The 71194-nt window shown below is 45.7% G+C and overlaps 2 protein-coding genes and 1 long non-coding RNA gene across 3 annotated transcripts; 1 reads left to right on the top strand and 2 right to left on the bottom strand.

Moving 5' to 3' along the window:
* Window positions 1-17679: 17679 nt before the first annotated feature.
* FOXF2 (forkhead box F2) lies at window positions 17680-23104 on the bottom strand. Its single transcript, XM_058817864.1, has 2 exons — window positions 22078-23104; window positions 17680-18120 (listed from the first exon to the last, which is right to left on the bottom strand). The coding sequence occupies exons 1-2, from the start codon at window positions 23087-23089 to the stop codon at window positions 17954-17956; spliced, it is 1179 nt and encodes a 392-aa protein (XP_058673847.1). The 5' UTR covers window positions 23090-23104; the 3' UTR covers window positions 17680-17953.
* Window positions 23105-38654: 15550 nt separating this feature from the next.
* LOC131567956 (uncharacterized) lies at window positions 38655-40330 on the top strand. The gene is made up of 3 exons (XR_009275684.1): window positions 38655-38736; window positions 39281-39381; window positions 40162-40330. It is a non-coding gene; the product is annotated as an uncharacterized LOC131567956 (long non-coding RNA).
* Window positions 40331-59344: 19014 nt separating this feature from the next.
* Window positions 59345-60580, bottom strand: FOXQ1 (forkhead box Q1). The gene has a single exon (XM_058818209.1). It carries the CDS (start codon window positions 60578-60580, stop codon window positions 59345-59347), a length of 1236 nt encoding a protein of 411 aa, XP_058674192.1.
* Window positions 60581-71194: the final 10614 nt, after the last annotated feature.

Below are 71194 nucleotides of genomic sequence, written 5' to 3'. Positions count from 1 at the left end.
GGAGCTTAGCTCTGCAAACCACAGTGCTTATTTCTGCCCGTCAATCTGCTCTTGGGTGTCTAGGTGCAGTTACTTTTTCTTCTGTGTGAAGATAAACAATGCTATTGACAATGGAAATCACTCTTGCCAAAGAGAGTTTGAGCTTTGGGCAGCCAAGCTGGGGAGTCCTGGTGTCAGCAATCCATCTGGAGCTGTATGATAGATGGGAGCACAGTCAGGAAAGCACCCAGGTGCCCTGACACTGGGCCCAAGCCTCTCCACTCTGCAGCCACTGCACTCCTTAAGGTATTTTATTGCTTATGCCTTTCAGGACATGTGAAAAAGGCTTAAAATACACAAGACAAATTATCCAACATGATTCTCTGGAAAATGTTGTGTATCTTAAATGCAGCCAAAGTGCAGAGTGTATGCCAGTTGTAACAGTAATCACTCATTTTCTGTTTTGACCTAGCTGAGAAATTACAGACTTGGAAAGGAGTAATTTGAATGTAACAATCTTTGCTGTTTCAAAGGTTTTCTTCCTCTTTTACCCTTCTGGGAGAAGCATGTACTGTGTGTTTTTTCTCCACTTGTTCAGAACACATCCTATTTCATCTGCCCTTCTTTCTTACAGCAGTTAATCTATTAGAGATACATAATTATATCATATCTCACTTTCTGTCGCTCAAGCTCTGTCTCAAACATTCATGCAGATGCAGATGCCAGAAGTGGAGCTGGTAAGGGTTAAACATTAGAAGATCAGTGAATTGCAGAAGAATTTCTTGCTGCTTCCAGGTCAAGTATTCACAGGTTGTTTTGTTTTGAGCTGCGGCTTCTAGACTTGGATCATGTCAACATACAGAGCAGGGCTGACACTGAGACATCCATTTAATAAATATTTACTTTTATATGTGTGTTAGTGCATGTGTGTGTGTGTGTGTGCAGGCTTGCATGCCTATGCATATTCACTGAGCTCACATCCAGTGTCCATTCTCAGAAGATGGATTTATCCCACTCCCTGGCTTGCCCACAAGGCAAGCCCATACACATATTTACCAGCAACAACGTTTTGGAATGCATTTGTGGTTGTAGAGTGCATTTTGTGGTATCCTGCTTTAAACTTGCAATATTACTACTGTTTTTAACAGCAGAGTATCTGCATCACTCAGCTGTTGGCACAATGAACTGAAGTAGAAAAAAATGTTCTTTACAATACAGTCTCCACTGATACAATAAGTTACATTAAAAACATTTCCTCACAGTTATTGTCTCCTTAGAAATTGAAATAAAACATTTGAAAGTTTTCATCCTTCCACTAGTTTGTTTTCAAAAATATGTGAGCTAAAAAAGGAAGCTGAGAATATTTTTAAGATGGATAAAAAAAACATTGATATGTCAGTATGCAAGGATTAAAATTACATACAAAGGCATAGGCAATAAAAAACAGTTACTTTCAAGCATACATGAAAAAAATCATAATTAAGATGAGGCTTAGAAGCACATGTTGGGATAGCATATGTGGACACAACCAGTGTGCAATGGTATTTGTAACTTACACTTCTTTGAAACAATCTTGTTTCTGAAAGCCCAAACAAATCAATTCAATATGTCACAAATATTTGTCATGGTCAGGGCATTCTCAAATTCATCATATTTCTTGGATTAGACTGTAATTTTCTCTTATTTATGTGTTGAAAATTTATTCTATTGCTCTTTATATTGATAGCTATATTCTAAATTTGAACTGCAGGGCCTAAACAAGACAGTGAAGCCAACAAGTGATCTTTCATGTTTGGCAATGGCACAAATCTTTCTAGCATGAATACTGCCAATTCTTTTGAACATTTCTGTATACAGCATTTTATTATTAATACTTTCTATATATCTCAGCTGTCTTTGGATGAAGCCATGGATTGCATGTGACTGACTTTTCAAATCTTATGAAAAGTCCATGGATATTAAATTTATTTATTCATCTGTGGTATAACCCATCGATCTTCTGTACACATTTGCCTGCCATGAAGTGTCCTTGCCTTTTAATTGGAGTTATATTCCACTTCTGCCCCGGGCCCATCTGTGGTAGTCAGACCACAAGGTGTTTGTCAGTAGGAAGTCAAGAGCAGCCTCCAACACAGTTTTAACTTCATGGAGAAAAATGAGGAAGGTTTCTCTTTCTGTGTTGGCATTTCTTGGGCAACTGCATTGTACCACCCACACTGTAAAGGTGATTAACTCTCATTCTAAGACTCATCACATAATTCATCCAGCCACCATTCATTGTTTTATATATGACACAATAATAAAATTTTCCCTTTGATTATGATATCTTAATATAAAATAACCTACTATCATTCATAATGGCCACAAGCACTTAAACCTATGCAAACCACAAAAAGAATCATTCTTCACCGTGATTTAGTAAGTTAATAATTCAGTGTAGTAATGCAAAACTGGCAGACTATTTAGATAGAACAACCTTCACCTGAATTACTCGAGTTAAAACCTTTTCCTCCAGGGAAATGTGACCCACGGAAATGTTTTGCATTATCCCAGGCAAGAGAGCCATGCTGAAAAGATTAGGAGCCATCTCATGCACACATGCACACATGTGTCTGCATGCACGCACGCTCTCCCACCCCGAGCAGTGCTGTGGGCAGCAAAGGAGCAGTGCCCTTTCACAGACTCCTGCCTTGTGCTCAAAGGAAATGCAGCAGACATTTAAATATTTCCAAACCAAACAAGACATCCTGAAGGATTCTCCTCCTGTGGCCTCATTATCTGCTTACATCTGTGTTTTTAAATTCAAAAGAAAGGCTGAAGCAGTCAGAGCCACCCTTGACAGGAGCAGAAAGGGGAAGTGGAATGAGAAAAAGTTTGAGACCTTGACTCAAGCAGCCCTCACTTTCTGAGGATACCAGCTTTAAAATACAGTAGTTAGAAATTAAAATCATAATTTAAAAAGGCATCGTTCTTCTCTAAGACATCACCTCTAAGTGTATAGATTTAAAACATATAGGAAAGCTGATCTTGCATAAACAGTGATGACTTCTTTGTAAGTTCATTCCTCTAGAGTTTAGGGGCTAATTCTTCCCTAAAGCTGCACCTTTGCATTTGCTTTCCCATAGGAAGATCTGAGACAGCAACTCTTCTCCCTGTGTGACCCTGGGACCCCAGCAGAGCCTGAGGCTGACGTGATGGGCAAGCTGCTGACATGAGCAATAGGCTGATGCAGACAAGACCTTTTTCAGTGAGTGCCAAATGTCATCAAAGCCCCATCCAAGCCTGAGGAGGACCTTCTAAAGGGTGCTCCACACATCACCTACCTTCACAGTGTCACTTCCTGTACCTAATTCTCCCTGGATTTTTGCTTCAGTTTTGGACATCTTTGCAACAAATAAAAATAGAGCTTTCTCCATTCTCTCTGATGGTCTTGTGCACCTACTAACATGAAAGTGTACTCACTGAAAAATTCCCAATCATTTTTAATGTGTGGGAATGGAACTGCAAGAGTGTTTGAGCACCTCATACTTACTGCCTGTAAACATTCAGTTTTGAGGAAAAAAGACTAATCAGTGAGGAATTTGGCTTCAAAGTCAATGGCATGATACTGTGTGGTCAGGCTGCATTCTCCAAAGCCAGCTGAGTAGCCCTGGAGGGAGGGACTGAGCCTTGCTGCTGCAAAGCGTCTGGTAAGCATCTCCAGAATGTTTGCTCCAGAGATGTCTCACCTATAAAGCAGGTTAGCCACAACCTGTGAGCTGGGCCAGCTGCAGTCGCAGAGCCATCACCAGTGTCAGTCCAGGATGGGGCTGAGGTCTGAGAGTGTGAGCAGCCCCATTGCTCCTTCCCACCACTGCTGGGAAACTGTAATTTTGGCACTGGGTACAGGGCTTGCAGAGAAAGGGAACAGGGGACAGAAATAAAGGAAGGATTTCAAATTTGTTATGAGTGAGGTAGAGATAGAAAGAGAATAAGTCTGAAGCAAAGGAGATGAGAAGTGAGAAAATGAGGAAAAGAAGAGCATCCTTGTTCCTTGTTCCAGATGCACTCCTCCCATTGAATAGGTGCTGTTGCTTCACCTTGGGAATGTCAACCTGTAAATAAATTATTTTTATATCTGATCATAAAAAGCATCTCTACCTTGGCAGGTTATGTTACAGCTGAGCTCTGTACAAGGTGGACCAACCTTGATGTTGCTTTTTGTTGTGAATAATCTCCTGTCTTGCATCTGAATTACCCTGCAGCAAAGGCAAAGGCTGTTTCAGGCATGCCAGGGAGCAGGCTGAGGCAAGGGCAGAGACAGAGCTAGGGAGAAGGGCATGCAAGGGGCCTTGATCACAAAAACTCTGCTCCCCTGGGCTGAATAAAGCATGGATGAAATATGTTGGCCTAATCAAATAAAAAGCACACAAGAAGTTAGCCCAGGGGCAGAAACAGGCTTCTTGCTTCAAAATCCTGATGTTATTCCCGCACCTCTGCTACCAACTGTCAAGCTGAATTCACATATTCTCCAGACTGGGTCCCTCAAGATACTGCGGATCCCAAAAGCCCTGGGAGTGATGAGTGACAAACAGCATCCAATTTTAGGCAACAGGCTTCTTGTCTTGCTGAAGTGGCACATGCCTTCCCTAGTAAAGGCATCCTGGGTTCCCCAGATGAAAGCTGAGGTTGGTCCTGGGAGATGACACACAGTGTCCCACACCAACCACCCTGCTTTGCCAGTGCTCTTGTTGCCATGACACAAATCCTAACAGGAATCTGTCACACTTGAGTCTTTTTCGTTGGCTGGGAGGCAGTTTCTCAATACTGGCTGTCCAAAGGCTACAGATGAACATTTTTACAGCCTCAAACCAAACACAGTATCTTTCCTACTAGGAGAGCTGCCATCACTGAAATCCAGGACCTACTGGTTGCTGACATTTACATGAGAATTTATAGCTGTAATAAATTATGCTTCAGATTTTCCTTATTTGGAATAATTTTGGAGTATCTTTTCTCCACATTTTTTATGGCAATGTAACAGACTACTTTTTAAAGGACCAGGAAGATGTAAATGCTACCTTCATTGCATAAAGAGCTTGGATATAAAGCTTTCCAAGAAAGGAGTTTTTGGACAATGCAATGTTATTTATTTACCTAAGCCATTTTATAATAATCTGGCAGTGTAAGCCAATGGTGACGTCTTGAGCAACTTGGATTCTTTAATTTTTTTTTTTTTTAGTCTCTGTACACAGGATGTACTTATTTCACTGATAAGACAAAAATAAGACTTTTCTGAAGAAGAAAATCTATATTCTTTCTCAGTGACTTTATCTCTGCAGACAGACTACAGGTATAAGGGAAAGAGGAATACTGAGATAGTTATGACAGCTAAAGCTCATCTTTGAAGGAATCCACAAATGCTATCCATGTGTAAGCTCAATGCACTTTTATGGGGCAGCAAAAATAATTTTTAGTAGGAGATACCATATATTGAGATCTCCGTGTCCCTCTGAGCACAGAAACCATGTGCACTTCAGTAAGGATCTGATATGCTTTTAGTCACCTAGGTATGTCTTGGAGAGAGGAAAATAAAACCTCTAAAGAAATGAGTAGGAAATGGCCTACCCAGGATTAAGGAAAGATCATTTTCACCTCCATGCAGATTTGTCTTTTCCCCATGACTCATGCATTTTCATTGCATGCATTGCTGTGTTTCGGCAGCTCTTCCCCTCCTGCAGTGTACCAAACAGGAAGGACTTCCCCTCCTGCAGGTTAGCCATCCTAACTTCCCTCTTTCATTTGGAAAGGCCTTCCCAGGATCATCATTTTATTCAGTCCTTCCCACCTCCCCAGCTTGCTTCTGTCCTACCCTGCCCATTGCACAATGCTCTCCTTTCTTTGGGTTTCCCATTCTCTTTTTCTATCAGAATGGTTCTGACCATTTCTCTTTTGTCTTTTTCTTTCATACTTGTTTCATTCATACTTGTTTCCCAGACCTAATTCTACATGTGCTTCCCCATTCATAGATCACAAGTCTTTATTTGTAGGCTAGCTTTTTGTAAAGCCATCCTTCTCCTGTAGTCATTCCTCTGGGTTTCCCTGTTTTCCAGACACATTACTGGTGATACATCTCCTTGGTGGCATCCCTCAGGACCATAGGGATGTCATGCTTTCCCCAGACCTATTTCCCAGGCAATTTTGTGTCTGCAAAATGTAGAATCACAAATGAAAGAGGGAAAAGCCCTGACAGCTGTAAAAGGCTTGTTCACATCAGCATGCCACAGCCCCAAATTATGATGAGAGCCAGTATCCATCTGCCAATATCAACATAACCCCTCCATGGTGAATGTGCCTGCTGCTCTCCCTTGCTCTCCTTGGGCACCCCTTTCCTGTGCTCTCTCTCGTTTCAGATGGGGACCATCCCTTTCAGACTAGATCTCTGGTTTCAAATCCCCTTGTCTCCTCATTTTGCTGAGCTGGTTTGGAAGCTGGCTGGAAGTTCCCCACTCCTGGGAGCTCTGTAACCAGACAATGCATCCATCCAGTGACGCAGTTTGGCCTTTTCTAAACAAAATAGGGTTTAAAAAATCAACAGGAACACGTTGCTTCTGTAACTGGGTTAAAATAACAAAAGAAGGCCTGCACGCGTGAATATGACTGAAGCTTCATTCTTCTCTCTCAAATTTTGGGCAAGTTCCATGGCATCTTGGCACCTCTGCTCTTGGGCTGGGAGAGGCAGGACACAGCTCTCTGTCTTTCTGTCGGAAATGGTGTTGGACTGAAATGTCTGTCAGTGCTGGGTCCGGATGGGGCTGGTGGCATGCCAGCTCATGGGCCAAACAGGCCAGGGCTGGGATCATCAGCTGCCTCCCGATGCCCTGGGCATTGCTCACTCTTTCTGGGGGAACCTTAGAACCTCCTTTATTTCATTTCCTGTGCACTTCCTCCTACCCACCTCCTTTGTTTTTCACTGCACAGAAAATAACACTTAGGAAAGACATGGTGACATATCTCATAACAATTTTCATTTTTAATTTTCTATGGGTTCCTCATTTTTGCTGGTTTTCTTTCTCATTCTCATCTCTTCTTACTCTGTTCTCCAGATCACTGTTACTGCATTAGCATGTGCATTCAATAACAAAACACTGGTATCTGCAAGTGTTTAGTGTTTCCAGTGCAGTGGACAAGGTGATTTTACAAACGACATTGTTATTGAAAATACTAGCTTATTGTATTTATAATACAGTATCTGATCAGACTGTAAAATTCCAAAATATTTTTAGCAGGTTTTTCTTTCAGTTAGGATAAGTATGCCCAAGTAATCAGCCCAAACTAACAAAGCTTTTGCTTGCTTTCTTAGTTTGCACTGGTGTAACTAAGATGAGAAGTTTATCCACAGGCCTGAAAAGCAATGTATACACTCTGGGAATTGATCTTTCCATTGCATCTATATGCAATTTCCAGCCTGATTTTTGTAACAAAAAACAAAAAATTCCCAACCAAACAAATAAAAAACACCAAACCAAAATTCCAGCATCCCACATCCTTCTATTAAAGAGGTTTGATACGATATTTAAGTGTTTACTTAAGAAATTAAGGCTAACACGTGATGAGAAACCATGAACTGAAGATATCTAAGAAATTGGAGGAAATTGACATAAAAAATAGTGCATTTTTGTCTCTGAAAAAATGTTGGCACAGAAGTGCCAGGATCTAGTACTATTTAACAAATATATTGGCAGTCTGGAGAGGGGAATGGGAGTAAGGATGCAAAATTGATGCAGTTATTTATTTTAGTCAAAGCTCAGTGCTTCCCTGGGGGCAGCATGTCAGTGTCACTTCAGCAAAGCAGGCAAAGGCCCAATACAGTGGCAGATAGAGGTAAGTGGGGGCAAATGCAAAAAAAAATATAGTAGAGGGGAAGACAAAATATTCATGTGTGGGGGAGCACTTGATAACAGCTCTGAAAAAAGACTTGGTTCTTTCTGAAGGCAGCTTGATAGAAACTTCTGCTTCCTGTGGAGAGCTGTGGGGACTACACAGCATGACTCTAGAAGCCAGCAAGGCAATTTTGTCTATTACTTGTTGTTCAGGATTTGGCATCTTGGCCAGGATTCATCTCCCTTAACCACAGGGCAGAATTCTTCACCTGAGCCTGCTGTCTGAGCTCTTTTACAGCTGATGGAGAGAAGTGTGCATGCAGAGGTTGAGTCATGTTCTTCTAAAAAAGACACCTCCAAGAGATCCCATCACTCTTCCTCAGATTCCTATTTTGACTTTTTCTCTTAAAGGAGTTTTGTCAACTAGTATTAATATGTATGCTATAGAAAAATGCAGTTTCCTGCCCAAGCAGTTTTAATTTTCTGTAATGGGAGAATTAAAGGTATCACAGTAAAAAGCCAGAGGCCAGGATATCTGAAGATGGTGCTGAGCTGCTTCAGGAAGGGGACGAGGGCAGATGTGGCAAAATCAGTTAAAAATAATAAAAACGTAATTAACATGAATCAAGAGCTTCTGTCTTGGCATCTAAGACAAAATAAACAGAGACAAAATGCACAGAAAGAAATGTGTCTTTAAAATACTAACTAGCTGTCTCTAGTATCCCCCAGCACAGGATGCTAGAGAGGCCAAGAGCTGAGTTCAAACACGAGTTTGAAAATCTCACTCTCTAAGAGGGATTGGTGTGGATACAGACTTGCCTGCTGCAAAATGTCTTGCATCTCCTGAAGCACTTGGGGTGGAATAGGCTGAGCAGGATGAAAGAATGTCTTATGTATTCTTAATATCTGTGTGTACATAATTCACCTATGGGTTCAGAGAATAAATCAATTCTGAGTTCAATCGGAAGTTCTTAGACTGCCAAGTGAATATCTTGGGAACTGAATGCCCTGGCAAAATTATGTGTGATGACTATCTTTTTAAAACAAGGAAGGACATTCAGGATGTAGGTCACACCCTCCAGAGACACTTCACGAGGAGCAGGGGATGTTAGACTGTTAATAGTCTTTTTAAAGTCCACCAATTTTCTCCTCCCTTTTCAAATACAAGTTCCTAGAGCACATGGGCTTTGAGACTGGACTGATGAGGAACTTGCTACATTTTTTTAATGACGTGACTCCACCTGAAAGAACATGAAAGCATGTGTACTTCATGGAAAGATGGGGTTTTTTTGTAGGCTTCTGCCTACTGCCTGTGTCTGTAAGGACATGAGAGAGTTGTCAAGTCCTCCTTCTGGTGGAAAAAAGTGACCTTGTGAATGACAGCTGTGTGGGCAAGAGACAAATTTATTAACATGTCCCCAGAGCAGACTATGCAGAACATATGCTATAAGTGGGGGCTTTCCCAGCTCTGGGGGGTCCTCTGTCTGCTCTCCCTGTGCTCAAGTGCCTCCTAAAGTGCTGAGCTTGGAACTTTTGCTAGCTGCATGTTTCTCCTTCTGTTTTTATTTTACTCTGCATTCAAAGGACTAAAGAGTGAGAAAGGGCTCTGGCTGCTTCAAACAGCGTACAGGAAATGAACAAGCTGAATAGCATGTTTGCCAGCACATGGGTCTTTTTGGCATACCCAGAGCCTATGTGCACTATGGGCTTGTCTCGTTCTTAGCCGTTACTAGCCAACCATCAAAGGCTTTTCCATATAGAAGGAGCTCCATGTTTTGTCGCGGTTCATGCTCTTGACTAATTAATATGTCCTGAAATGCCCCTAGATGGGATGGTCTGTTTCATATGACCATCTGTTTTCTGTTCCTCACCCCTGGAGTGTGGCTCCTGCCTGGGGACCCTGGGGGTACTTAAAGCCAGAAACAACTGTGGGCAGGTGGAAACAACTCAGATGTCTGTATTTCTGTACTTCTCTTACATACATCCCTGAGGAGGCAGCCAACCCAACCAGTGGTGGTTGAAAAGGAGGACAGAGATCTCCTGGAACAAACAAATGTCAGCTGCTTACAGTAGATGCTCCTCTACTCAATGAGAACATGGAATTTTGATCACATTTCCCTTGAAGTTTGAAGGATGGGGCCAAGAAGGATCTAACCAAATACAGTAATGGTTGGTAGAAGACCTAGCCCACTTCTGCTGGGCTAAATCCAATGTTTGTCCTCTCTTGCCCTTCCCTACAACTCCTGTGGGTCTGATGTGTTGAGTCGCCTTGAGTCTGCCCTCATTTGTTCTGGCCACCTTCTCTCTTGACCCCTTCCTTCAGAAACTGAGTTAGAGGAAATTTCCTTCCACAGGTGGGAACTTAGAGACTCAGAATTCAGAATCAGCAGACAACAGTAAAAAAAAATACTAATAATTTTGGGAATCCTGGTTGTTCCTTCAGATGTGGGAAACAAGTAGCTGTGGATGTCTTTTCTTTTACCAAGGGGTATCATTAAACCCTGATCCTGTAGGAGGACTGCAGTGAAAGCAACTAATCAGTAACAATAAGGAGGAAATCAGTGGAAAAAGCAGAGGAAATGTCAAGGGCTTGCAGAGGTCTGCATATCTGGTGATATAATATTAGAACAGAAACAGTAGTGTATGAATCACTCACAGTCATTCCTTGCCCCCATAGTTTTGGTAACAAAGGCCATTGTCTGAAGTAGTATGGGAGCAAGGTTTGTGTCCCAGGATTGAAATAAAGCTCAATTTGGCAGACATAGAAATCTTCTGGGTAATCAACAGGCATGGAAATGTGAAAGGGGACAGCAGAAGATTAGACTCTTGCTGCTGTCACCACCTTCCTGAATATTCACCTCTATTACCATCACAGACACACTGACATCAGGCATAAAGTGCTCCAGCTGAGACCCATCCTTGTCCTCATTATGGCCTTGCTGAAGGCAAGCACAGAGCTGTGGTCCTTTCCTCTCTTGGGGGCTAGATCAGGCTTCACTGTCTGGAGGTTGCAGTGGGCTGCAATGTGCCAGTTGCGCTTCCCAGGATGTTGGCAGGGATGAGCATTTGCCATCTTTGAGAAAGCCTGAAATGGCACATATCCAGGGATGAAGTAGTCTTTTGAAATTCAGACTGTTGGTTGATTCCCGCGGAAGAAATAATGCTTTAAAAAAAGGAATTTGAAGAGCTACCATCTCTGCATGTCTCTCCATACTGCCTACTGCTGGAAGCTTGAGCAAGGCTGGACTGCTTTACATGTGCCTGTGTCTAAGATAGGCTTCACCAAACAGTTTCTAATGCTTTATTGACAGAGCCTCTGAGCCTGCTGAGCAGCTTGGCTGAGTCCTGCACTCTGGTTGTGCTTGTTCAGACTACACTGGACACCTTCAACGAGTAATCAAGCCAGAATTCTCCTACCCCCTGCTCCTCTGCTGCCCTGGAACGAGCTTATGTTTGTTTACTGGAGGTCACTTATCTTGAGCTATTGCTTTTTTTCTGTCCACTCATCCGTGCTGCCTCACACTAAGCAAGACCAATACACTGATGTGTGGAGTGTTCCCGCTTCCCAGGGCAGCTTGTTTCTGCTTCAGAAAGGAAAAAGGAGTACACTGCAATCAAAGCAGGATTTAGCACTTGATATGAGGAGCAGAACTTGATATCTGATTTTAAGGGACCTAATAATTCTGGCTTTCATTATGACATAGTGGATTTTCCTATCTTGGCTGCAGATGTTACTCCTATTCTTGAACCTTTTTTATTGATGATTGCCCCAACTTGATAACATTCACATTGCTCCCTGGAATCTTCACCCTCTCTGTTATGGCCCTGCCTGTAAAGTTACCTGGAATCAAAGTACACCCCTTCAGTGCTTTTCTGATGCCCCTTTTTCCTCTGTGATGAACAGCTCTGCTTTCCCTTCATTAATGGCCAAGAGACCATCTGACATTAAGACACCATGTGTCGAAAGACAAGTGGAAGAACACGGAAATATTTCTGTGTTCTGCAATTTTAATTTATCTTTAATTTGAGCCTATTGAAGGCTCTTTATTCCTTTTCTAAAGAAGAGTGAATCCTGTAGCTGACTCTAATCTTCACTACATCTTCCCCCTCCCAATTGTTCATATTGTCTCCAGCACAAAGGATGAGAAGCACCATCCCGTAACCAAATAACTTTCTCTAAGCCACCTGAAAGTGCTCTGAAAGCCACCAGTGGTCAACAAATCTCTGTCAAGGAAACATTCAGATTTAAAAAAAAAAAACAAACACCTCCCCAGCCAAAAAAAAAAAAAAACCCAACCAAACAAAACAACCCAAAAAAACATTTATAAAAAACATTTATTCAAGAAGGCTCAAGGTCTGATTTTAAGGTCTTGATTCCATAAGATTGTCCAGAAAGTTATGATAGTAATCATGCTTTACATCCAATTTCTAACAGTCGGCTATTTCAAAGGGAAAAGCTGCAGCCCTATAACACAAGAACACCTAGTCACAGACACTGCCTTGTTTAGTTTCAATCAGCTTTGGGCAGCTGATACCACTTTAAAGTTGGTCATATTGGTGCAGCTTGCAGCTGTACATGTCTAAAAGAAGGATTACAGTAATGGAGTGTCCATAAACACCAGTTATGCAGTTTGAACTAAATCACACTTTTCATCATATCAGAAAATTGCTGTGCATGAGACACTGTCTCAAAGAATGATTTTAAACTAGTTAGAGAGATTTTTCATCAAGTAAAATGTGTTTGGTATATGTTAATCGGGACAGGTATAAACCAATCCAAAGAGGATCTCTGAAAATGAGATAAGATTGTGTACAAAAGGGATTTCAGTAGCTCAACTAAATCAGTTATAAAACTTCTAATTTAAACTAATGCTACCTATATTTGGACAGTAAGAATTAATGGGCTGCAACTCTACTGCAAGGAAAATGTTCCCAGTGGGGATCCAGTCCAAGAAATCCTGTTCCTCAAAAGCAGCACAGTCTCTTTGAATTGCCTTAAAAGCATCACATTACCTGTGAACTCAGTTGTACTTTGCACACTACCACAAATTCATTTTGCAATGCTTAAAATAATCAATGTAATGCAGTTAGTGTTTCTCTATAATCTCCTAAATAAATCTAAATCCACTGTTAAAATATCTCTAATTTCCAGCTGCAGTTTGGTAGCAGTATCCCAACATATTTTAAAACCTCCTCCTCCTCCCTGCATATTTCTTTTTAGAAAAGACCAGTGGAGAAGCCAATAGATTTCTATAAATCACTGCTGGATGAAAACAAGCATAAAAAGGAGGCTTGAAGTTGTTTAATATTACAGATGTTTTGGAGCTCTATTCAGTAGTTGGCAAGTCACATGAAGCTGCTCTGAATTCTTTATAATCTAGACACAAAGATCATTGAACTCTGAAAGAACCTCTGGGCTTTTATTCAAAAATATGTTGGCTTCTATTTACCTCTTTCTTCATTTATATCTATCAAATGGCTCAATATATAAATAAAGCCCGGGTGTTCTTATTAGCTAAGGCAGTATTTCATGCAGATTAATGCCAGCAGGTTTTGCAGAATACATCTCTATTCAAAGCTGGAGTATGTTTTGAATTAATTTTCATCCTGTATATGAATCAGGTATATTCTACTCCTTTTCTTATACAGACCTCAGCTGCAGCACATGGGAGAAACCTGTAGTGTTTAATTCTCGTCCCATCATCCTTCTTCAGCAAAGCACTTTTAACTCTAAGCGTCTGCATAATCCCATTGACTTTAATGGGAGTACTCACATGCTCAGGTATATTAAAATTATTATTGAAAACAGCACCTTGCTTTCTCTAAGTGACATACCTAGCATTTTATTGAACAGTCTTATTTAAATATTACCTCATGTATATATTATGAGCAAATCTTTCTAGTTCAATAAAATCAGGTTTATTGTTATTGAGTTAAAAAAATCTTTACTTTTCTTTGCATCCAAAGCAGGCTAAAACTCTCACACTAAACTGAAAATATTGTGTTGGCTACAGGTATTTTGCCAGCTGAGCCAAAACACAGCAAGATGTTAATCTGCTGTTGGTCTTAATAGAATAATGGGCAAGGAGATTTAATGGGATTGATAAAGTCATTGTTTTATAGAAAGCTTTGGTCCACTACCGGCTAGAAACTCAACATCCCACATAAGATATCTCAGCATTTGGCTAATTTTGCCAAAGTTAAAATGATTACTCAAATGATCCCAGCTTTCAAGTGGTTGAGTGGGGTTTTTTTCTGTGTAATATAAACACCCTCACAAGCAAAATCCCTCCACTGAGGCAGTAAGACTGTGATGAAACCAGAGAATGGAGAAAATATATATGTAAGATTACAGCGGATCACACGCAAACTGTTTGAGGCACTCCAGCGTGATTTCATTCCCATCCCACAGAGACTCTGCCTAGCGTGTTCTAATAATGGAAATGTTTGGATTAGTCTATGTTCAATCCATTTACCTCAGCACCTCACCAAATGTGAGCTATGCCATCAGTCTACATGACTAACTATTTGTAATTTAGTTGTAGCTCTCTTGTAGCTGTGGCGGTCCGGGGTCATTAGGGAGGCACGGTTTGCATTACTAGTACATTAAACTGACTGATCTGGTTGGAAAAGCTCATGCAGCTTTCTGGATGCACAAGATGTTCACTAGGATAGACTAGAAGTGTACCTAGAAGTTCTCTGCTCACATCCTCCTTTGAGCCCACCTGAAAGGACAAAGTCACTGTGAAGGCTGCAGTCCTAGGCTGAAAGCAGGCAGTGACTTTTTTCCAGACACAGCAGAGGTGTGAGACTGTTGTTGGGTACTATTTGGGTTATAACACTGCTAAACAGGGGAAAACGTATCTTATAACATTGCTAAAGGGGGGAAAACGTATCTTGTAACTCCCTACAATCAAAACATAGGAAACAAAGCAGTCAGGGACATGTTAGCAGGCAAGGAATCAAGAGAATAAGAGGAAGAGAGTAGACTATTGTCAAAGAAAAGAGCAGTAAGGGAGAGCTGCAGAGACACAGACCTTCCCATGTTTTATACCCACTGGTGCTCACTTTAGCATAGCAGCCACAGGAATACCTACAGACCAGCAAATGCGTGCTGAGTTTTGGGTCTGCCTTCCTGGACTCTTTCACAATGCTGAGACTAAACGTATACATCTAGATTTTGGGGTTTTTCTAATGTTAGAAATTTCAGCTTTCTCCGGCACTTTGACACCGTAAATCCCCACTAGTCTCAGAGATGAGTACTGCGTCACTGGTGCTGTGATTAGAAGTCTCAATGTGCTGGATATCTAACAGAGAATTTCTCTGTCTGAAATGTGAAGTATTTGGGAATGCTCAATGGCTGTTAACAAATGTTAAAAGATGTAGGGAATTTTTAACTGTATGGCTAAAATGTAAATACCTTGTCCTCACAGGGGCATAGCTCTTGGTCATGACTCTCACTGGCTCTGCAGCCACTGGAGTTCTTTAGACTAAACAAGGGTTGAATTCCTAGGGTAGAAGGTACTGCAATAAAATCAAATATCAAAACAAGATCAGATCAAATTAACTTAAAAATCTGTCCACTTTTTTCCTCCCTGTCATTTAAGTCACCCTTAAATTCAGAAGAAGGAGTTTGAGGTCGTTTAACTGGCAGCACCCAGAAACATACTGATGTCTAAAGAGTACAGCTTCTGAAACGTCCTTTGTTTGAGAGGCTTAAACGGGGAAAGGGGAACCTTAATAGTCTTAAATCACCAAGGAAGAACACAGAAGTCCAAAACCGAAAGATGCCCTAGCAAATCTTTCCCCTCTCTTAGGAGACCAGCCGCTGGGAGCGTTACTCACATCTTCTGCTATACAACAGCGCTCAGAAGGTGGGGGAAAAAATAATAATAATTAAAAAGCATTCTCTGCGGCGGCATCGTGCGGAGCTGCGGGGCTGCGGGAGCCGGGCGCGGTGCGGGCCGGGGCCGCTGGAGGGCACTGGAGCCCCGCGCCGGCCGCCGGCAGGGAAAGGCAGTTTTTTTCTCTTTGAGGTCCTGTCATTCCTGTGTAAACAAGTTACGTTCAAGTGTTTAGGATATAAATTACGACCATGCAGGCTTGCCTCGGAAAGAATGTAAACACAGCACTGTGGTCGGAGCAAACGCTGAAACTGACTTTATAATTTATCACAGGCCCTGAGAAGCTCAGGGAAGAAAAGGGCATGTCTGAGCATAAATATGTATTTTAAAGATGAAGAGTTTTATGTCTATGTATAATTACATAGATATAATTTTTATATACATATATATATATATATATATATATATGGCTGGGGGGGGTGTGCGTGCATGCACATATATATATATATGTGTGTGTGTGAGTGTGTGTGTGTGTAAGTATATATATCTACACCTATATGTGCGCACACATGCACAGAGCATTTTGCTGAAACTCTCTGCCCTGTTTCAGCGCTCGGGCTCGGTGCTGGGCAGAGTCGGGGGTCGGTGCCCGTTGCGGTGCGGGGCCCATTCTGTGTCCCCGTCCCACGTGGGGTGGTGGCCGTGCCCAGCTGCCCCCGGGCCGGTCCCCGCCGTGGGCCCGGGTGGGTTCGGAGCGCATCCCCCGGCCGTGGGGCTGGCGCGGCCCCGGGCTCTGCAGGATGCCCAGACGAGCAGCTCCTGGCGCCCGGCTCCGACTCTTGGCCGCTCGCCATCCACGGGGCACCGTGGGGACAGGGATCGCCTCGCTTGAGGTGCTTGGGGGGCCTCTTTTTGTTTTCTTTTGTACTTTTTTTTTCTATTTTTCTCCCCTCCGACCCGGTTCTCTGCCCTCACTTTGGTGGGTGCTTGCCCCAGACCTTATCAAGCCACGGTTTTATCGCTGCCCCCACCCGTGACCTGCCCTCCCGGGTCCAAGCCCGCATCGCACAAGGGCTCCTGTCCCCACACCTGGCAAAGTCCCCTGGGGCACAAAGGGACTCCGAGGGCGCTGTGGGGAAAGGGGACACGGGGACGCCCATACGCATCCCCAGAGAGTGGGGAGGGCGTTCCAGACCTGGAGGCGCCCTCCAAAAGAGGATCATGCACTCCCGACCCTCCTGCTTTTGTGTCCTCTGCCTCGGTTATTCCCAAGCCTATCCAGCAGCCGTGGAAAGCAAGGTGGGAAGTGGGTGACGGCGGAAAGTGCGGCCCGGAGAGCGTGGCACTGGCCTCGCTCTCCTCCTCCGCCTGCAGTGACTGGAGGATTTGGGATTGCATCCTCAACTCTCTCGGATGCCGGGGTGGAAGAGTTTTCTCAGAAGGAGCCAAGGGAAAAGAAACGCCTGTCTAGTGATAGTCGTTATATACATTTTATTGGAAAAAAAATTTTTACATCAAAATATTTTGGCAAACTGTAAAAAGTATACATAAGTGCAAATATATTCTCCTTTTAAAGCAATAGTGTGTGAGTATACACGAGATTTATTTAAAATATTTTTTTAAAAAATATTGTGGTAGAAAACAACTTTTGTAAAAATAAAAAAACAAAACGTTTTATTGCTGCAATACTGGAAAAAAATGAACTTTTCTTACAGTCTATACACGAAAGGGCTAAACAATACTGATTTAATAATATCAATTGGTCGGTGCTGAAGTCCATACAAAGTGTCCTTGGTGGGGCTCGGGGAGAGAACACAATAAAAAAGTACATTTCCCTCTAACGCAGTAACAGAAGGGGGAGTCCTCGCAGGTGCGGAGACATTTACTTTTCTTATGCAAAGACACTTTCTCGTATAAAAACGTGTCGAATTGTTCCCTTTCCCAAAGCTCGGTTCTTTGGGAGATGGCAGAAAGGCGGTTTGTGATTAAGGTGGTCAGACTTGGCATAAGGACACTTAGGTCCCCCCTAAGCCAAAACGTCACGCAAGGCATTTTTCTTTTGGTAAGACCTTTGGAGCCCTATACCGGCTGTACGTGTCCTTCGGGGGGTGGAGTGGGACGGAAAACACTGCTTCCTTAGGCAAATTCGCTAAGTGACTCGTGTACTACCAATGCTACCAGAGTGCACATTATATTTAATCTGCGTGGCTCCGTCTACACCTCGGCTCTGCTCGGTGACGCCTGATTGTCTCTGTTGGGGCGCGGCCTTCACATCACGCAGGGCTTGATGTCTTGGCAGACGCTTTGGTGGTGGTGGTGGTGGTAGTAAGATCCACTAGCAGACGGGTGAAACGAAGAAATGCCATTAAAATTGAGGACAAAATCTTTCCTGTCACACACCGGGGAGGGATGATGCTGGTAGCGAGGAAGTCCCACTGCAAGAGAAGGAAATAACAAGAGCTGCTCAGAAGTCGGAGAGCTTTGCCCGGGTGGAGCAGCCCTTCCTCCCTCACCCCAGGGAGGAGAGGCTGCCTGCACAGAGCTGGCACACCGCTCCCTCACGCCCAGGAGTCACCAAGGTTTGGTAACTCATCTTTGCCTTCCCTGGCGGAGGACTCGGACGGTCCCCCAGGGGCAGCGCCTGACGTGCTGCGGGGCAGAGAGCCCGGGGGTTCCATTGCCCCAGCGAGGAGGAGAAGGGCATTCCGCGGAGCCCCCCACCGCCTGCAGGTCGGCTCGGAGCTGCGGCCGTGCCCGTAGGAGCCCCGAGCCCGTTCCAGACGGCACGGCCGTGCGGCACGCAGGCTGAGGGGAGGAAGGCGTGCGGAGGGAGATGCCCACGGACACGTGCCCGGCCGCATCCCGGCCTCGCGGGCATCCCTGGACATCCCTCCTGCGGGGGCACACACGGACTGCTTCTGTCTGCCCTCTGCCTCGGTACTCATCAGCGCGGAGGGGTAGCGCAGCCCCCTCGTGGGAGTGGATAAGGGAGAGTGTGTTTTTTGCGTGCGTGTGTGAGGGAAAGAGGAGGCGACGCCCCTTGCGTGTTTTCCTGCGCGCACCACAGCCATTTGAACCCGATTCCCACCTTTCCTCGCTCTTCCAGCTCCCTACCCCGTTCCTGGGAGGATTTAGCTTCTGACTTGAGCGGCTGCAGGTTGAATTCCAGTCAGGATCCGTTTGTGTGTTGATACAGTATGTATTTATTTATGTGTATGTGTGTGTAAGAGCGTTCACGCCTTTTCGCGTGTGCGCTTTCATAAACACAAGATACACCCTACGGTTCATCAACAACAACAAGCCGAGTACATCCGTGGCACCGACATGCAAATGACCTCGCAAATTCCCGTTGTGATTTCCCACAGCCCAAGGCAGCCTTTCGGGGGCCGCATGGGAGACGCCACCCCAGCCCCAACTCCGAGCCGTAGGACGGTGCTGGGATCCCTGGTCTGGCAGGATTCCTGCTGGATCCGGCGGGGAGGGGAGCGCTGGGCAGGGCTCCCCTTGCTCCGAGCAAGGCCCGCAGGGCAGAGCCAGAGAGGGTTTGGGTTTGGCGTGTGGACGTCAAAATCGGCTAGCGGGATCCTGTCAAATGTGACCGAGGGTCAAGGGGGAAAAAAAAAAAAAAAGCGAGGAGAAAAAAAAAAAAAAAAAAAAAACCAACAAAAGAAAGAGCAGGAGAGTGAGTGTGTAAGGAAAAAAAAAAAAAAAAAAAAAAAAAAGGAAAGAAAAAGAATCAGGAGGGAAAGGTGCCCGGTTTTCCTCGGGATGGCGGAGCCGAACCCTTTGGCAGCCCCGGCCGGCGGCGCGCACAGCCCGCTCTCCTCCGGCGCTGTCCCCTCCTTCACCCCGCAGAGCTCACTTTATAAAAGTGATTATTTCGCTGGATTTCCTCGGCTTTCTAATAACCCTGCTGGTATGCTCACCATAAACTGGGGCACTTTATTACAATCCTGATTCAATCATTTAGCAGGATTTAATAGTCTGCGAAAAAAATCCGGCTCCCCCCGCCCCCCAGCTTCAAAATCCTTTTAGCAGAATCAAGCCTCCTGTTTCCAATTTTTACCTCTCTTATTCTTGAGTCTGATATAAATTCACGGTTTTAAGTCGTCCCTGACGCTGTCATGGGTAGAGAATTATTGACCGACCAACAGCGATTAGTCACTGAATTTGCTTTGCATTTCACTAAGAGAAAGGGAAAGGCGAATTTCACTTGCTACTGCTTTCGCGGAGACAGCAGGGGAAAGATTATTGCTGATTTTAGTACAAATAAAAGAGCTCGGGTCCTTTTCCCCCATCTCCTTTCACTCTTCTGAAATATTTGTGCCATAGAGATTTTACTTATCAGGTACAAATGAGGATTGGATCCACTAAAAACAAAATTAAAAAATAAAATAAAATAAAATAAAATAAAGAATTTGGTTTGATTTTTTTGTTCAGTTAATCAAGGACTGCGTATGGTTTGCACTAAAGTCTTGGGCCCAGATACTGAAGCTGTAGAAAATAAGCGCAGAAACACCGTTTTGCAAAGTGATTGCATTAAATCTGAGCTGCTGGAAACGGACGCTGGTGGTCGACATTAAGACAGCGTCCAGCGGTTCGTATGAGTCTGTATCCGTCCTTGAACAGAAACAATTCGGATTTAAACCGCCCGGCCTCGGAAACCGCAGTGGAACTCCGGGAGGACCAGAACCCTCGCTCTCTCTCCCTCTGCTTTTTGTTTTGTGGAGGTATTCTTGGGCTGTTTCTGGATGAAAATGAAAAATTCTCTCCCAGGAATCAGCTTTCTTAGCTCAGGTGTCTGGCAGGAGGAGGGGGCAGCTGCCTCCCAGCCCCGCTGCCCGGGCCAGCCCCACTCCTGCACCACGCGTGGCCCCATGGGCCCTGCGTGGCGAACTGTGCGGCCGCAAATAGTAAAACAAACAGAGGGGGAAAAGATCCAAAGAAAGAAAAAGAAAAGAAAACAAAAATCCAAGCAAAAACAACAAACCAAAGCAGAAATTCCTAACGGAGAAGGTACGTAGTTCGGCGGGGGATGCCCTTGTGAACCCGCCGGCCTCTCGCCCCGGCTCCAAAAGCACGTGGAAGGATTCCCTATGGCTCCGAAAAGTTGGTTTGAACCTGAGCAGCAGAGCCCTGTGGGCACAGGGGAGCCCGGCTGGGGACGCATCCCGCCCGCTCTCTCCCTGCGCGGAACAGCCGGAGAGACGCGACCCGCTCCGCGGCCGCCTCTGCCCAGAAGGCGCATCAGGGCTCTTTAGGGGTTCGCCTCTTTTGTTGTTAAGGGAGGAAACTTTGCAACCGCTCGTTGTCTGTGCTCTGACAGCCCAGGTCCCCTGTGCGGTGGCGGCGAGGGGACTCGCACGGCGCCGCCCTCCCCGCGGCACAGCGGGCTGTGGGGCGGCCAGGGCAGGCTGCGGCGCTCGCAGGGGGACAGGGGAGTGATTGACAGGAGCCCAGGGAGGGGGCGGGAGGGGACCCAGGGCTGAGGGTCGCCTGTATTTGTTACTTGTTGAAATTCCCATAAAATTGAACAAGACCCCGCTCTCATAGGGGTTAAGTCAGGCTAAAATCCTCTTCGGTGTGGTCCAGCCCAGACTGTCTTTGTTTGCTTAACCTCTGGGACCCACGTTTAAAAGGGCTATTTGGAAAAATTCCCCGTAAGAGCCCAACATCTTTTACCCATTTTTGCTCTCGGATTTTTCTGAGCAGACATTGTCTGTAATCACCGGCCGGGGAGGGGGTGAGGGGGTGGGAGACAGCGACCAGAAAACTCTTTCCCTCCGGTTGCAGAATTATACTCGATCCGCTTTAATCTTTCGAGCAAAGATAAGCGGTTGGTTTGGTGTTGGAGGGTTTTTTATTCTCTTTTTAATTCTTTCTCTCTCTCTCTTTTTTTTTTTTTTTTTTTTTTTTTTTTTTTTTTTTTTTTCCCGGTAGGGTTTGGAGGATAATATTTGACGCCTTTATTTGATTACTGCCGCGGCGCGTCTCCGCGGAGCGCGGTTTACCGAGGCGGCGGCGATGCCCGGCGGCGCTCCCCGCCAAGCGAAGCCGCAGCACGGCGCGGAGGGGCGGCCCCGCTGCCACCCTGCCGGCACCGGGAGGGGGACGCGACAACCGGGACGGAGCCGGACGAAGCCAGGCTTTCCTCGGAGCGCTCCTTCTCGGCGCCGGGCAAGCGGGAGGGATGCTCGCCGCCGTGCCCACAGCCGCCCCCCTCAAACAGCCCCCCTGTCCCGAAACAGAGCAGCTCCAACCCACGCGTATTTTTTCCCGTCTCGCAGACAATGCGCCTCTTTTCTCCGACACCGTGGCGGTCCGGGGCTCCCCCGAGAGAAACCTTTGTGGCCGCGCTCCCCGCCGCCCCCGCCGCCCCTCCGCGCCCCTACCTGAGAGGTCGTCGCGGGGGCTCTGGTGCAGGTATCCCTGCTCCAGGGAGTAGGAGGGCACGCTGGAGTGGATGCCGGAGGAGGCGGCGTTGGCGGCGGGGAGGCCCTGCTGCTTTATGTAGGGCGAGGCCCCCGAGGCTGTCCAGTGAGCCGAAGGGCTCGTGTAAGGCGAGTGGCACTCGATGGCGCTCGCCATGGCCGGCGAGGAGGGCACGGGGCTGCTGCTGCTGTCGGGGCCGTAGTCCCCGTTGGCAGTCACAGGGCAGCTGGCCATGTAGGTCGAGCCGGGGTTGGGAGACATGTGCGGGACGTGGTGGCCGCCGCTGAGTCCCTCGTAGCCGCCGGCCATGGCGTTGGGCATCATGTCCAGGTTGTAGCCGTTGGAGTGGCAGGCGAGGGAGGCGGGGGGCGCCTGGAAGTCGAAGCCCTGCGGGATGATGGAGGCGCCGAAGCCCAGCCCGTTCATCATGCGGTACATGGGCTTCAGCGCCTGGCATTTCCTTCTGAAGCCGCGGGGCCGCCGTCGGAAGGAGCCCTCCTCGAACATGAACTCGCTGGCCGGGTCGATGGTCCAGTAGTGGCCCTTGCCCGGGCGGCCCAGGCCCTTGGGCAGCTTGATGAAGCACTCGTTGAGGGAGAGGTTGTGGCGCACGGAGTTCTTCCAGCCCTGGTAGGAGCCGCGAAAGAAGGGGAAGCGGGCCTGCAGGAACTGGTAGATCTCGCTGAGGGTCAGGCGCTTGGAGGGCGAGCTCTGGATGGCCATGACGATGAGGGCGATGTAGGAGTAGGGGGGCTTCTCGGGCCGCCGCAGCCCCGAGCTGGCCTTCTTGCTCTTGGAGGACGCCGCCGCCGCCGAGGAGGAGGAGGAGGAGGTGGAGGTGGAGGAAGAGGAGGTGGAGGTCTCCAGGGCGGAGGAGGGCGGCCGGCTCATCTGGAGAGCTCCGGGAGCCGGGCTGCAGGAGCGGAGAGGGACGGGGGGCTCCAGCCGCTGCTGCCCGCTCTCGGTGGTCATCTGGCGGAGGGAGGGGAATGGGGCAGGGTGGGGTGAGGCTGCGGGGGAAGGGGGGGAGCCGGGCGGGGTGGGTACCGGGGCGGGGGTGCCCTGAAGGGGGAGAGCGGGGGGGGCGGCGGGAGCCGCTGTCCTGCGGGCACCTCCTCAGCGCGGCGGGCGGCGGTGGAGCGGCGGCAGCGCCCTGCGCATCCCTCCCCGCGGTCCCTTGCGCAATGGCTCCTCTGCTTTCCGCCGGAGCCAGGCACTAGGCGGGATGGACCGGCCCAGCCCCGGCCCCGGCCCCGGCCCCGGTCCGGCCCCCTCCCTCCCTGCGCCGCGCAGCTCCGCTCAGCGCCGCTCCGCTTCCTCCTCTGCCCCCCACCTGGGGACCATCCCGCTGCCTAATCCGGCAAGGAGAGGAAGCGCAAAAGCCTGCCCCCCGCCCCGCAATCTCTTCCGCACTGTTACTCTTTCATATATACTTTTTTTTTTCTTCGTCAAAGGCACAGCGCGATCGCCTATCAGTTCCTTCAATCTCGCTATTATTTTTTTTCCCTTTTCCCGCAGACCCCCCTAAATCCGGCCCAGAAATCAGCAGAGATAGAGGGAGAGGGGGAGCGAGAGGGGGAAGAAAGAGACCACCCCTTTTCCAGCTGGCCTCTGTCCACCCGTCATCTGGGCAAGAGCCGCTGCTGCTGCTGCCTCTGCCGCTGCCGCTGCGGCACCACCCCGGCTCGCTCCCGCTACCGGACTAGCGCCGGTCCCGCTTTCCGCCTTCCCGGGGCTCCCTCAGGGGCCCCACGGGCACCGCTTTGCCCTCTGCTCCCGACACGGCCCCGGGGCGAGGCGAGCACCCCGAGTTCCGCGGGTGCGCGCCGTGGCACAGGGGCGCTGGTGCAGGACGCGCGTGTGAGGGATGGCCCACCCTGCGGGGCTCGAGGCAGCAGGGTTTACCGCTCCTCAAGCCTGCAAGGCATTTGCTTTGTAAGACTTTTCGCTACCCCTTGCCACCTCCCATGGCCCTATAAAATGTCATTCATTTTCTCGAGCAGCCGGGGCAGAGTCCGAGGACCAGGGATGCGCCCTCCCTGCACGCCCTGGGGTATTCCACCCGTGGGAAGCGGGTCACGCGTGCTGAGAGCGCCCTTCGCCCGGGGAAACGGGACACCGGAGGGGACAGGCAGGAGAGGGGCCGGCGGAGGCACAGGCCTGCTCACGAATGATGGAAGAGGCTCCAGAATCAAACTGGAGACTCAAGGAGGACGGCGGCGGGGCGAGAGGCAGAGCAGACAGGGATGCTGGAGCGAAGGGACGGGGGTGGGAAGGACGCGGGCAGAGCGGGACGCCGTGTCAGCGGCGTGCCTGCAGTTCTCTGTGTGTGTCTGTGCGTCCGTCTGTCTCCAGTGCAGCTCCGTGCTGAGAGCTCGCTGGTGGGTACGGGCAGGGAGGGGGTGGGGCTGGTCCCAGACAGTGACCTGCAGTTGAGTGGAAGCAGGCTTTTTCCATCAAACTCTGCCTGGATACCACACACAGAGCCCAAGTGTCAGTTTACTGCCCTGAGCCCAGCTCCTTTTCCCTAAGCTCCACAGTAATTAGACAAAGAAAACCTAAATTAACTGAACAGGCGTCGACAGCTTCCTCCAGATCACCACTGCTACATACATGGGAATGTGTCCGAAAATGGCTTGATTGTATCTGAGGATAAGCTAAGAAAAACACTACCAAGCCCTGCTATGTTTATGACACATTTTAATAGAAAAAATAATAGGTCGGTCCATAGACCCATGTTTACCTTTCCTAGGGCATCGATTTAAATTGTTCCCATAATTACAAAAAAAAAGAAAAATTCTATCAACAATCTGTCTTCTTATCTTTTTTTTTTTTTTTTTCCTGTTGTTCCCTGGAAAGGCAGGGAGGCCGATGTGAGACTCCCGATCTCGTTGTAACGACCTATTTTGCCTTTTTTCCCCCCTTCTTTTTTAAATGTCTGTGGTTTTATATAAAAACTTCTTTCCTTGCTCTAGATCGGAGAGGGAGGGTGCTTTTCCACCTTCCTCGGCGGGAATTCTGTCTAAATGTCATCTTCGGATGACGCGCTGAAGTAATCTCTGCAATCTTCAGGAGACCAAAGGAATTAAAGGCAGGGGGGACGATCATCGCCTGTAAATCACTCTAACTTGCCCCCGATTCAGACTGTTCGTTTGGAGCATTACTTTTAGTCGAGCGAGAAAAATCTTTTTCTCGCAGCACAAGGTGTCACGATGTACCGGGGTGTCACGATGTCACCCGGCGGTGCGGGACGGGACAGGCAGCGGAGCAAAGCCGGGAGAGGCAGCCCGGTGGCACAGCCGAATGGTGCTTCCATCCTGACTTGACACGGCTCTGATATCGGGGCTAACACATTCAATCCTCTACCTGTCAGCAACCTCCTCTTCCTCGCAGCAGATACTTGTTTGAAGCACAGCATTAAAAAGTCTCCAAGACATGATCCCGATACTTTAAAAGATGATTTAAATTGCCTATGATTAAACAGAAGTGCATTTGCTGTTTTGTGGAGATGTTTATTTTGGTTGGTGTATCCATTTCTGAGCTGATCCTAGTTTCGGAGCACAACTGGTTTGTTTTACCAAAGTATACGGAAATTAAACTTTTTGGCAGATTTGGTTACTCAGATGTTGTTGTATAATCATAGTTTTTATTCTAGGAAATCTCTTCATTATTGCGGTTTCAGTTTCACGTTCATAACAGAGTCCCTTCTGCTTCGTGAGCTAAATGAAATAAGTTAGACTAAACCAGTTAAGAAAATGGAAGACAAATATGAAAGATAAATGTTTACGGTTATGTTGGAGTTCTTTCCCCCCCGCCTCTTTTTGTTCTTTTTCTGTTCTTTTCCTCCCTTTTTTAACTGTGTGCTTCAGGCTCTTTCCTCTCCTCTGAGGTTCTGCAGATGAGAAGCGTTTTTTCAATTAAAGCCGAGACTGAAACTTAAACAAATCCCTCCAGTATTGTAAAAGTGCGTTTCCTTAAGCCCTGGAGGATTTTCCTCCAACTGTCAGTTTCAGGGTGCCTGGATTTAGATCTCGATCTGCAGCGGCTGACAGAGATCCCTTTCCGCATGAGGGGCATGCGGGCATTTTAACGAGATGGAAGCTGCCTTGCTGCCGCAGTGCAGCGCCCAATTCCCGGCCCCGGCGGCCCGGGGAGACCACCTGGAGGGCGTGGAGGGGGGCAATCCCACCGCGGCGCAGGGAGCAAAAGGGCCAGCATGGGAAGGGACTCCCAGCGGTCTTGTCCCGTCCTTTGTGCTGCTCCCGGGACCTCTTGACTTCTCGGGACCTCTGGCAGTAGCCGTGCGATCCCGATGTTTGTTTAGAGAGGTTTTTCCGCTTTTTTTCTAACGCCCCCCCCTTCCTTTTTTTTTTTTTTTTTTCTTAGCGTACGCAATGGGCAGCAGGCGTGACCCTTTTTATAGAAGTCTCCCTGAAGGCTGCCATCAGGACCTTTCTTCCCAGCTCCTGTTGAAGAGTCGGTCTCTCCCTCCTTTCGGAAGCAGAGGAAAAGGGGAGATGATCACGGCAATCCGAGGGGTTGAGACGTCTCGCATCTCAAGGGCAGACAAGGACATTCAGCTCAAATGCATTGCTTTTTCCCGTGTTGGGAAAAAACCCCAAAAATAAGCCTGACTCCAAGAGCATCCCCAGACACTCTCCTTGCACAGAGCGGGCACCTCTCGCAGCATTTTACAGGGGATCACCTGGGGAATCGCCACGTGGGTTTGGCTGGCTTTCCGTGAAGATACCTTAAGACATTTTTCACCAGTGTCTGAATGTGGCAGAAAGCTAAGCCAGGCACAGGACACCTACACGAGTGTGGTGATCGCAAAATCGTAGGGCCGCACCTTTCCCTTTCCTCCCCGTTCCACAGCCCTCAGGGCCGGGGCAGCTTTGTTCAGCCTCCCAGTCCTCAGAGGACGGAGAGAAAGACCAGGCGGGAAACAAAGTTGGCGCGAGGAGCCAGCCGAAGGGCAGAATCTAGTTGCCTTTGGGGAAGAGTGTTCCAAGGGAAAATCGGCCTCAGCAGGTGGGAGAAGAGCCTCTGCTCGACTCTCCCACGCTGCACCCGCAGGACCCGGCTCCTGGGGGCGTCCCGCAGGGAACCGGGGCTCCGCGGGCCTCCGGAGGACCCCGCCGAGGGGAAGTGCGAGCGTTGAACACCGGGGACGAGAAATATCCGCCCCCCGCCGCCCGTCCCATCCTCCGCCTCCGGACAGGTCCTGCTTTCACAGGCATTTGGTGTCTTCAGCGGGCTGGAAAAGAGTTTCTCAGCGTTTAGACTTTCCGGGGGACACCTTTGCCTAAGATTTTGTCGCATTTAACCCCCCAGCTCTCCCCCTCCAAGACTGCCCGCATCCCCGCATCCCACCGCAGCCTCCTCGCTGCCCGGGAGCCGTGGCACTCAGACACCCTGCGAGCCTGAGGTGCCCGCTGAGCTCCGTCTGAGCTCCCGAAACCCAGGGCTCAGCCCCGCCGAATGCCACCGGGCTGCGGGGCTGTGCCAGGGACCCGCTGGCGCTGTGCCGGGCCCCACGGGCACCCTGTCCCGCACGTCCTTCTGTGCTGTCCCGCGGTTCGGGATGGTGGGACACGGGAGAAAGGGGGGTCCCCAGATGCGGGGTAGAGCAGGGGCTCAGACACATGGAGGGGACCTGGCTGCCCTGCAAATAACGCGGGTGTTTCAAGCACCGGCCGGAGCTGCGCGGACACCGCAGCCAATAAACCTGCCCAGAGACCCGCTCCTCGTGTAGCAACAGCGCTGGTTTTGTGTCAGCCCCCGAGTACTTCCAACCGGGTGTTTTTGTGCGTAGACTTTGAGTTTCCTATACCAGATGACAATGTTAAAGATTTTGTCCCCTCCCATCTCTGCGCAGCTCCAACTGAACTTCCCGGAGCATCAAAATAAACCCCCTACAGCGGTCAGGATATAGGTCACCTCTCTAAAAGGAAACACAACCCTTCCAAAAATATAAAACATCTTTGACGTAGAAAAAAAAAAATACTCTTTTGTCTCCGAGCATCCTCTGTCGGTGTAAATAAAACGTGACAGGCGCGGGGTAAAATAAGAAGCGGGATGTTTCGAGATCACAGGAGAGGCGAGGTGCCGGCGCAGCAGAGCGGAGGCTCCGGGCAGGTGTAGACTCCACCGCGCTCCCGGGAAGGAGTCGTGCTGGGGGCTCGGGCAGACCTACGAGGGAAGGCTGCAAAAGACACGGGTGGGACCCGGTGCCCTCCACCCGTTCACATCCTAAAGGTTTCTCGGTGGTAAAGGTCGCGCAAGTGCCAGCCAGCAGCGCCAGCGCAAAAAATGTGAGCGGCAGCCCTTGTAGGGATTCATCGTGTCCCTGCAAGGCTGCAGGAAGAGCCCCCCCGTCTCCCGATCCTGCTCTGCATACCCCGTTGACAGCCGCGAATAAGGGCAAACACGCTTTGGCCCGAGATCTGAACACACGGCACCTTTTTGACTGGCTTCTCCCCCGCCCAAGTTTACATTCCGATCAAATGAGATTTCTAACTTTACACATTGTCAATAATTTTCATACATGCGCCGACCTTAATTACTTTCCATACCATTTGCAGCAGACAAATAGTTTCAGTGGGGTGAGGGAGCCAGCGGTGCCCCCGGCCCTGAAGGAGGGCTGCGCTTTCCTCCCGCCCCAGGAGCTCCCCCTCACCCCGAGCCCTCCGGCCGCCGCCGCTCCCGGCGGGACAGCATCCTCTTCCCGCAGAAACCCGCGTGGAAAACTCCGCGGGACGCCCCCGAAGTGGGGCAGCGAGGGGGGAGCCCTCGGGTGCCGCTGGCGTGTCGGCAGCATCGCAGGGTGTGCGAGGGGGTTTTAATTTGGGACGAAGAAGGGCTCGGAGCGATGCGCGCAGCCCCCGCCGGGGACCCTGCGCCCCTCGCCCGCACCGCGGCGGTGCCCGCAGCCCCGGCCCCGAGCTGGGGAAGGCGCTAATCAGGAGCAGCTTTCCCCGCTTTGCCTCTCCTTCCCTCCTCGCCGCCTCCCCCTCCGTACCCCCCTCTCCTCCTTTCGTGAGAGGTTTGCATTAATTTTTAAGTAAAGCCCATAAAACATAACGACCCACTCAAAGGTAGGGCAGAGTTACTGAGTGCCGGATTATTACATGATTTACGAACATAGTTTGGAAAAAAGTAATAATCCAAGATCGCACCTCAGCAGCGAGCCTGCCAGGCCCGGGCACGGCTGCTGCGGCCGCGGTCCCGCTACCTCCCGCCTCGGTGACCCTCAGTAGGGCCGGTTCAAGGTGCGGGAGCAGGAAACCATAAAACCAATTTTAATTTTTTTTTGTTATTTTGTTATTGTTGTTGCTTTTTTTTTTTTAAATTTTTTTGGGGCTGTGGGTTTTCCGGCTGCATCTCCCCACCTCTCCCCCTCCATACACACCTTTTTACACCGATACCTCCGAAGCCCTGTGTCTGCTACGATCCCCCACCAGATCAAAGGGAAAGGGGGAGCAGTTGTGCCTCTGCGGTCCATATCCCCCCCACTTCCATCACCCTTTCTCGCTTTGCCTCCTCCATCCGGGAGGCTTTTATTGATGAGCTGCCTTCGAGCCCCCGCACGAAATGTCTCTGAAGGGTTTAGACAATTCATCAGCCATCACTTTCGGTATCTGCTTCCTCCCTTTCAAATACAATCCTCGCACACCACGCCGGGAGGGGAGGGGAGCCGACTTGAGACCAGAGCAGCTACATAATCAACGTCAAAATGATACCACTGACCTTTCGGAATCATGGAGTGCCGGCCAAAAAACCCTCCTCATGATTTATTTTTCCATTTTATTTTATTTTATTTTATTTTATTTTATTTTATTTTATTTTATTTTATTTTATTTTATTTTATTTTATTTTATTTTATTTATTTTTTTAAAACTTTCACTGCCACACCATTTACACCATTATTGCTTGCTTTCCCAAATTCATTAAGGTTTTGCAGCTTGGCAGATCCAGCTCTTTCACTGCAGGAGATGAGAAAAACGGAAAATACAACGTGAGGTTGTAAAACCATGTCCTCGCAAGCTGTCCATCTCCTCCGCGCGGTGTGTCCGGGCGAGGAAGGAGGGACCGTGGGACCACCGGGATGCTCGGTCTGCCCCGGGAGGGGACCCCGCCGCGGCCCGGCCGCTCCGCTGGGTGGCGCTGGGATCCTGGGAATGGGGGCTCGGGCATCCCTCACCTGCCGGGACAGGAGCCCGGGGACCCCGCCGCCCCCAGCCCAGGGCTGCCAGCCTCGCCCCGCTGGACGCCTTCCCACAGCAGCTCCCGAACCGCCCTTTTGAAAGATACGTCTATATCGAAATTTTTCGCCCCCTACCCAGGTGGATTATGCCACTGCCTGGAGAGAAAGAGGGGGGACCCCTCCGATTTCAAAGGGGCCCTTGTTTGGCTCTCATGTCATCCCTGCCGATAACGCCAGCCATGCCTGCTTCTTGCCACGAAAATAAATTCCCAAGCTGACAGGCGGAGAGGGGCGGCCCCAGCCGGGTCCCGCTCCTCCTCGCAGCCAGGCTGGGTTTGAACATCCCTCATCACTCCAGAAGTGAAAACTCTCGCCTCGGATTTGTCCCAGGGCAGAGCAATATCCTCTGCTTATAAAGAGCTGCTATGCCTTTTAAACACGAGGCTGACATCACACATACATTATATATATGTTCGTCTTTATTAAAACTTTGAGAGAAGTTTTTATAGTTTGGACCGAAGGGAGAGGAAGGGTGAGATTTGTTGGGAGGGATGGTGCTGGTTATGTGGACCTGAATAAACCTCTTGTCCTGGGTCTGGGCAGTGAGCAGGGAGCCCGGGGCTCCCTCTGCCATGGCCAAAGGGGGAACCTGGATGCCAGGCACCCCGGGCAGTGCATGGGCACAGGCTGCTTCTTCCCCGAGGTCTCTCAAGGGCAGCTTGGCACCGACTCTGGCTTCTTCTTCCTTCCCTGGAAGGAAGAAACACTTGTGGCTGCTTGGGTGTGAAAAACCATTTGAATGGCACCAGAGAAGAGCAGAAAAATGTCCAAGCTGATGCAGTCGTGAAGACATTTTACTATTCCTCTTCTGCAAACCCTAACAGCCTTTAAAGCTGCATGTGACATGCAAAGCAATGGATCTTTTCCAGCACTAGATATAGTTAAATTCCCTTCTCTTCCTTGTCTTCAGTCTTCAGAAAAACAAAAAGGCAAATAAGAATAGGATAAAATGGATTTGAGGGACAATTTTTCTTTAGCCTTTATTTCCTTTCCCTTGTCCTCATTCTTCTTCATGAAAAGAAAAGAAATGAAAAGAAAATACTTTCATCTTCCCACCCTGGTTGAAGGACCTCAGGATGGAGGGATAGCTCCTGTGGTTAGAATCTGGCTCCATCTCCAGCTGTCACCCCAGAAATACAGTGTCATGCATTATAGATGTGAGGAGAGCTAATTAATGCTCTGGGAGTTTACAGATTGCTGGATTTCATCACAGAGATCCATGCCATGTCCAAGGAAATAGGTTCCATACTCACTGTATTCAGGAGTCCTTGTTGTGTGTCTCCTTGTTGTGTGTCCAGCCCCAGGACAATGCAGCCACGGTGTGCAGTGGGAATTGACAGATGCCCTTGTTGCACAAGTTACACAGTGAGAGAAATTGTGTGGAGTGCCTGATTCAGGCTGCACATGAATGCAGAAATATGTCCTGTTCCCCCTTTTCCAGAGGCTGGAACAGCGTACATCTTAATGGGATAGAGGCTTAATTTCCTGCACTCTGAGAAGACATTAGCTAAAGTGTCTTATGGCTAACCATGCATCTGATTGCTTCAACAGATCAGACAAACTGGCTTGGAGGCTCTGAAGACATCTAAGAGAGAGCCAAGAAATAAGTGGAACAACAGCCGTGAAGAGGATGAGAGGTAGAGATTCCCCCCAGGGAAGGCAGCTCTGCTGCTTCTCATGGTACTGAGGATAGAAAGTCCTGTATTTATTCAAATTCAGCTATTCAAATCCTGCTTAATTTTAATTAGGCTTCCCCCCCCCCCCCTTCTACTACTAACCCTTCTACTCTTTTTGTTCTCATAAAAGAGACAGAAAGAAAAGGAAAAAAAATCCCATGGGCCTTAATAGAGCAGGAGCATTTCTATTTAACAGAAAACATCACATCTTTCACTTTCCAAATTGAATCTTATTACCGACTCATTCCAAGAAACACCAGACCCAAGAGGAAAAGGACATGGCCTTTTTTCCCAGCTAGAAGAATGCTAGCAGAGCAACTGATTGGGAGATGAATCTGTTGCCAAAGTTGTCCTGCCAGTAACTAATTTATTCTCCAAAGCATAACTTATTCCAGCTCTTGAAATCTGCAGTGTGGATCCAAGGGGAAATTGCCTCACAGAAGGTAGCAGGTTCAAGTCTCTGAGCTCCACACAGAAAAATGAATCTGGTGCTGAGGGTGAAGATATGTAATTTTCTTTAAAAAATTGAGCACTTGTAGCACTCTGGCACATTCATCTCACCAGGATGTCTGGATGTAGAAATAACTGGCAGTGATATCTGTGCACATCCAGATCATATCTCAATGGTTGTCTGCCTTTCCAAATCATCAGTAATTTTATTTTAAAGTTATTTCTTCCCAGAGGCTGGACCTAGCCCTGCAAAGTGGTACATTCCCAGCTGAGAGTTGGGAGCAACAGGACTGTCATCAATTACTTAACTCCTAAATGGAAAACCATAAAAGATTTTTTTATACATTGGTATAAACACACGTTTGCACATACACACAACTTTTACCTTTGTATCTTTACATAGGCATACATATAGCATGTACCTAAAGCATTTGCATAAACTCACCAGCAAGTGCAGTCCAGACAGGCTGTGTATTAAAGGAACAATTATCCATGTACAATTCATGTATCCATGTACAATTATCTTTCTTTCTATGATGTTAACCTCAGCTGTGGCTCAATCAATTCCCAACACAACTACTGAGTAATGTCAGATTGACCAACACAGAGGTGAAATCTTAGCCATCCTATTTTGCAAATGGTATTTATGCATGAGATAAATCTGATATCACTGCACTTGTCTGGAGACATTGGTGATCTCTGATGCAGGTGAATAAGATGTGGCAGCATAAGTATTCTTCATGTAAGTGACTTGGTGATGCCTTTGGTTTACAGGATTGGAGGGATGTGATAGAAGTTTGCCTGGTTTGTGCCTTGATCCCTTCTCCATGCACACTGTTGCCTTTTGGGCCTTGCGTGTTTTGATGGCACGGAGGGATTCTCAGACCTGGAGGACTATTGTTAACTAGACACTCATTTTCTGTGGCCATCTGAGTGGATCAGTAAGTACCTTGAATCACTGACAAATTGTCTGCTGCCCCTGGGTAGATCTGGCAAAGAAGGAAGCCCAGCAGCAGAAGGAGGGAGGAGAATTGAAAGATTGATACAAGAGTGAACTCACCAAAATGGCTGTGGAAAGCAAGGAAAGGTGTAAAAGCTTAGGTGACTAAAAAAGCCAATGATAAAACTAAACCTCAGTTCCAAAACCAGAGCAATATTGATGGACAGGATAATAGGATTGTTTCCTATCCCATTGGCCTTGATTTTCCACTCACTTCCACTGCAATAAACAAGGACTAATTCAGATAAGTTAATGAAACTGTGATAGTGCTAGTCTGGTATACAGAGCTTATTGAAGCCAATAGAAATTTTACTGTGAACATGAGTAAAAGCAGGGGGAAAAAAAAAGCAGGCTTACAGCTTTCCTCCATTTTGCATGTTTTTGTACAGCAGAATTAATCAGCAGTAATATCTCAGTACGACTGGAACAATGCAGGCACACTGTAAAAAAGTGGAAGTGGTGGGGTTATTTTTGGGCTCCTGCCATTGGGTGCAGTCCATTTCTGAGGCTGTGAGCTGGTCCCCCATGCAACCACCATGAGAGGGTGTTCAATTGGCCTTGCTGTCAGGAGTTGGGGTGGAGTTTGAAGTAGCTGACAAGTGCATTAGAAAAAATAAATATAACTGGAATGCTTGGGAAGTTACCTCATCCAGAGCTAGAAAATAATTTGGACTGCTGTGAGAAGGAATATTTGAAAAAAGATTATTCAGTAGGAAAATGCTTGGATTGGCTATTAATCCCCAGTGCTAAGCATATTTTTCTATATTTTTGCAATTATATTATTGCCAGCTACTGTGGGACAATTGACAAATAACATCTGGTCACAAAGCCTGTTCAGGGTGACGGAAAAATCACTACAGCAGCAATTAAAATGCTTAGAGCCAAAGAATAAAACAGCATGCAGCAATCAAGTGAAACAGAGCACACTCCACAGTCAACAGTTTTTCTCCCTCAGTTTTAAACACAGCACTGCCAGTCCTGGTTGTTACAAGCACAGACTCACTGCTTTCTCAAGTGGTTCCTGCAGACTCTCCTGACACATTAAACTAACCAGGGCTTTTGCATCAAATTCTGCTTGATCCTAGATGGGACTTCATGCATCCACAGTTGTTCTGTGAAGAAATACATATTTCAACTAATGCTTCAGTCTCTTTTTGATAAAATACCCTTAGATTTAGAAAGCTGAAAACGTTTTTGTTCCTTTCTGTATTTTATTCTTTGCTGTCCCTCTTTTCTTGATTAGTTTCCTCTTTTTTTTTCTTTTTTTTTTTTTTTTTAAGTCTGAATGGGGAGTGAAAAGAGGGCAGTGAAAAAGTGAAAATTGCTTTCAGTTTGTCTTATTTCTGAATACCTTATGAATATGCTTAATTTATAATTTAGCAGATAACTTTGGCATAAAAATAAATATCTCACTATTACCCCTGTACATATATATAATTCTGTATGTGGCACATATGAAGAAACATTAGTGGATGTTTACAACTCAAGCCATATGATTTTTTCAGTTTACAGGAACAGTTTAAAAGATCTGTTCAATAGCTGAGGTGTATACATCAGTAGAATGATTACCTTTAAACTTTTGAAACAATATTTCAGCAACAATTTCCTTGTCTACAACTTTACAAGGCTGTAAATAGCCCCTGTGTGCATAATGAATTCTGACATCATAGGCCAGGGTTCTTATACACAGCAGGTTTTCCAGAACTTTTATGAGCAAGTTACACCTTAAGGCAAAACTAAACCCCCCAACTTCTATTATAAATGTTACAATAAAATGTTCCTTTGAGTTTTCCTAGAGCTCAATGTTCCGTCTTTCTTCCCGTTCCAAGTCATTCTTTCTGTGCCGTGCCCGGATTCGATACATGAAAAATGTGTTTTGCTGCAGACATATTGGATATTAGGTATGGTTACAAGGTGTTTTTTATGGCTAGGCTTGCAGGACCAATGTAACAAGGTGATAAAGAACAAAATCTCTTGCTCTTACAATACTGTACTCAAGGCTGTTGCTATTCCTACATGAACCACGTGCGGTGATTTTATTTATCCAAGTGCTGGGCATAACAAACCTCCAGTATGTCACATGCAAGGACTGGGAGGAGAAAGAGTCAAATGATTTTTTCGAAAGATTGAATAGAGACAGGCTTACAATGAAACTATTCTGTGTAGCCTGTGTTTCTCTTCACCCGGTGCTGTGGTGAGCCCACCTAACAGTGCTGCTCGAGGTCCCTTTGTATTCCACCACAAAACTGATGAAGCTGTAAAGGTCTTTCTCCTCAGTTTTCCCACAGTAAGTCCAAGCTTTAGAAAAACAAACAAATTAAACTGGATATATAAACCAGATATTAAACTGATACATGCAATCTCCTTTTAATCACTAGAGTCATTCCCAGCAGCTAAAAGTGACCCTGGTTAGAGAAAATAAAGAAAAATCCCTTCTGTCCTCTGCATTGTCACTGGACAAGCCACTTCCATGTACATTTCTGAGCAGTAGACTAGCTAAAGGGTGGGGACAGTTGAATTAGCCAAGAAAGCACTTCAAAAGATGTAAGCAGGCATCATTCCTAGGTGAAAAATGGAAATGGTAGTGCATCCTCACTGTGTAACGCCCCTTCCCAGCCCTTCCTGTACAGAAAGGATTTCATGACAGTGTGACCAACACCTGACTGTGCACAGGAAAAAGAAACCTAGGCAAGGTGAACTGAAGGTATTTATACAATCAGCTGCTTACTGAATGTGTGCTGCTGTCAATGGCCATGCAAACAACCCCCATTCCTGCTTTTGACCCTACTTTCCCCTTCACTTTCAATTCTGCGTCTGCACTTGCATTTCTGGTATCCTCTGGTATGAATGACCAAAATCCACACTGAAACTATATATCTAAGGCAGAAGAGCTTGATTTGCCCACTCCCTCTGTGCCTTCAGGTTGAAAAGCTGTGTACAGTGTGGAGCTACTTTTTCTTTGGATTCCATTTCACCCTGGTTTGTGGAAAAGCAGAGTTGTCAGGTAAGAGGATCAAGGCAAGTGGAGGCAGCACCACTTAGCTGGTGCTGCTAGGGCACAAAAATTCACTTCAAATCTCTGTCAGGAAACAGTTTTTTTAGAAATGTGATACTCTTCTCCTTTTACAGACTCATCAGACGAACATCAAAATGATGACAGAGTTTTCCTTGGCCCATTTCCTATGGCAGCAAAGCATCTTCCCAGCGCTGCCCCTCCGCCTCCCCGGCGCACTGTAAGTTTCATTGTTGCTGAAGTAGGTTATCTAGAGGTCAGTAGGCCAACAGGGTGTTTGGATTTCCTAAGATTGTGCCTGTCCTTAAACGTGGCAAATGGGATTGTTCACCCACCACGGGGTGAGCCAGGACCGCACACCAAAAGCCGCGTTCAATGGTGCTATTCCTGCTTCCCTGCTCCCTGCCCCCTCCCTGCAGGTATTCGGCTTTCCGTGGGGGGGCTCATTAAGGTTCATAAAACACAGTAAAGGACCTGGCTGGAGACACTTTTAATTCTACAGGTCCACCATGTGGGATATGCAATAAAAAAAATTGCATAGCTGGAAAGAGATGTCCTCAATAAAAGGCTTAATTGAAAGCAGCCCTGATGGTCAAAGTGGTATCAAGAGGAAGGAACTACCATGACACTAAGGTTTCAATTTGTTGCCTCTGACACTGATTTCCTGTATGGCTTTGAGCAGCAAGGCACTTAATTTCTTCAGACCTCTCTTTCCCACCCATAAAACAGGGATAAGAAGATTGCTTTTATTTTATTGCATTTTATCTTACCTATTTGGACTGTGAGTCCTTCAGCACAGAACCTGTCTAGCCTGCTAACAGTATCCATGTGGCTGTTTAAGGTGCCAGCATTACACTGTCTAAAGACAGACAATATCTCTGTTCTCTTCTGCTATTTTGGTGTTCAAGAGGGTTTTATTATGAAGTGCAGGAGTGAGTGTTACATTCTGCTCTTCTTCCTAGACCAGTAAAAAAGCCCCTTTGGAAGAACTCACTTGAATTATTGAGGGCTCTTTTGGGGCTTCATTAAGAACTACATTAACACTATTTATCCCAATGTACTTCCACTGAGATAATTTCACTGTCTTCACAGGTATTTTACCTTCTGTTTTTTCTCAATAAAAATATACCTGTAAAAGAGCAATCCAATTAATATTCTAAACTGGAAACTTTCCACTAATGTCAACAGCTTTGGATTGAGTATAAGAAACAAGGAAGAACCTCCAATAATAATTTTTTTACTTCTAAAGTAGTGGTAATCATAAAAAAGTCCTGGTTCTGTTTGAAATGAGTGACATGTCTATGGCTTTTTGCTTTTCCTAAACACAATATTCAAACTCAATCTTAACTTTAGCTGCTGTTCACTGAAAATACAGCATAACACGAACACTTACTACTCCTGCTACATTTTCTTGCCCATTTATGTCATGTAGAAAATGTTAGAAATCACGCATTACTTTGCTTACAGATTGACACTCAAACATTACTGTTAAAAAGGCCTTAAGTGCATAGTGAAATTTTGGCCAGAAGAAGACAGTTTTGGAGAGGCTGAAAAATCACACAGATTTTGAAGACATCTATGTCTACCCTAAGGGCACAGAAAGTTAAGGAGCTATTACTGGAATATTGAAACATATATAATAAACTGAACTTATGAGGTTCACGTCATTCTGTCTTTTTGTCATGGCTTCATATTGTTTCACTCCTTCTGTGCATGCCTGGCACCCATCCTGGAAACCACCACTGGGGTGAGCATCAAGCAGTGTGAGGGATCCATCTACACTCAGGAAAAGTAGCCAAAATGACAAAGTAGAAGCCATTCCAATAGATAATGCCCATCACATCAATTCCAGTTGTGCCTGCATCAGACAGCTGCAGGAGAGACACTGTCCTCTAGGAGTTGCACTAGGGGACAGGGGCCCTAACATCCATCCCAAATCCACTCTTGTACAGATGTGAGAGACCACGTGAAGGGTGATGACCACCACCTGCCTGCTGTTCTGAGGGAATATAGGGCCAGGCTGAATACATGCAAATGCTCTGAGCCTGAGCAGCACAGTTCTTTTCAATATACTGCTGATTAAGGCAACCATAAAAGTGAGGGTGGCCTGCAGGCTGTGTTAGTGGTCACAACTGGGTATTCTCTGTGGTTTGTAAATGGGGAAGTTGCTGTAGTGCAATGTGCTATGTGTTTTTTTAGACCAACCAAAATCTGGTGAGTAGCTGTAGTGTGAGTTGTTCCAATCCCCTTTGGGTAACCTGGGGGAGACAGAAGAAAAGGAGTTGTCATCTTTAGCAGAAAGTGATCCAATGTATGCTTGAGCCTTTTTGTTGTTTGGCTTTTGTAACACGTGACCTTGTTCTTGGTATCTTTGAAGGTAAAGGTGTGTGATTCTTTATTGATATGGTGTTAATTAGAAGTCATTGAGGCATAGGGTCTGCATAAGACAAGCTGTAATTCTGTATGTGAGCCTGTGAAAGACTTTTTCTAGAAGAAAAGGCAGAAGATGACATGAGTGCAATGTCAGCAATATTGAGAGATGAGAACTCATTGGTGGTCAGAGAGGTTGTTGATGATCAGTGGCAGGCTTCAGAAGGGTACAGAAATGGTCTTTGGACTGCTTGCCCTGTTGTTCTGTGCAGTAGGAAGTACTTAAGTTGGAGACATGATGGGAAGATGACTTGCGATAGTGTTTCTCTGTTGTATTGCACTAAGGTGTCTTGCATTTCTCTGACTGCTTTTTGTTATGTCAGTGCAGAGGAGCCCCAGCCAGGTGTGACCCTACCCAAATGGGAAACAATTTTGGGGCTTGGGAGAGCCACAGCTCCTGTCCTCATAAGTAAAGTCAGGCAGGAACAGGTAAGTGCCAGAGGGGAGTGTGGGGATGAGCAAAGGTGCCAGATAGAGTCTCTGTGTCTGCTGATCATGAACTTCGTGTGCTCTGAGAAAGAAGAAATAAAATATGATGTCCAGTTAGTTAAGCAGGGAGAAAACATTTATTGACAGAAGACAGAACTAGGTTTCAAAAGATTATTGGCAAGAGTCCACAGCTAAATGAGTATCCTGACACCTGTTGAAGATAGAATGGTGAGTCTTATAAACGTTATCCCAGAAACAGAACTGAGAATAATAGGGCAGTGAACTGAGCACTTGGGATCTCTCTACACTAATGCTAATGGTATGGCAATTAAAAAAAATGTCCTAAGCACAGACATTTAGACCACAGCCAAAAATAAGTTATAACAGGTATTGTAGAAACTTGGGAGATGGATTTTACAACTGCTACATCAGAATAAATTGCCAGAGAAGGGAGACAGGGGAATGAAGAGGAGAGATTGTAGTACATGCCAAGAATTTTAGACTTTCTCCAGAGAAGAAGAGATGAGTACCTAGTTTACTGGATGCTTCTTGGAAATAGAAGTAAAGATCCATAAGCCTTTTGAGGTCACAAAACTGAATGGAGGCATTAGAGCAGAATATGGTTTGAGTAACTATTAGAAGGATTTAAAAGGCAGGTCATGGAAGAGTTTTAATAAAAAATATAGCAGGACAAAACTAATCAAAATTTTGTGCTGAGAACATTAACTGTAGGAATGTGGAGAAAGTAGTAAAAGATGTTATTTCTGGCTCTTATTTAAGAAGTTGACAGAGGATCTGAAGTTCTGAGGTAATTTAAGTGAAGAGGATCATCTGAAATATCTTGAAAATGGTGGTGGTAAAGCACCTGAGCTCCAAGGAGAGAAATATGTTAAAGCAATGGAAGGGGACAATAGACTTGAAAAAAGCTGCCCTCACCATGCTGCCTACTGGGACTTTAACAGGGTATCTGGCTGCTAAATCAAAGAAAGTAATGAGTGTTGGCTGATTTGGTCCCCACTTGTGTGTTCCTTCTCAGTCCCAAGTCTCTATTTCCCTCTTATGCTCCCAGTTCCGTGTAAAATTACATTTATTGCTCATCATCTTGAGGTTTATGGAGTTTCCCATGCACATAAACATCTGTGGATAAATACAGAATTCTACAAATAACCTTCATCAAGTCCTTCAATTATTGAGAAGTGTGGGGGTTGGGGGGGGAGAGGGAAGGAAAGGTAAATAATTATTTCCTTCTAGTTATGAACACAGCCTGAATAATTTATTTTTTGTCTACTCAATACATACATAGCCCGTTGAAGTGACTTCAGAAGATCCTCTGGTCTGTCACTGCCAGTGTGCTGTCCTCAGGGAGTGGAGAACAGGGGAGTATCCAGGTGTGTCCTGGTGTTATCTTAAAACACACCTGCAGGCTGCAGTGTTGCCTTGATTATCTGCTCACCTCCACGGAGGCTCTGCTTTGTTTTTATTCTTAATGGTGTACTAATCACCAGCTGTAGAAACTGGAGTCAAGAGAAAGCCAGCAAACTGGCTCCAAACTAAGACAATGCTGGTTAGACGTTTTAAATGGTGTTGCTCAGGCTAACTGGGGAGAAAGAATACTGTGGGTGTTTCATCAGTTCTAATGGTAATGTATCTATTCCTACCGAGCTGATCTAAGAGACACAAGGTTTGTAAGGGTTGCTGATGTTCCTGCTGAAAGCTAAACCCATCTTGGCTTAGAAAGTGCCTTTTCCTACAAGTACCTACAAATTCCCTCATATTGAAGGATGTTTAGCTTTGTGTCCAAGAAGTAATATCAAATTCTGTCTTATCTTTTTTCTTTGGAAAGCATATGCTTCAAGAATAGAATGAGAGCCAAATATTCCTACAGAATATTTGGCCCATCCTCTCCTTTTGTAAGGGTGGATGATAGAAAAGGGAAAGTTTTGAATCTGAGATTTTTCAGCCTGTGTAGAAAAGGGTTAGTGTGTCCAGGGCTTGTTGCTGAAGAACATGGAAGACTGAATACCTTGGGAAAAGAAAATTGACCCAATTATCATTTGGATAGTGGGAAGAGAGGAATCTCCTCATCACTGGGGGTTGTGTAGGTGTGAAGTTTTTTGCTCTGATCCTTGACTGCAAAGTGACTTCGCCTAGTGCATGGCACAGGTATCACACTTGCTGGATCAGATTTGGACATCACAGAAACAGAAAATGGGGCATCTCCAGTGCCTATAGAGAGCTGAGCTCTCTAGAGGCAAGTCCTTGGTAGATTCAGTCTCTCTGCAGACATAAGTCAAGACATGCAGACCAGCACCTCCTTGTGCTACAGGTCTCTGCTCTGCTGAGTGAGAATCAAAAGGATTTAGAAATGGAATTTGGATGCTTTGGTGGGGTCCTTGGCTGCAAGGGTCAGCACCATGAATTCTTCTATCTAGAAAACAATTAACAACAAGAAATTGTGCCCCACTGAGAGGTACCCGCTGTTGTGTTGACCTGATTAAATTACCAGACTGTGTCCATGAAAAGGAAGAATGTATGTTGGAGCACTGTGCAGCTCTTGGTTGATGCCAAGCTTAGGCTTGTAAATTACACTGAGAGAGCTGTGGGCTAAAGGAGAAGTTATGAATCTGGAGAGACCAAGGGTGTTCTGTTGGTCCTGAGTGGTGTCACTGTCAGATGGTGATCTGGGGATGTGAATGTTGCAAATGAGTTAGAGGCACAGAAACCAAGTCCCTGGTTAGTCTGCCCATGTGGGCTGTCCTGCTCAGTTGCAAGGAGACTCCTCTGGGAGTTATTAAACTTTTTCTTTTTTTCTATAACAAAAAAGGCGTCTAGATCCTGCAGGCCTCATTTAATGGCAATTAAGTTTTTAGGAAAATTTAGCAATTAACAAAACTGACCTTGTCTACATTCACCCCAATATTCAAGACTCTGTAGATTTCTGTTCCCCCACTCACTTGTTGACTCTGGGTTAGTTATGTTTAACTGCTACAGAGCAGCACTTCCACAGCAAGGTATTTTTGAGCCTGATCCTGCAGATTGTTAACCATCAAGTAAATTCAAAGTCTTAGTTTTGATTTTATGCAGAAGTCTTATGTTTTCTAGGTCAATATATATGACTGTATGTGAGAGAATGTTTTTTTTTTTTTTTTTCCTCATAGTATTTCCCCACTAAGTTGTGTACTCCCCACAGCCCTTAACAAGCCTGGAGGAAGGGAACAAGTAGAGTCCTCACCTGCAGCTTTACAGATAAATTGTCCCACTAGAGTGTCCACTCCTGTCCAAAAGGGCTTCCTGATGTATAGAGATAGACTTACAGCTGAGGACTCCATTTCCATGCTGCACATGTAATTTTCCTGTTATAACAGTACAGCTGGTCACGTATTTTGCATTTTTCTTGACCTTAAACTGCCTAGGAATAGGTATATCCACTTGTATCTCAACAGCTTCAGATGCTTCTTGCTAGGATTGTCTGTACAGGTCAGAACATTCCCTGAAATGAAATACCTAGAAAGTATTCAAACCTATATTTAGGAATATGAATTGATGGCCTGCTTTTTTTTTCTTTTTTTTTTTTTTTTTCCCTCCCCTGGAAGGATGTAAAACAGATGCTACCACCACCAAAATCAGTGACAACTCTGATTTCTCAGCTCCAACAGGAACATATGTCCACTTTCCAGTTTGAGTCCTTTAGTTCCACAGAAGCAAAAAAGGGAACAACATAGAAAATACTCAATGCCTGATTCAAAGCATGTTGAAATGTGTGCAAATCACTATCATGGGCTTTGGATCAGGTCCTAAGTAAACTAATTCTTGGATTGTCACCTTTGGCCATAATGACCCTTTGTTTTGCCTTTTTAATGATAAATGATTATGTTATAAAAAGCCTTATGTAATTTCTGGCATGGTTAGGCATCATAAGAAAGGTGTGTAATCTTAGAAATGCTCTAGCTAGTTTCTTGGGTTGTGTAACAAATAATTATGGAATCTCGCAGAGTCTTGCTTCATTATTATACAGCTTCAGGCTCTTACCCCCAGTGGCTTTACATGCTTGTTAATATTTAAGCTATCTTGTAGCTTGGGTAATTTGTAAGGAGTTTTTTTTGTTGTTGTGACTGAAGCTAGTATTAAGCAAAAGTAGTTGTTGGAGGAAAGGGGGAAAGACGTGATGGATGATTTGTTCTTCTGAAAATCCTTTTCCTTGTTTTAATACCTTTTGGCTCATTCAGAGATACAAATATGAACTAGAAAGCTCTTCCAAAACCTTCCTTGTGTGCTTCTCTAGCTAATCAGGAATACATAGCACTGTACTTCTCAGCAGGTTGGGCAATGGTGAGCACTTAGTTTTGATATAAAGAATACTTTGGTATAAAATACAGATCACTCTCAAAGATGGTGGTTTTGCCCACTAAGACTAAAGCTCTAGACAAATACTATTAAAACAGAGGAGGTTTTCTGACTGCAGAAAGTATCCAGACTCCTAGAAAGGACAGACAGAATTTGGTCAACCTTTGCTGTGAAAAAGGTGGACAAGATAGCTCTTGTCTCTGATTTTGCCCATCTTGCTTAACCATGAGCTCTTTCTTTGACAGCTCTAGTCAAAACCCAAGAACTTTCTAGTTACTTATTCAAGACATCTGTGGTCTATCTTCAGGGTCAGAAGAACAGATCAAAACCAGAAACCTTTTGTGGAGAATTGGAGTTGGTCTTTGGCAGGCCAGAGCTTCTGCTCATATATGTGGTAGACAAGGTTTCAAGAATGGAATGTGCAACCATGAAAGATCCTGGTATGGATGGAATGGTGGGGGATTGCCTGGAGGGATTTCAAACTTGACTTATTGTTAACCTCACTCTCTCCCACCAGCTTTTGTGGTCTTCACAGGGACCTGAGGACAGCACGTGCTGCATGCTCTGCATGCTGCTTGCTCAAAGGGACAGAGCTGGACAGCCCAATAGTGATGGCATAGACAGGTCCAATCCTCCCTACCAAAGCTGATGTCTGGCTTTTTGAAAGAGAGCAATTTTAATGGGGAAAAAAAAAAAAGAGCTTCAGGTAGGCTCTGAAACAACATTTACCACACAGGAGTGCTGCTTTGATTTTCCTAATGGGAAATAAAAGTTCAGACTGAGCTGCAATTGGAGAAAACAATAGCAACCAGTAAAGGTATTTTGTTCATGATTTTCAGCTCACTTGTGTTTGCATGAAATGGGTCCTTGGTATATTCAGCTCTCAAATCCTGTCTGTGGTTGGAGGCCTCCCAGCCCTGAAGCTTTTGCCAACCACCTCTACTTCTACAAGCAAGGTACAGTAAAGAATCACAGAAGTTCAAGACTGGAAGAGACCTATAAGATCATCAAGTCCAGTCGATGTTCTAACTGTTCAACTAGATCATGGCAGCAAGTGCCACATCCAGTCTTTTTTTGAATTCTTCAAGGGATGACGACTCCACCACCTCACTGGGTAAATGATTCCAGTATCTGACCACTCTTTCTGTGAAATATTTCCTTCTTAATTCTAACTTACATCTCGCTTGACGCAGCTTGAGACTGTGTCCTCTTGTTCTATCTGTTGTCGCCCGGAGAAAGAGGCCGACCCCCAGCTCACCACAGCCACCCTTCAGGAAGTTGTAGAGAGTGATGAGGTCGCCCCTTAGTCTCCTTTTCTCCAGGCTGAACAACCCCAGCTCCCTCAGTCGCTCTTCGTATGGCTTGTGTTCCAAGCCCCTTATTAGTCTCGTTGCCCTCCTCTGGACACGCTCAAGTAACTCGATGTCCCTCCTAAAGTGAGGGGCCCAGAACTGGATACAGTACTCCAGGTGAGGCCTCACCAGTGCCGAGTACAGGGGAAGAATGACCTCCCTGCTCCTGCTGGCCACTCCATTCCTGATACTGGCCAGGATGGCATTGGCCCTCTTGGCTACCTGGGCACACTGCTGGCTCATATTTAATCGACTGTCAACCAGCACCCCCAGGTCCCTTTCCACCTGGGCACTATTCAGCCATTCTGTCCCCAGCTTATATCGGTGCAGGGGGTTATTATGGCCGAAGTGCAGTACTTGGCACTTGGACTTATTGAAGTTCATCCCGTTTGATTCTGCCCATGCGTCTAACTGTTCCAAGTCTCTCTGGAGAGCCCTACACCCCTCTAGCAGATCTACACTCTTTCCCAATTTAGTGTCATCAGCGAATTTACTAATAAAAGACTCTAAGCCCTCATCCATATCGTCAATAAAAATATTGAACAGAACTGGCCCCAACACAGACCCCTGAGGGACACCACTGGTGACTGGTTGCCAGCTGGATGTGATACCATTCACCACCACTCTCTGGGCCCGGCCATCCAGCCAGTTCTGAACCCAGCAAAGGGTATTCCTATCCAAACCACGGCCAGCGAGTTTGTCTAGGAGTATGCTATGGGAAACAGTGTCGAAGGCCTTGCTGAAATCCAGAAAAACAACATCTACAGCCTTCCCTGCGTCCACTAGCCGGGTTACCTGATCATAAAAGGTTATCAGGTTAGTCAGACATGATCTACCCCTCCTAAATCCGTGCTGGCTGGGTCTGATACCCTGGCCGTCCTGCAAATTTTGCATGATGGCACGTAATATAAACTGTTCCATTATTTTGCCAGGTGTAGAGGTCAGGCTGACTGGTCTATAATTGCCAGGATCTTCCTTTGCACCCTTTTTGTGAATGGGTATCACATTGGCCAGCTTCCAGTCATCCGGAACCTCACCAGTAATCCATGACTGTTGGTAAATGATAGAGAGTGGCTTTGCAATCTCGTTTTCCAGGTAGAATAAGGTTCACATGTATAATCAGGATGAGGGATAAATTTATCAAGACTCTTCAACATATTTCTTGTAAGGGGATTTCATGCAAGTGTGAAGTTAGGAGTGAAGAGCTTTGGGCAATGGTTGCAAATTTCTCCCAGATGGCAGCTACAGTTGATCGTGCGGCCTGTTATCAGGAGACACTTTTGTAATAAAATAGCAACATGTCCTTCTTCACATGACAGAAATCTGAAATTGAGCTGAAAAATTTGAGTTGGGCTCAAAAAGTGACAGGACTGATTTGATAAAAAAGGTTTTTCAGGGCTATTAAGCACAAAAGTCCTGTTTTGATTTAGGAATACCCTAATCTTCCTAGAGTTAGGAAATGCATGGGACTATATTTACCTCCTGTTGACCATTCCCTAAGCTACAGAGAATAGGTGTACTGGAGATAGGATCTTGGACTAACCAAAGTTCTTCTTTGATATAGGACTGGCAGAGTTTTGGACATATCTGAAGAGATTTTGGAATTGCACGGCTTCCTATGAAAAGATGCATAACATTTCTCCCAATCGAGCTTGGTGTTCCTCATGACATTTTCCCACCAATTACAGGTCAATTGGAAAGCTCTATACAGGTTTGTTGTAAATTTGGACTTTTAGTAAGGTATATTTCAGCTGCATGGAATGTGCTGGAGTTCTCCTGGACAGAGCTAATTCACCTGGCAGGCCATGCTGGTGGTAGCCCAGCAAGTCTGTCCACCCTGCTTGGGTCTTTCAGCATCCCATGCAGGAGCAGGCTGGGAGATGTTCCAGAACTCACAGGTTCAAGTGGAGCATGTGGGCCCCTGGGGGGATGAACAGCACCGTCACCTGTGCCACTTGTGGTGCAGGTGCATGCTGCTGTCCAGAAGGACACATTCCTTTGCTTACCCACATCAAAAGGATGGATCCCTTCTTCTCTGTAGCATGTGGGTCTTGCTCTGATTGCAGAATAAGAAACTGGCTCTGCAGGTCTTTTCTCATACAAAACCTTTATTTTTTTCATGCTCCCGTTTGCATCAGTGAAACTTGGGGATTTAAGACCTGTACTTTTTTCTAGTTTTGAGCTCTGTGTTCATAATGCAAATATGGCCATGTTTAATCCATATTTCTACTCTGTCATATTATACAGCTTTTCACCAAGACAAACTTGTTATTTCTGTGAATATATATTTATTCACTGAAATATACATTTATTTTGAATCAATATATATATTTATCTCTGCAGCCATAAAAATGTTATGCTTTCATTTTCATATAAGTGTAAAAGGTGATTTGCCAAATAATTGATGGTTTTACTTGTAGATAATATTTTGATGTCTTATTCAGGTTGTGTATTGATGGGCTCTTTGCTATTACTTTTATTGGATGATATTTAAAAAAAGATTGTTGGTTTTTTCCTCCTCATTTTGTGTGGAGCTACTAAGTAAAGCAGGTACTGAAGTAAATCAAGAAAATGAAAAGTTTTGACAGTGTTGATCAGATCTCTGAAAAAGAAACCAAAATTGAAATATGAATAATTTAAAATAAGATATTTTTTCCCTTCCTGACTGAAAATCAGATTCTGGTTTTGTTCTCACTATAACTTTATTTTAATGAAGAAAAAAAAAATTAGTTAAATATTTAGTTTTTCCTGTATGTTCAGTCTGTAGAACTAACAGAGCAAGGAAAAAGCCTTATGCAAGCAGGGCCACCAGTAAGTTCTCTACCAGTCTGTACATATAAACACCTCAGATTTCAGGTACATTTTCAGCCTGATATGGGTGATCAACACAGTATGGTTATCATGCATCAGTGCAACTCATACAGTAGTTGAGTTTACATGATAGAAAATGATGATAACATATCTATGCATTGATGGGCAGGAGGGAATCCCCAGGGCTCAGAGCTATACATGGTGATAAGAGTGTTTAGGTTGGAAGCTTATAAACCTTTAGACTTGTGACTGATATGGTGTCAGGCAGAGCTGCAGCAAGGCCTTCAGGTGACTGAGTTGTTTCCTCCTCCTTTCCCAGGCTCCTTCCAGCAGCTGCTGTGTTTGGCAGCTGATTGTCCTGAGAGGCAGCAGGGGTTGGCAGGGCTCGGACAAAGCTTCTATCTCTGCAGACATCCTGTGGGGTAGTTTTAGTTGGAACATGAATCCGTGACCCTGTGGACCTCAGGATTGTCTCCAAGGTCCTAGTTCTCATTGATTTTCCTCTTCTTTGTTAAAGAATGATGTGTCCTTGTCCAAGAGTGTGTGACTAACTCCTGCCTATCATGACTCTCCCTGAAGAATTAGTGTGTATTTTGAAGGCTTAAGTGGTTTTGTTCTGCCCATTAAGGGGATGTGCCCTTGCAAGACCTGGTCTGTCAGACATTTCAGGGCTGCTCATTGATTTCACCTCCCACTGGAGTAAAAATTCTTCTTCTATCTATGGTAAGGATGGCACTGCATGTACTTCTGGGTATGAGGTGGAATTCTCTGTCCCATGCTGAGAACCTCAGAAGAAGGGGATGCAGCCTGGCCCATGGTAAGCTCAGCACCCTGAAGTCCCTCTGGCTCCTCCCAACTCGCTGCCATAAGGTTGTGGTCATAAGGCTCTTTGAAATAAGTTGAAGATACAGGAAAGCAGTTACTATGCAAGTGATCATTCTGTTCAGCATCTAGAAATCTCAAATTTGGCTGTTATAAGGCAAGTTTAAAGAAGTGCAACAGAGAAATATGAAAATATATAATAAATGATCAGGTGAAATTTACTTTTAGGATTTCCTGGCTTCGTGCCAAAACAAGTCTCCTGCTCAAAACAGAGTTCAATGTCAGAGTTTGAGCCTTCTAATTTGAACACCTATTTGGCCTTTTAATAATGCAGGGGACACAAAAATGCCCCTTCATGCCTCTGGTTGCTCAATTTGGCTGGGGTTTCCCATTACCTTCTTTCCCAGACTATTTATAGAATAGCAATTAAGATTAATGTACAGCTGCTCACATTTAGTTCCTGGCTCAGCTGGGTTTTGAGCCACTCCCAACAAGAGCTGAGTGACTGGGATATTTAATGTCCATGAGAACTCCTGCTGAAATCAGCTGGAGCCATCTGTCATGTAGGTAGATACGTGCCTATCTTGAAAACAAATGGACCTTTTTTACTTTTTTCACCATTGTGAAATATAATTTTGAGGCTGAAGTCAAACAGAACATACTTCTGAGTCAATCTATGGAAATGTTTTCTGTTTTTCTCAGTCTATTTATGTCATTGAATGGGAAATTTATCAAATAACTAGAAGTGACTTCACTATGTGCATCCAATTCTAACCCAGCCCTTTTGAGGGGAAATATCCATACAACTCAAGTATTTTTCAATTGTTATGAAGTGATGAAATGCAGTGATGTTTTCTCTACTGCCTGCAAGCTTTTGTGGGTAGGATGTGACTGATATGAGTAGAAATTTTAGCCATGGTCTGGGGGCTGCATGTGCCACTTTGAGGAACTTACTCCAGTAATAAGTGCACGACACTCAAGTTCTTTCTGTGATGGAGATCCTGTGATACTCCTGGGCTGCACTTTGTGTAGTGGGGGCTGATAGATCCAGGCTATTGGCACAATCCCTGATCATAGGATGTTACTTGCTGGCTTTGTGTCAGGGGATATGGATGGATGGTGCCTACAAAAGCAGCCAACCAAAATAAATTGAACTCGAGCAGTGTTCAATCCTGTTTTGCAAGCAATTAAATAAGAATGAATATGATGATATGGCTTTGTCAGCCCTCATCACATCTGGGAGACCTGTAGGCTCCAGCCTGCTAAGCCAGACTGCTTGTGCTGGTAGGAAGAGCAGAACTGTGCCAAAGGGAAGGGTCCCACGGCTCAGATTATTATCTGAGCTAGATTCAAGTCTGGGTGCCTGTGACTCCTCAGAAATTGCAAAACCTCATTTCTTAAGGATACTATGACAGTGTGCAAGTCCACAAGAGCCCTGCTTTTCCACAGCAGTGTCCCTTCGATTAGAATGGATTCTGGTAAAGTAACACAACTGTCTGTGTTCCTGATAAAGCTAACTACCAGAAGTACTCAAAAAAAAAAAAAAAAGGCTTCATTTACAACAGGTTTCTATATATCCTGACACCAAGCTGGCTGAAAAGAAATTAAAGACTTTAGTTCTCCCATGTATATGCACATCTATAATACTGTGACTTTAATATTTAAAACATTCATTCTTTTCCAGAGGTTTTTATTCTCACTTGGAATAAACCTCCTAACTTCCACTGAGTCAGGGCCCTGAAAACAATTTTGCTTTTAGCTCTACAAGACAGTTTCCTTTCCACAACAACTAGTTATATTGGATGGTGCAGCAATCCTAGAGGAAGAGAAGTGTGGTCCTTTAATTTAAATAGTTCACTACACTGATATGTGCACTGAATTAAAAGGTGCTAAAATAACGGTGTACACTGGTCCATTTATAAAATTTATTTGCTTTAAGATGTTTTATTGTAGAGGCTTTTTTTAATGTAATACATAAAAATGTGAAAATAATTACTAATTGCTGATACCACACTGTATCAGCAATTAGCAATTAGACCCGAATAAAAAGGCTTTTATGGCATCTTAGAGTAAGACAGTAAACTACAGCTTTGGCTAATTAGCACATAGCCCTAGAACTATATCCCATGCTCTTCTGTTATACAGATTTACTCCTCCAACTAACAGGCCTTTGGCAGCACTGCAGTGTTCACAAACCTGTGGGTGACCTGAATGACTTCTAGCTGCTTCAGTTGTTTCCTAGTTTGAGTCATCTCTACCCTGTAGGAAACCCCAGCACAATTCCCCAACATTTAAATCAAGCTATGAAAATTTACACCTTTCACTTCTTTTCATACAGACTATCTCTTGGTCTTGAGGTTTCAGCTGGGCAAGAAACAAAATTATGTCTAACATAAATTTTCCTGATGAAAACATTAATTAAAGCTTGGGTAATATTACAGTCCTTGTTCTAGTTGTTTGTAGTGGATAGGAAGATATTATAACAAGATGGTAGTATATGTTGATTGTGTCAAGTCACCTGCTCAGAACCTCTCATCTGTGGTGCTAGAAATAATAATGCAAAGAGGATATTCTCCCTTGCATCCACTGGTAACAGTATGGGATAAGGGAAATTTATTCCCAGCAAAGAATAAAACCAATCTTCTTTGTATGGAATAAAGAAACGGGGAGCAGTATCTAGTACCTGTGAACAGGAAAATTCTAACCTGAGTTCTCCTTGGGAGCTCTGACAAGTGTTTTATCTTGTTAGCTGTGGAAGACCCAAGAATTTCCCAATTTCCTTGGGAAATGGCATGAGTAGTGCTATATGGTGATTTTGCTTTGGCCAAGGTCTCAGCAGCGACATTGCTACAGGATGAGTGGGCTTTGGTTTAGGAGCTCTGACTAGACAAAATACAGTTCACATGCTTTATTGTCCCAATTTAGGATCTGGAAGGACAGATGCTGTCTGTTAGAGACTTGGGCAAAGCTCTCTTAGCAGAGGATGCTAAGGCATGAGGAAAGTCTGTGGCAAGTTCTGTCATTTTCTGCCCAGTGTTTTGTAGACTACATTCTAGGGCAAAATTGTTTCTCTTTCCTTAAGGATAGCTTTAGATAAGAGCAAGCAAGAAAAGCGAGCAGAGGAAAGTGAAAGGGGAAGACTGTTTCTCTGACTGAGCAAGGTTGTTGAAATGTTACACTGAAGTGGTTTTTTTTTTAATGATTATTGCTGAGAAGGTTGAGTAACTGCAGTCTGTACTCTGTTGTCATGTGTGATCCTGGCTGCTTTGAACATAATTTATAACTTCTTTGAACATAATTTATAACTTCTTTGTCCTTTTTTAACCTGCTTCTTCTGGAGCTGTGGGGCATGGGAAGAGCCTGATATGACTCCAGGTATTGTGACACAGAAAACTATGCCTTTGCCATGTTCTTACAATTAGTCATAAAGAGATGATCCAGAGAAGTTCAGAGAAACACAGAAATGACTTGGGGGCTTCCTGGACTGACTTACGAGGAAAGAATTGGGAAAGTTGCTGCTGTACATCTGTAGAGTTCTGCTAAATGATTAATGGGGAATGTGATGATAACATACAACTAATTGAGGCTTGTGTAAGCCAAAGTGAGGGGAATTACTCTGGTGCTGTATGAGGATGAGTACTGAGCACTTACTACTGCATTGAAGATGGCTCTGTGAAGTACCCAGAGCAGCAGCAGTTGCTTGGTGCTGAAAGAGAACTGCATTATACTCTTGTTTCAGGAATAATACTAAAAATCTACTGCCACCTGGTTATGCAACTTAACTAGTCTCACAAAGAAAACCATATCTTTGTAGGGTTTCCTCTTCATTGTTTAGGATGCTTTAAACATAGCTACTAAATAATGCCTTGCTTCAGAAGTTATTAAAAATAGACTGAAAGAAACTGAACTGGAGGGAAAGTAACTGGGCAATTCCAAAAGATGTTCATGTCCACATTTTTTATACATTCTTATTGAAAATCTAGTGAAGCTATTTCTGTAGTAAGATCCTGTGATTTTAAACAGTAAATGCTGTGGAAGAAACTGAAATGGACAGTTTGGTGTCATAAGTCTGGTTGGAAGAACCATAGGCAATCTCTGAGGTTTAACAGAAAATTGTCTTTTCAAAAATTCAAGATTGACAACTTCTACTTGGAATGTTGAAGTTCATCTGCCTGTTTGTAACAGCTACTGAATAAAGTAATAGGCCAGGAAAATGGAGTCCCAGGTTTCTGCTGAAACACCGATATCTTTAAGACAGGTAACTTAAAAATCTACCAAATAAAAAATGAATTTAATAGAAGCAGTCTTATTGAAGAGTCCTCCCAGTAAAGTATCCTGGGATACCTCAAGGACCTACAGAGTGCCTGTAGTTAGGCCCAATTTGACTCAGGTATGTTATCCATTAACACTATTTCTCTAAAGTGGACTAAAAATACTTTAGCAATATTAAGGATAAACAAGAAGTGTACTATTTACGTGAAGGGTTACTAGCTGACTGACAGATGTTTTTGGAATTATACTCCAGTACCAAATTATGACTTAAAATAACAGCAATTCAAACACAGTTAAAATAAACCCATTGGACCCTAAACCAGCTAAATTATACTTATTAAAACATTTATGAACACATACTGCACATAAACAGGTGTTCTGTGAATAGTTATGATCAGGAAGCAACTACAGTGTAATTTGGAGAACTGAGTGTCAGCCTATTTTTCTTGTTTTTTTCCCCTCTTACATGTTTTTTCTACCTTGTACCTGGGTCCCACATTCTCTGCTCAAGACTTTGTACTGAGGACTGGAGTTGTATTGCCCCATCTTGAATATTCTATGCAATTAAGGAGGGGAAAGAACCCACAAAAACATTGCTTTTCCCCATAGCAGAGGAAGCTATTAGTGTGCCATGCTGCTTGGAAAAGCTCTGACATTTTGAAACAGGTCATAACAAAGAAAACAATAGCATGGTGCAAGAGCACAAATGTGTAATGACTGTGTTCTCTCAATCCTTCCTCATGCTCTCCCCCTCTGGCCCTGGAATGGAGGACAGAGGCCTAGTCCATCCAGATGTATGGAGGTATAACTTCCTGAAGGCAACAGCAATGTTCACCTCCTATGCAGGGCTGGAGACCATGTGAATTAGTAGCTTTCTGAAGCTGTCAATAGATAACCTGAAAAATTATCATTAATATGTTTGCATATTTAGGAGGGCTTGTGTGTTCTGTAGCCATTTGTCTGATTTTATGATAGGGTGTTTGCACTCCATAGATGTCTTCTCTGAGGCTGATTTTGAGGCTTCTGAGAGTCAATGAAGACAATTTAGTCAAAAGGAAAATGTTTCCTCTTCAGGATGTAAACAAAAGATGGAACTGTATTCACCCCATCATTAAAGAGCTACTGTAGTGCTCAGCAAAATTGCAACAAGCACTCTTGCCAAAATCACAACTTAGTGCCTTGAATTTGGCTGGAGGTGGATTTCAACTTTGTTTTTGTCTACTTCGGACTTAAAAGGCAAAAACCTGGCACAACAAAAGGACTGACTCTCTTGCCTGTTATTAAATGAAACGCCTCCCCCAGCCCAGTGAAGAGTTGTGCAAGATGTGGGCTTTGGTTAGAAGCACTACCCTTCTGTGTAGGGCTGTGCTTGTTCTCCTTGCTCTTGTGTAGGAGGTTTCACCTTGGGCTTCTTAAGGCATGGTGTGAAAAATGAAGGCCCTGTGAATCTGAGTCCTTTGTATGTGCCTTTTCTGGGGTGGAATTTCTTTTTCTAAGGGTCTTCTGTTCCTGAAACATCCAGCCCTTAAGAATCACCATTTTGAAAAATGGTTTGGGGAAAAAAAACCTGCTAATTCCCAAGACAAAATTCTATCCAATTTCTTTTTAGCATCTAGTATGATACGAAGGGCAGCACATTTTTCCTCAGAAGCCTTCTTTAAAGATCTGTGTTAAACTGAGTTTTGTAGCTAGCACTGCTGTGCTGAGCTGGCTGTTGAATAAAATTGATTTCAGTGGATTCCTTCCTGAGTAGCATTATGGATACTGATGGGATACTTATGCCATCTTATGGGTGATTTGGAAGGTAAGCTGAAAGCAAATTTAAGGCTTCATCAGATCTGGATGGTGAAAATTTGGGTTAATTAATCTGATGGGAAAATAACAACCAAAAGGCTGTCCTGCTGGCATGCCTCCACTGAGATACAAGAGTTAAACACTTTGCCTCCACTACAGAGGAGACTAGGCACAGTTTTATTGCATTATACTGCTGCATGGACTCTATGTAACATGCAAGCTGTTATCTACAGATCACTTTTGCAAGCTTATTTCTTCTAGGATTTACTGTTTGGCAGTCATGAATTCCTCAAATGCACAAAATTCTGCTTAAACATCTCCTTTACATTGATTTAGTTTTATTCCATTCAGGAGAAATTTAGGCAGTTCTGCTGCTCACCAGGCTAAAATCTGAAGATATTTAGGAAAGTGGCTAGAACTAACATTATTCAGGTAACCATTTTAATCACTATCTGCCATAGTTGGGGCAGGATATGGAGAAGCTGCCCAAAATCAAAATATTTGATGAAAATATTTTGATTGTCAGGTATGATTTTCCCCCCTGCTTTAAAGCACATTTAAACATTCAAGCCTGAAAGAAATGAATCAGTTATAGGGGGGAAATGTCTCAGGAACAAAATATATTTATTTGGAAAGCTAAATCTTTCCTCAAAAAAGTGCTTAAAACCAGAGCCTGGTTTGAATCTCGATTCACATGCACTTCTGCTCGGGCTGGTGTTCCCATTGAAGAAACTGCAGTGGAGTTGGAGCAGACAGCATGGGATATTTTCAGGTCCTCTCACACGGTGACAGACTTGTTTTGCTCCCTGTTCCTGTCAGGCTTTCTTTGCTATTGACCTGATTTTTGCCTGCGCAGTGTGTAAAAATCCCTCAAGTATCGTCACAAACGCACCCATCCAACAAACATGCTGCGGGTGATGCACACACAGGTAGGACTAAAAGGCCATGGCGCCAAAGTGTTGGCTGGCTGCTGATGTGTCAAATATCACAAGGCAAAAGGCTTTGTCTCTCTTCTGTCACCCTGATTTATTAGACGTTAAAAAAGACAAAGTACCCAGACACACAAACACCGCTGTTTTGGGAAGGTCTGTGAAACGGTTAATGCGCTTGTTCCACACAAAAATGCAAAGTGTCGGTTCTCTGATTACCTGCTGCTGGAAAGTGTTTGGACAGGTGCTGTGTTTCACCAGCCGTCTGTCAGGGCTGACAGCTCGGATTTATGGCCGCGTACCGGGGCCGGCCGTGCCCAGCGGCCGGCTCCGCTCCGAGCGGCGGGCGGCGGCTGCGGGCCGGTCCCTGGGGGCTGCGGGCCGGGGGCTGCTGCGGGTCGGTCCCTGCGGGGCTGCGGGTCGGTCCCTGAGGGGGCTGCGGGGGCTGCGGGCCGGGGGCTGCTACGGGCCGGTCCCTGAGGGGCTGCGGGCCGGTCCCTGCGGGGGCTGCGGGCCGGGTGCTGCTACGGGCCGGTCCCTGCGGCCGCTCCGCCCTCCCGCCCGCCCGGCGGGGCTGCTGCGGTGCCGCTGCCCTGGGCACAGCGGGGCCACGGCATCGGCACTGCGGCTTCTCCCTGCCGGTGCTCTCGTTCGCTCGGAAGAAATCAGCCGGCGTGCTCTGAGAAGTTGCGCGAATGGGACAATTCCCGCCCAAAGGTCAACAGGGGGAAATTCGTCTCTTGCCGCCTCTTAGGAGGATGATGCTCGAGCAGGAGGAGGCGGAGAAGACCCTCCCTACCGAAAGCCGCACAGCCCCGCCGCCGAGCGGGCTCCGGACAGCAGCCGATACCCGCCCCCTGCTCCCATCGCCCCGCACTGGGGACGCTTTAAACCCTCATTTCGAGAATCTGAGGGTATCCGAACAAGGGCTAAGAAACGACCGCGAGGACCCTGTTACTGTGCTGTTGACATACGTTTCTCGACATACCAAAAAATGGAGTTTCGTAGAAGCTGAATACAGAATAGAATACTTGTTAACAAGGGATATATGGAACTCTGTGGGCTTTTTTTCTCCTTTTCTTTTCTTTTTTTTTTTTTTTTTCTTTTTTTTCTTTTTTTTTTTTTCGTAAGTAAAAGGCTCTATGTCATCCTGCTTAAGCATACGTTTATACACAATTCACCCCTATTCACACTTAAATGCATCCGATTAAAATACACACTTGTGGCTATAACAACAAATTCCGCTTTCCATCAAGGTACTTCTAATGCACCCTGAAATATGACCTCTACAGATGGACAAAAGCAAAAGATACTAGAAGCTGCATGCTAACAGGTCATATGGACTCCTATAAAAAGAGATGGTAAAATACAAGCCAGAGGAAAGAGCAGATTATGGAAGGGTAGATTAATATTTGCTCAGAGCCTTGAAGGCAGAGTGATGTCGAAACAGTGTGTGTGTATGTGTGCGTGCGCGTGTGTACATAAAAACCAATTCCTTCAAGGGCTGGATTACTTCATACATTAGTCACTAATCTCTCACAATGTTCTGATGGATGTTATGGTCTGAGCTTAACGCACCGTGAAATCTGTTTGAGCTGTATTGAAACAAGTCGGTGTTTTCGGCCGCAGATTGTTCTGTTTAAAGCCTTCCTTTCACAACACACCTTTGCTATTCGGAATAATTTTTGCGAGTAGGGTAGAAGACAGCCGCTGAATCTCAGCGCTGAGGGAAAAAGAGGTGGGAGAGAAACCAAGGTCCGAAATGGGTGTAATTGAAAATTCTCCTTGACATCGTTTTCTTTTTAGGTAACCTGTGTTTGCAGAGGACTTGAAGGGGAAAAATCCCGCCGATTTTCATACTTTAAAAAGTATTAATTAAAACAAGCAACCGAACAAACCAGCCCCGAATGATCATTTCAGCATTTGTATAAACTCTTCGAGTTCGGGGACGACACTGATTTTAATTCAGCAGCACAGGCGGCTAGCCCCCTAACCTTTCCTTTTCCCGATTTAGCCTTTCTGAGGCTTTGCTGATCACTTCTGACAACACAAATCAGCCTTAACACAACGCCCGTCGGGAGAAGGCAACGCGTGCGAACTTTTTATTACCAACAGATCCTCCCCAGCTTTCAACCGGCTGAGGATTCGCCCGCTGTAAGTGCCACCGGGGATGTCTCCACCAGAAGTAACCGGAGCTCGGTAGTGCCAGCGACCTTCCTGAAGCGAGTTTTCCTCGGACCGAGAGATGACAACAGGATTACATGTCGCCTGCTGTCCTTCGTGGAAAAAATAACAAAAAAACCCGCCAAAAACAAACAAACAAGCAAACAAAAAACCCCAAACCAAACCAAAAAAACCGAGGGGAAGGGAAAAAAAAAAAAAGGCAGGCAGAAGGCAGATGTCCAGGATTTTCACAGGCTGCCCCTACGTCAGGCGGTTTGCCTGCAAATCTCTCCGTCAGCATTTCTGCAGGGCTGAGCCCCGGCGAGAAATTCTGATTTGACTCGAGGAATTGCAGAGGACTTTCATTCCTGGCGGCAGCCTAAGAGGAGAACCTCTCATGTCCCTGACTAAAATAAGGCGGGTCCATAGGTGGCACCTCTACCCGCCGGCAGGGATGGGGATGAAGGGGCGGGCAGCCCTGCTGCCCCCGCGGGCCTGCCGAGCTTCTCGGTCAAGGCTGTCCCACGACAGGCTTCCCTCCCTCACGCCAGCACAGACAGCACGCTCTTCTCCTTATTACCGCCTTTATTTAGGGGGCAGCTTTTATTCGGGGGAAAGGAGAAAGGAAAACATGGTGGCCGAGCGTCAATAAAATGCACACGCACATATATTACATACAAACACAAAAATAAAATACGAAAAAAATTTACTCTTCTCTTTCCAGTAGCAATGGTCTTGGCCACAAACGTAGAACGCCAGCCAGTACAGGACATAACGCCTGACATTTCCTTGAGCCCTTTCCCCTCTCCCGCCCCCTCCAATAATTAATTAAAAAAGCTGCACTCTCTTTGTGTTAAAAACACTACTTTTATAAATAATTTAATATCCTCCCTTCCCAGGAAATGCCAATTGCCGGACAGGAGAAAAGGTTTCTTTTGGCACAGTGATGCATTGCTTTGCAGTACAGACCTACGGCTCCTCAGCAGACCCCGGCCCCCTCCCCGACTCTCTGGCTGCTGCTCCCGGCCCCCTCCCTGCTCCCCGCCCTCCCAAGCGCACAGCGCATCCCCAGCGGCCGCCACCGCGCCCCTCCGCGGGCACCCCCGCCCTGCTGCCCCCGCCTTCGGGAGCGGGAGATGTGGGGACAAGAGAGGGACACACAAAGGGGATGGAGACGGACTGGCTTAAGTCAAGTAGTCTCAACGAACAGTAAGAAGCACTTGAGGCTCATGGCTTTGTCCAAACCGACAGTTGTTTGATTTTTTTCTATTTTTTTTTTTTTTTTTTTTTTTTTTTTTTTTTTTTTTTTTTGGTTTAAGTTAAACCCACTGTCATTTCACTAAGGCACAGTCACCGAGGCTTTTGCTTGGAGGCTGCGGTCGCCTCTGGAGTTTAAAGTGCGGGATCCAGAGCCTCCTCCTTTCCCCCTCCACGCCTCCCCGGGCAGGTCCCTCGCAGGGGAGGAGGGGGGCTCCATTAAGCCAGCGGGGTCTCCACGGCGTACGGCTGGAAGGAGGCCGAGCCCCCCGCCGCCGGCGGCAGCGGCCCGGCCAGCCGGAGGGGCGCGTACAGCGGGGAGCCGGGCGGCGGCCCCCGCCCGCCCTTGGCCATCCCGCCGTGGAACAGCGGCGCCCGCGGCCGCTCCGCCAGCGGCGCCGCCTCCCCCGGGGCCAGCGCGGGCCGCACGCCCCCCAGCAGCAGCGGCGGCGGCGGCGGCGAGGGCTCTCCCAGCCCGTAGGCACAGAGCTGCAGGAGGCCCCCGCCGTAGAGGGCGGCGGCGGGCGGGGGCTGCGCGGCAGGTGGGTAGGGCAGCAGCGGGTACGGGCCGGGCAGCAGGTGCGGGGGCGCGGGCGGCGCCGGCCACAGGAGGCGGCCGTGCGGGGCCGGCGGCGGCTGCGGGGCGGCGCGGGGTCCTGCCGGCCGCTGCAGGAGGCTCTCGATGGCGAAGGAGCTGGAGAACTTGGCAGCGCCGCCGCCCGCCGGCCGCGCCCCGCCGCCCCCCGCCGCCGCGTCCTTGGCTCCCGGCGCGCAGTGACAGGGCGAGGAGGCGCAGCAGCACTGCGGGGCAGCGCCGGGGGACGCGGCGCCCGCTCCGGCCGCCTCCTGCGGCACTTGCGGCGGGACGCCGGCGGCGGGGCGGGCGGGCTGCGGCGGCGGGGCGGCGCGGCTGAGGCGCTTGCGGCGGCGGCGGAAGACGCCGTCGGCGAAGGTGTACTCGCTGCTGGGGTTCAGCATCCAGTAGTTGTCCTTGCCCCAAGGCCGCGCCGGGTCGCGCAGCACCTTGACGAAGCAGTCGTTGAGGGAGAGGTTGTGGCGCACCGAGTTGCGCCAGCCGGTGTAGGCGCCGCGGAAGAAGGGGAAGCGGCTCATCAGGTAGTCATTGATCTCGGCCAGGGTCAGGCGGCCGCCGGCCGAGTCGCGGATGGCCATGGCGATGAGCGCGATGTAGGAGTAGGGCGGTTTCGGGCGCCGCGTGTAGGGCTTCCCCTTGGCGCTCTCGGCGGGCGGCGGCGGCGGGGGCTGCGGCGTGGGGGGCGGCGGCGGGGGATGCCCCGGCCGCCCGGCCCCGCCGCCCGGGCTGTTGGCCGCGCAGTCACCGTCCGAGCCCAGCTCGCTCTCCGCCGGAGCCGGGGAGAGCGAGCCGCTGCCTTCCTGGTCGCTGCCGGCGCTCAGCTTGTCCTCATAGTGCTGCGAGAACACCTCCAGCTTCATGGCGGCGCCGCCGCCGGCCCCCCCGCACCCCGCGGCTCCGCTGGGCGGGCGCGACCCCCGCCCCTCGGCGCGGCCTCAGGGGATGGAGGCGGGAGGCAGCCGGGTGACCCAGCGGCTGCTGTCCCCTCGGCGGCTTGGACAGCTCCGCGGCGGCAGCGCCCGCCTCAGCGCCGCTCGGTGCCCGGGTCGCTGGCAGGGGCCGGCCCCTTCGCGGCCGGTGGGCGCCGGGGACGGGCTGCGGTGCCCTGCCGCCTTCGGGACCGGGCGATTCCTCCGGGCTTCCACCTCCTTCTTCCCCACTGGGGTGCTCGCTCTCCTTTCGCCCCCTTTTTGTCCTTCTCGCCCTTTACTCTCGCTGCTCCATGGGGCCGAAGGAGAGGGGCGAGGAGGTCCCCGTGGAGCCGGTGCGAGCAGAGGGCGGGCGGGCGGCTGCCGGAGCTGGCGCTTCTCCGCGTCCGCCCGGGCTCGGTGCTCCTCGGGGGCGCTGCCGCTGCTGCCGTTCGGCGCTCCCGGGGCGCGGGGAGAAGCTCTCAGGGCCGTCGGGGATACTCCGCTCTCTCCGGCTTCGAGCGCTGTCAGTGCCGGGACGCCGGGCTGGCTCCTCGCTGCGAGGCGGGCAGCAGACGGGTTATTAGGGTTATTAGTGTTATTGTCATTATCTCTCCCTTCCCCTGTGGTTGTGTGTCTCTCCACCACTTTCAGACCAGCCCATTATAACGCCGGCGAGAGGCGGAGCCAGGACAAAGATCTGAAAGGGTGGTGGGTGGAGAAGCAAGGTAGCAAAGGTGGGTATGCCCTAATAAGCCGTATCAGAGCCATAATTAGCCAAGATGACAGCGAGGTCTTGTTGGAAAGTTATTTTACGAAACTTGTTTGTATTTTCTCCTGCCAGGTCCCTCCCCTTCCCGGGTATTTCGAACGAAGCCGCAGTTCGGCGCGACTAAGCAGAGCCGGCCCGCCTCCCAGGTGTAAAATGCAGAATGACTTATAGGTGGCAGAGCTGAACCTGTTACGTGCAGTGATTTATTTTAATAGCGCCGTATAAAGCAACAAGTTGTAATATGACAGCTCAACAACCTGTTGGAAAATAATACATGGCTTTGCAGTTGTGAATTCCTAATGATTTATGTAGCCTGACAAAACAGTTTCAGTCCTGGTCTTCTCTTTCCTTCTGTCACAAGCACACCTGGTGCAGAGGTAGAGTGGGAACAGGTAGGCAATGCTTTGGAGTTTTGCTATGAGAGAGTTAGACAAAGCCTTAACCTCAGTTTTATGTGTCTCTTTCTGTAGTAGCATGGCTTAAGCTCTTCTTGATGGTGTGTTTGTAACCTCTCTCTTACAACTGACACTCTTTAGTAAAATATTTTCTTGTGTAGGTTTTGGGTTCGGGTGTTTTTAAAGGTAACTTTAACATTTTTAAATCACCGCGAGTCTGTAAATTTCCCATAATACTTGGGACTATGTATTCTGCAATTTTACCTAGACACTCTTCTTCTTTAACAAAATTAGTCATCCTTTTTGGGTTTCTTTTTGGGTTTAAGTTGTCAGGGTCTTGGGGTCTTGCCCTCCTTCAGAGTTTTTTTTTTCCTCTCCTTCAACATTATGCTAGGTAGAAGAAGTCAATGAAGAGAGCTAGCTGGCAGCAGCTTCTCTGAAAACTCCCTGTTCTGCTCACTGTTCAGAGTCCATTGCAAAATTCCATTTCCCTTCATATGGCAGTAGCGCTGGCGTCTGCAAAACAATAACAATAACATCAGCAGAAATCCAGTGTGGTGCTTATGTTTTATTTCTCATATGTATGCTTTGAATTTTGTGTCCTGGAGTAAGAGTTGGATTGCTCCATATTTTCCAAAAGCAGTCTTTCTAAATCAGACCTTATTTTAGAATAAATACATAATGCAGAGTCACTCTGGTTAGAACTATTCCACTGTGGTCTGGCTCTCAAGGAGTATTGGAGAGGAAGACGAAAAAAGCGCAGGTTTAAAAGACTAGAAGGAGAAACAAACAGCCCTACTTTCTATCTTGATCTCTCTTGAACAGAATATATGTTCCCCCACACACACCTGCATTTTGTTTCAAAGCTTTGCCATTTCTTCTGTCTGCATGAGTTTACGTGGTAAATACTGAAGAGTGAGGGGTTCTTATGTCCCCCTTTTGAAAACTTTAATGGAAATAATAATACCCTAGATGTCTTGCTGTTCTCACAAAAGCTGTACCAGTTGAGAAAAGCAGGCAATTCAGAAAGACAAAAATAAGAGGAGGGAGACCTCTCTTGGTTCATTGTTGTTGTTGTCTCCATGTGATGTAAACTGAAATCCTTCAGTAAAGTGTTGTCTTAGCTGTTGGTGCCAATGTTTGTGTTTAAGGGTATGGGAAAAAGGTATCATTCGTTCCAAAACTCATATTTTCTATGATGATGCCAATGGCAAGGGTAGGTTTGTTCCTCTTCCTGCTTTTGTTGTAAATAGCAGTGAAGTAGCGATGATTTGCTAGCTTGCCTTTGATGTTTATTTTATTACCGTTCCACTATTTGTGTGGAAAATGTACACATTGTCTCTTATCTTTATTCAAAGAACTTAAAAAGTCATTCAAATGCTGTAGGTAAACACGTCAGACATAACAGAAGCTTTTTCACAGCCATACTTCAAGACTAGGAGTGGATGGCAAAGCTGGTTTTGCAAGATTCAAGAGGGGACAGAAGCTTGTACTCAAAATAATACAAAGATAGCTATTAATGGGTGGGAGCAGGGAACCTTTCTGAGATCAGCGCTGATTCTTGTTGTGGCTCAAGGCCCCTTTGCTATCTCTGAGCCAGTGCCTGTTGTAAACTCTCCCTTGAAATCTCTGGTGGCTCTGACCTGAGAAAATATATGAAAAGTGCTTATGAAAGGTCTGTGCCGGGTTTAAACAGAGCCTTCCTGGCCTGAATGAGAGCAATATCAAGCCCATTGCTAACGTTGCCAATGAAACACAAGCAAAGTTGTAAGCAGTGGTGAAATAATCCAACTACTCCCATCTCTCACCACTGAGAGTATATGTAACCTCAAGTCTTTTCCTGCTATAGTTTTTAAAAAGGCACAGTATCGCCTTCAGGTTTATAAAGATTAACACAATCATCGGAAAAACTGATTCTGTTAAGTAAACTTCACATCAAAAGCACTTTGATGTGCTGTATTATAGCAAAGCCAAACACCCCACCCCCATCACCCCAAGAAAAACCTCCAAAAACCTCCAGTGAAGCAAGGTAAAAAAAAATCTAATTCTTTGTTCTAAAATGAAATGTCTCTTCCTCTTTAGATCAGCAGAGTAGGACTTTTTTGATGTACAATCCCCTCTTTTCCTAACCTATCCAGTCAAAGACAAACGGAGAAAGGTGAATAGTTGCTTGAAAATCATGCGATCAGCTTTGCTTCCCATTTTTTGTAGTATTTCACTCATTAAATTCAGAAATAGTCTGCCAATGGGTACTTGGAAATGAGGTTGTATAGTCCTTTGCAATTTGCTCAAGCTACCAATTACAAAAATATTCTGTACTAAATGTAGAAAAATGCTTTGCTGCCTGGTGGTTGTGAGTGTATTTTTGGTTGATCCATGTTGTCTCCATGGTATTTTAAACCATGGAGATATGTGTTTTTTAGTTCAGCAAACATTGTTCAAAGGTGTGTCATGATATGTTCTTGGTTCAAATTCTTTTTAAAAATTATTTTTTCTAGTTTTTTTTCTTTTTTTTCACTCAGTTCTTTCTTACTTCTCTTTTCTGCCTTCAGTCTCTCCAGATCTCTAACTATAGAATAGAGAGGGGGGTTTCCAAGTAAGGTCATATAAGAACAACTGGCCAGTAAAAGTCTCTGTGGTGTGTGGAAAGTCCTATAGTTAGTGGCAGGCAAGCTTATTTGTGCACCTGACATGTCCAGCACAGCAGCTGGACAAAGTGCTCCATCATCCCTTCTCCTCCTGTGGCAAGCTGCAGGAGTGCCCTGCCTTGCCAGGAGCGAGCAGCCTGGACAATGCAATACACGACGTGAGAAACAATGGAGCAGTTCAAAGAGCTCGCTCTGGACGGGCTGCTCGCAGCAGGAGATGTGCCTAGCATGCATAAATGAACTGCAGTCTGTGAGGGCTGGCTAGTTGCACTATGTATATTTTTGTAGTTGAAGGAAATCCAGCTAGAGACCAGCCGTAAGAGAGGAGGTTACTGGAAATTCCTTTAGACCTTGAGAGGAAGAGTTTGATCACTGAAGCAGAATGCATGTTTGCGTGAATTCCCTCATTGGGAAAGACTGGCACATTTTCAGAAGAACATCCATTCCCTGTGGGTAGAGATTTTCTCGTGTCTTTGGCAGGTACTAAGAGATGAATTTACAATGGGGAGTTCCATTTCAATTTTGTTTCATGCAGTCTTTATTTTCTTGGGAGACATTACTCAGAATGAAATTTTCCCATGCTGAGAGCTTAGTATCACTTCCTCCCTGTGCCCACTGCATGTTCCATAAAAATGTCTGCATCTAAGCAATTTTTTTTTTTCTCCAGAGCCATGGATTGTGACAGAATCGGCAGGCACAGATGTTCTCCTGTGAAGGAAGTGACATTATTGTTCTTGTTATTAATGCTTAGTACTGGAGAAAAAAAATCCAGATTCTTACACCATCCTTTTCACCAACAAATCTCAGAGCTCTCCCATTTTACAGGTGACAAGGAATGATGGCGAGTCCTGCTGAAAATAATTTGGTAAGTCAGTTGCAACCCTGTCTGTAGAGCTGAGCTCTCTGGAGCCCTTGTCCTGTGCTGTGTCCACTGAGGTATCCACCACAAGGCCTCACTGGAAAGTGCTGTACTATTTAGCAAGGAGCTGTCAAAATGGAGCTTGCTCTGTCTCGAGACTCAGATAATTTATAGCTAATTCTTGCTTTTTACTAGTGCTGTGTTAAGCCTCCAGGGCTTGAATGAGGTTCCACACTGGCATAAGATGAACCTCTCTGGAATATATTGCAGGTTTGCAGTCTGAGAAATACGTGACATAAAAGAGTGCAGGGTGAGGTTAAATCAACACAGTATTTACAACATATTTTGTGATGCCTTAATTCAGTAACTGTCCCCAAAGGCTTTTCTCATGGCTGATTACTGGGTTTCATGTAACCGCACCACGAGAGACAAAATCCAAATGGTGGATTTCTTGTGGATCTCTTCAAGAGATCCTTGTGGATCTCTTCAAGGAAATTTTTCTTACAGTAAGGAGGAAACTGGTATTGGAAAGCAGCACGTGTATTGATAATCCTGGATATATAATTGCCAGGAGGGAATTGCTTGCTAAGGGGCAGGCTCCACCGCAATTAGAAGTTACGCTGTGTTACGCTTGTTATGAAGTTGTGATGCAGAAGCATTTGGTGAAATTCTGTGGCTCTCTGCCAAGCATAGTGAATGGTTTTTGCTACTGGTGCCAAACAAACTTAAAAAGAAACCATCATATCTTGTTTTTGCTGGTGCCAGACCAAATATCTGTTGGCATCAAACTTGGTATTGATGCCAGAGGCTTGCTATCACTGGCCCGTGATATGAGGAAACACCAGCTGAGCTGTTACAATAGCCTCTCACTGCCTTCAAATCCATGCATTGATGGAGGAAAGTGAACAACCTTGTGAGAAGAGAATTACAGCAAAGTTAACTAAGGGATGAAGGACTTAGAATATGTGATGGAGACTCACTGAACTTTGCTAGCCCTTGCTGGAGTACACCTAAGCCAACTCAAACCCACATATATTTTACATGGGTAAACAGTGACTTGAGATATGAAGGATATGTTTCAATTCAACGAAGTTAAAGTACTATTTATAGCACTGTGGATCAACAAATTAATCACCTTGCCAATAACATTCTAGTTGAACAGCAATAAGTATTTAACATTCTTACTTCTGGGTTGGATTTCTTTTGTTGTTTCTTTGCTTTCAAAAAGTTATTTCTGGGTGGAATCCCATGATTTATATAGGCCTTAGCCAAATCTATGAATAAATCATGGTGTGAAAATCTTCTTGATTTTTATTTTTTCCAAGACAAAGTGAAATGCATTATAATGGAGCTATTCAGGAGCAAGCTGCTGACAGTCAGAGTTTGCTGAGTTAGGCAGGATTTGGCAGTACTACCCCTGAATTGTACCTCTCTGCTGCATTTTCTGTCCTCTGTTTGCTGTGTTCTGTTTTCCTTCTCTGCAGCCCTCCTGGACAGCTCCAGAACCATTGGAATCTTTGAAAATCTGGCCCATGCTGCTGCTGGCTTACTCCTGGAACAGAGAGCAGAGTTATACCGAGGGCGCATCCACTGCAGTACCTCAGGTGGCAAGGGATGGGGATTTATATCCTGCAAACTGGTTCTAAAAATCGAGCATGTTTTCACCGCCTTTCAGAGAACTGTAGCAAATACTTGGAGAGCTGGTCCTTCTGTTGCTGCAGATGTAATAAAATCATTACTTTGTTGAGTTGCATGCACTGTGTATTTGATTTTCAGTTCCTAGGTGAGTTCTTAAGGGATTAGCTGAGTTTCAGTCTCTTTAAGGTGTGAATAAACATCCTGTTGCCTCACACCCATGAAATTTCTTCCCGACAGTTGTCAGAATGCTTTGTGCAGAGTGTTGCTATTTTGGTTCTCTAAGTAAAGGTTCACAGGGTTTGAATGTCTTGGCCAAACTTACATGATCTAAGATGGGAATGGAACATGGGTTTCCTAATTCCTCCACTACTTCTCTACCTACTAACCCTGTTGTTTCCCTGAACCTTTACATATACTTTAGTAGATTAATAATTAACCTCCAAGTGGGGCACTTTGAAGCAAATGTAAAATGAAACCAAACACTTGTCATGGTTTTTAGTCATACCAGATTTGCAAGTAGGGTGTGTTTAAATGATGCAAGTAGATAAAGTCTTGTTAATTTAGATTAAAGTCAGTGCCTTATCAAAGCAAGTGACTAATTAGGAAAACTATTACCTTTTGGAAAAGAAACAGTTGAACTATCACTCAAAATTATTTTAACTAATTGAACTGTGCAACTGCTCAGGCTCCTGCAACTGCTGAGAAAGAGGAAAGACAGAGAACTTTTCCCAGGAATTGCCAGTGTTCTGGGGACTTTTTGATAATTTTGCTTTCAGAAAGTTAACAATACTTGTCATCACTGCGTAAACAAGGAGAAGGGAGGAGAGTCCCATGAGTCATCAAGGAGCCAAATATACAGAATTTAAGTGAAGAACTGGAGCATTTGTACTAAATACACTGCCTTCATTCTCTTCACCTTACTGAGCCAACAGGACAGCAAAGTGCTTGTGAATGGTTTGAAATGATGAAGTGAATCTCAGGTCTGTAATAACAGACATTAGGCATTTGGGAACCTGCAAGGGTGGAAACAGCAGGGCAAATTCATGGTGTGAAAAGAAAGATTACGATCAGACTGTATTTATGTTCAGACAGATACATGCAATTGTGAAGAATCATTAAATAACTGTTAACCACACCTGCACAGAGCCTCTGGCAATGCTGGCTTATACGGAATCTCAAGAGCTGCCATGTGCCTGACGTCATACCTTCGCAAGGAGAGAAAAGTCTTGGGTGTTAGCCCAAGACTGGTAAGTAAAGCATAGTCCACGGATTTGTGCCAGTTTAATGTCTGCAAGTGACTTTGTGGTGTGTCACACCCAGTATCTTCTGCCCTGTAAACCTGTCAGTAGTCCTGATTTGTTTGCTTATGACCAGGTCTTACTAAACATCTCCAAATCTGCTTTAATGCAATGGCTCCTTCCCTCTAAGTCAGTCAGGACTGTGAGGAGGGAGTGGGTGAGTATGGGTGCACAGAGGGAGTCTAGCACAAAGGATCCTAACTTTTCCGGGATTGTAATTTCTACTGTAGCACCAGATGCTGCTTAGGGTTTCTTTTTACACGGATCATTTTCCATTTTAAAAATATTGGGAGGTTTTGACATTTTTTTTTATTATGGAAATGACATTTCAGAACCTTTTTAGTTTTATTGTAAAAAATAAATTAATGGAAATATATGGGGGAGGGAATCAGGCAGGTTAAACGTAGCATAGGAAAAAGAAAAGGGAGCAAAGCTGAGATGAAAAGGTGAAGATGAGGAGAAAGTTGGAGTAGAGAGCTCCACCTGAGAACACATTGCAGAGCAGTTCCATTTAGACATTAGAAAATTTTCAGGATGCCCAACAATCTCCAATTTGACTGCTTCTGCTGGTGTAAGTTTTTGGACTGCTCACCTCTGCAGCTTTCCTCAGGCTAGGGAGTTCTCTGGCTTTTCTTTTCCCATGGTGCTTTTGGAAGTGATTGTCTTTCATCTACATTTTGTCTCTTGGAGTATACTTTTCCAGTCTTTCATGGCTAGGGGTGGTTGAGGAGTGGAGGTGGTTTTTTTTTGTGATTGATTTTGGTTTTGTTTTGTTTTACGTGGAATAAAAATTACAAAAAAAAAATAAAGCAAAAGTGAAGGTTGAACATCAGTATGTAATTCCTAAAGGGGCTGGGGTGCTTCAGTTTGAAAGTTCTTTCTGCTTGTCATTTCTGTACAAAATATTTTCTCCTTTTATTTTTTTTTCCTAGTGAAAATATCTAGCAACTGTTAAGAACAGGAGATTGTGAACAAGAAACAGAGCATGACATTCACAAAGGGTTTCAAAGATCTGCAGACTTCAGTATTCATTTATGAGCTCTGGCACCTGACATTGATGGATCAGACAATGGAGATATTTACTCATCACTTATGAGAGTTCTTATTCATAGCTTGATTTATTTATGCCATAAGGGTTTGGAAGACAGTCCGTTTTTACCTTTTCCATCTGACACACGGTCAGTGCCAAGAAACTCAACATGGCCCAACTCAACACAGATTAAAGATTTTTTTTTAAGAGTTATCTAAGTGGTGTGGGGAAAATGGCCTCCTCCAGTGCTACTTTAAAAAATAGTCATCTCTGTGAGTAAATCTTGGTGGCTTGGATAGAGTTTATTTTGAAGGCAGGATGTAACACCCAGTACCCTCTTGCCCCTACTCTAGCTTTTTAATGTACTATCACTAAAGTTTAGCCCCATGAGGAAAATTGGGGTAGTCAGGTGCAGAGGCAAACTGAATAGGCGAGGCTTTCACTCCAGTGGGCCTACATTCAAACCTTCAAGACTTTGTCAAGACCCGTGACTATTCCCAGCTGAGACGTTAATTAAATGGTGTTGGATATGACAGTATTCTATTATACTGGCTTGTGCTGCTGAAAGAAATAGTGCTGTGCTTCTTGATTGAAGAGGCAGAGTCAAGTGAATAATTCGCAACAAATAATTAGTCTAAATGTTCCTAGGTGATTCTTACAGAATCTGAGTCTGGTTGAGAAAGATCCCTATTTATTAATGTCATAGGACTCCCTTCCACAAGGGGAAAGTTTATTTATATAAGATGAGTAAGTTAAAGTGTAGACTTGCAAGTTCTTCTTGAGTCATCAGACCCAGAAAACAAGTATTTTATATTAAGGTTAGTACAATCTTTCAAACAACATTTATGAGTGTGCTTTAACTGATGGGTATATGATGACTGACATTCCAGGACCTCTTCTGCACACACCTACGCTGGCATACTTTTATACATAGGAGTAATCCTAATTAATTTGGGAAAATTGCTCTTGTGCATGAATGTATTCATTAGTGTTTGAAACACCACGGTATGGTGAGTCTTCCAGATACAATCTTGATCTTGCACTTAAAGGTGCCCACAATGTCCCGTCCGGTCTTTAGGGCTACCTTAGCTCTAATAAAAACAGGCCAGCACCCAGTCCTTCCCCTGAGGGCTTTAGCATGGCTAAATTCTCTTCCTTGCAAAGAAGTGGCCTCATCTGTGCTGTCTAGAGGGAACTGTCCTTCACTGTGTTATCTCCTGACCAGAGGCCTCTGTGTGGCATGAGAAAGTGCTGGGTTAGAGGGACAGCCCTTGTCAGGAGGCTTATTGCTAGTTAAAATAGTGTGGACAATCACATGCCAGCTTCTTGAGGGCATGTCTTGGCTCTTTTTAATTTGCAAGTGCCAAATGTAACTTAAATGAATATTTGGGTTCATTTTATACCTTGAAGCTTTGATAAGGTATTATTGCTCCCATCTGCTCTTGACAGGAAAGAGCAGCACTGTTGTTCCCTTCAGTAGTGTAATTTTGTGGGTGTATTAGCTGGGTTTCTGTCCCAGTGAAGCTGAAGAGTTTTGCTCAAGAAAATTGCAGGAAAACAGTCTTTTTCTGCATGTTTTGAGTCTTCCTTTTCAGAGGTAAGATTTGATGCAGCCTAATTTTTTTTTTTATAAACACCATTTCAGTTTGTTACAAGTAAACTATTGGCCAAGTTATTAAAGTGTTCAAAAGTTATAGCATTAGAAAGAGTGGTTTTATTTTAAACAGTGGGGAACACTGATAATTTCACAGGCAATGAGAAAATAAAGCCAAAGAACCAAATATATAATAGTCAGTTTGAACTGAAAATTTGTACCTTTAAAGATTTCTAAGTATGTAGATTCTGCTTTGCAGATAGTAGGTTCTCAGTGATGCTGCCTGAAATTTTAAATGCCTGCACATGTTGTCACACCAGGGAATTATAATC

Source organism: Ammospiza caudacuta, chromosome 1, assembly GCF_027887145.1.
Source record: "Ammospiza caudacuta isolate bAmmCau1 chromosome 1, bAmmCau1.pri, whole genome shotgun sequence".
NCBI lineage: Eukaryota > Metazoa > Chordata > Aves > Passeriformes > Passerellidae > Ammospiza > Ammospiza caudacuta.
This window is presented reverse-complemented; position numbering and strand designations above follow the sequence as displayed.

Excerpts from the sequence above, each read along its gene's own strand:
- FOXF2 (XM_058817864.1), bottom strand. The coding sequence starts at position 23,089 with ATGACCACCGAGAGCGGGCAGCAGCGGCTGGAGCCCCCCGTCCCTCTC. Across the intron at positions 18,121-22,077 it reads CCCCCGCGACGACCTCTCAG|TGGGACTTCCTCGCTACCAG; the intron begins GTAGGGGCGCGG and ends CTTCTCTTGCAG.
- FOXQ1 (XM_058818209.1), bottom strand. The coding sequence starts at position 60,580 with ATGAAGCTGGAGGTGTTCTCGCAGCACTATGAGGACAAGCTGAGCGCC.